Here is a 72089-nt window from a genome sequence, read left to right as displayed (position 1 = left end):
TTATCCTTACTTTGGATGTTTTCTATGCGCTTTGACATCTGCGCTCGAGCGCTCACCGTTGCTGTTTAAAACGCGCATCGAATGCGCGTGTCCTCTAGCTTGGAGGTTCTCTCTACGACTCGCGTTGCTTGCTGGTAACGTCATACGTTCGCTGAGAACGTGACGCATCACACGGTGCATGGCAGCCATCTTGGATTGGGCAGGCCTACTCGTTACGAAAAAAAAAACGGAAGACGTTTTTTTTTTGTTTGATTGCCAATTTCGACACCCACAAGTCGGATTTTCATCGCGGTCACAGGTAATCGTTATTTAACGCTTCGAGCTAAGCTGCTTATCTCAGTTTTGACATTTTCAAGAATTTCCAACCTATTGGTGGTGAAGCTTGGACAGTGTAAAGAAGGGACGTATATTATCACTCACTGAACAATTCCACCATAAACAAAGTATACCTTACTGATAATTCACTTCTGCTATCATCCATTATTTTATTAACTCATTTTTTTTTATTTCACATCAACATGAGTCAGCAAACATTTTCTTTAAGTAATCCTCAGGAATTCTGGTGCAAAGGTTCTGAACCAACGTTAAAATGGCTGGAGTGGAAAGACTATTTTCTCAATTATATTGACACTGTGGATTCCGATGGTAAAATGTCTGCTGATCAAAAAAACGTATTCTTTTACATTCATTGGGTCCAAAAGGACTGAAATGTTATAACCAAATGAACAAGCCCATTGTAGGGGGAGGGGATAGCAATGTTTTCACTGTAGCTCTATCCAATTTAGACAAATATTTCTCTCTCCCCGAAGGTATGTATGGGCATTACGCGTTACAAATTTTACCAAAGAAAACAATCTAAAAATGAATCTGTGGATGACTATGTTGGTGAGTTGAGAAAAATGGGTGATGATTGCGCTTTTGGTGGTTTACTGGAAGACTTAATTCGTGACCAGGTTGTAATGCATGCTAATAATCCTGCAATTCAGGAACGTCTTTGGATGAATGGTGATGCTTGTTTAGAAGACATCCTAGCTTTAGTTCGTAAAGCTGAGTCATCTAGTAGATGTGCGAGTGCTCTAAAATCAGAAAGTGTCAGCAAAGATGTTGTGGCTAAAATAGATGCAAATTCAAAAAGAAGCGGTAATTTTAAACAAAAAAGTGAAACATGGGCAAAGCCTAAGTACAGTAATGAACCTCCCAAATGTTATAGGTGTGGTAGTTTAGAACATTTGGCGTTTGCCAAGTCTTGTCCTGCTAAAAAGAGTAAATGCGGTGCTTGTGGACTCTATGGTCATTACACCAAAGCATGTAGAAGAAGGACAAAGACTGTCAAGTGCATTCAAGAGGACCTTGCCTCTGATGAAAACACTTCTAGTGATGAGGACCAAGCATCAGACTGTGCTGTAATCTTGAAAAAGAAATTACTCCTCAACATTAGGGATGGCTGTTTGCTTGTAGATAACAAACCTGAATGTTGGATACATATAGGAGGGGTGCGCATCAAGGTCTATGCTGATTCTGGTTCGCCTTATACGATCATAAACGAAGATATATGGCGTAACACATTTGTCGACAAAGTTGGTCCAAAATTCTCTCCTCCTGATATTGACCCTGAAGGTTATGATGGTGGCAAGATTGATATTGTTGGTTTTCGTTGGCTGAAATTTGAGTTCAAGAACCGTAAATCTTATGGCAAGTTATATGTATCAAAAAAAGGTCCGTCTGTTTTAGGGTGGAAAGACCAAGGGGATTTACACAATATTCTTGACCCCAACTCTGTGGAAAAAGTTTTAGTGATGGATGAGGGCACCAAAACTGGTGAGGATCTGTTAAAAAGATTCCCTGCAGTCTTTTCAAAGACAATTGGCAAGTTGAAAGACTTTGAACACAAAATAATTTTGAAGGATTCTGCCGTACCTAAGATTCATAAGGTTAGGAGTGTGCCAATCGCCTTGAGAAAAGACGTAGCTACGGAACTTGAGAGATTGGTCTCATCTAACATAATTGAACCGATTGAAGCGTCTGCTTGGGTTTCCCCTTTGGTGGTCGTGAAACGATCCAATGGTAAATTAAGATTATGTGTGGACCTTCGCCATTTAAACGATAATATTGTGGTAGATCAATTCCCTCTGCCAAAGATCAATGAGATGTTAGCTTTGCTTGACGGGGCTAAATGGTTCACTACAATCGACTTATCATCTGCCTACCATCAGATCCCTCTGTTTAGAGACAGCAGAAAATACACTGCTTTCATAACCCCACAGGGTTGTTACCAATTTAAAAGGATGCCTTTTGGTTTTGCTTCGGCCGCAGCTGTTTTCCAGCGTTTAATGCACAGGTTGTTTTCCACAGTTAAAAACACAAAGTTTTTTCAAGATGACATTCTCATCTTTGGAAAGGAAAGGGCAGATCATGACAACACTTTAAATGAAGTTTTAAGCATCCTTAATGACAAAGGTTTAACTGTTGAATACACCAAATGCACTTTTGCCAGCGATCATGTTACTTACCTAGGGCATGTTATAGATTGTGATGGGATTAAACCAAAACCCAACTTAGTTGATGCTATCAGATGTGCTCCTTCCCCCAAGGGAAAAGATGATGTCAGATCCTTTATTGGCTTAGCCGAATTTTGTTCGAAATACATTCCAAACTTTGCGACCAGAACATATAATATAAGACAGCTGTTAAAGAACAAGACAAAGTTTGCTTGGTCAGTTGAATGTGAACAAGATTTTGAAGACATCAAAAGTTGCATTGCCAATATTGCTTCTTTAAAAAGTTTTAATCCTGATGCCCAATCTATTATCACCACAGATGCCAGCATTAAAGGTTTGGGTTCGGTTTTATCCCAAGTAGGTGTGAATGGTAAGGAACAAATTGTTGCTTATGCTTCCAGGTCACTCTCGCCTACAGAGGAAAAATACTCCACTATCGAAAAAGAAACCTTGGCATGTGTATGGGCTGTTAATCACTTTAGAGCTTTTGTTTGGGGCACTAAGTTTATTTTGCGCTGTGATCACAAGCCATTAGTCAGAGTCCTGACTACTGAAGGTACCGTTAACACTTCAGCGAGAGTTGCCAGACTTGCTATTAAACTGCAAGACTATTGTTATAATGTGGAATTTGTTCCTGGCAAAGAGAATTGTATAGCCGATTTTCTTTCTAGAATGCCTAAGCAACTCGATGAATGTGAGGATGAATTGTGGAATTCCTGTCAGGTAGCCTATGTACAAGATATGGAAGGTGCAGGCATTTTAAAGCAACAGTGGCTTGATGAGTATATGAAAGATGAAGAGCTATCCTTAGTAAAATCCCATCTAGCTGGGTCCTGGCCGAGGAAAGTTGATAGTAAGCATCCTCTGAAGCCCTTTTGGGAAATTAGATTAGATTTAAGTGTTCAAGATGGCAGCATCTGGTTTGGTGAGAGAGTCATACCTCCGAAGACTTTGCGGTCGTCCATCATGGCCTTATGCCATGAGGGGCATTTTGGCATAGTCCGTTCTAAACGCACTGTTAAAACCTCTTTTTGGTGGCCAGGTATGGACGCTGAAATCGACAGGTTTGTAAGGAACTGTAAATTGTGTCAAACAGCTGACAAGTCATTAGTTGTCTGTAAGCCTCCTATGGGCAACATGACTGCACCTAGTTCTCCTTGGGAACATTTAGCCATTGATATCATGGGTCCAGTTGGCAGTGAGCAAAAATACATTTTGGTCTTAATGGACTTATTTTCTAGGTGGCCTTTTGTAAAAGTTGTGAGCAAAGCTGATACTGCGACTGTTTTAAAATTCTTAGATACATCCTTCACGCTGGAAGGTATTCCTTCAGTTTTACTTAGTGACAATGGTGTCCAATTTACCTCTAATAAGGCAAAAGAGTATTTTGATACTTTAGGTATCAAGCACAAGACCACTGCTCTTTACAATCCAAACAGTAATGGAATGGTTGAGCGTTTTAACAGTGTCATTAAAAGTACAATTCAAATGTCTGGTAAGAGCAAGGAGTGGGAAGTTCAAGTTTTAAAGATGGTTTGGTCTTACAGAACCTCAATATGTGAGGCTACTGGTTTTCCTCCTTTTGTACTTATGCGTGGCAGGAATCCACGTACCAAGTTTACTCCAGGATGGTTGTTTAAGTCCAATGTGGTCAATTGGTCTGAAGATGTTGTTAAGGAAAGGAGCCAAGCTTCCCATCTTAAAAGCAAAATGTTGTATGATACAAAGCATAAGGTGAAAGATGTTAGCTTGGTTATTGGTCAATGGGTAAGGGTCAAGAAACCTGGTAAGCCTTCCAAGGAGGAAAGTAGTTTTTATGAACCTATGCAAATTGTTGAAGTTTTAAACAATTCTGTTCGTCTTTCTGATGGACGTGTTTGGAACCTCAAAAGGAATGCCAGATGTCCTCCTCCTCAGGTTGTTCCTTCTTGTCAAGCTTCTTCTCAGGAGTCTTCTGATTTGTTTGACCTAGAGGATTTGTTTTGTCCCAAGTCTTCTGATGCTTTCCAGACGTCTAACACTCCCTGTTGTCCAGTTTCAGACATTTCTGGCCAGATTTCATCTGATTTGGGTGCTTCTTCTGCTTCCTCTTCTGCATGTGATGGTGAGGTACATGTTTTCAGAAACCCTAGGCGTGAGAAAAAGCCTCCTGTGTGGTTAGCAGATTACATTTCTGAAAATTTTCCTTTGTAATGTTTTTTTTTTTTTGTTGTTCTGATGGGGGGTGGTGTTGGGCACGTGTTATAACTTTATTTTCTTTAATGTTCAAAGGGGGATGTGTTATGTTGTGTAATACTGGTATGTTGCTTTAACTATGTTCATTCCACATTCTACTTAGAGTGTTTCTATGAGTTCTATTCTAATGTGTTCAGTTACTCCTGACTGCTAACCTGTCTGGCTGTGTACCTGCTCTGCTATTGCATTAAATCCACTTTTCTACTTAATTGATGTGTGCTTCATCAATCCAACACTGCCCTACACCAATTCCTCATAAATGGGGCTCAATTACTTTTACACAGGAGCATCTCTTATGCCTCTGCAACAAGTGACATCTTCTTTATTCATTCTCTGCTTTCAGTTAAGTCTGTGAAGTATATGTCTATACCATGTTCAATATAATTAGATACAGTGTACTCCTTTGACTAAATGTCTTAATCATGTTGAACTGTAGTTTACTAGAGCTCCTTTAGCAGACACCCACTGCTTATAAGTCTTGGATGCTGTCACTGGAAAGGTATTGGTATTCATATATACAAACAAAAGCTGTTAAAAAATACATTTGCTTCCTATCCAGAGGTTTTAATACTAAATATATTTCTTGGGTCTACATTTAGTGACTTATTACAAGAGGGATAGACAAACCATAAAGGTTCTGCTATTATTTATTGGTGACCAGCCACTGGAAACATTTGTCATAGTCTACAAGGCTACATAACAGAGGGATTTATGGTGCATTAAAGTCTGAATCTGTCAGCAAACTATTCTGGAACATCTTGTGACCAAAGTACAAAACTGTTAAAAGCTGACATTACTGTGGAACTACACAAGTACACATTAGAATGTAAGCTGTCCTTCAACTTCTGAATAAGAGGGCAATGAGTGTGACCTCAATTTAAAGAGGCCAAAGAAAAGCGGCCAATTGAATGCAGGGAGAAAGAATTTGTGTTTATCATCTGACTACACAACTAGGAGGTTATACAATGATACACCACATCTCAAGCAGAAGAAAAGTAAAATGAAACAGACTAACTCTTTGAATATCTTTGGGACAGAAAGCAGTGAATGCAGCACACAAAATAGAAGGTTATGTTTCCAAAAGCATACCACTGGAGACTCAGGCTAAAGATATAAATAACAATACAAGAAATAGGCAATGCCAATAGGACTGACTTAGAACTGAAAGGATCTCGTAAAGTCATTGGAGAGTTGAGGCACATAATAACACATCATACATGCACTATGTCACTCATTTGCACACTTTTGCATCCATTCATATATGCACAGATTCATTCATGCTTTCATCCCTCAGATCTTTGGCATCTGACACAACTTTTTTCCAGTGAGCTAATTAGGCCTTTAGATGTTATCATTGGCTTACCATGCTGAGCTTATGTTTTCACACAAGAGAACCAATCAATCAATCAATCAATCAATCAATCAATCAGGACACTTGTAAAGCGCGCTACATACCCGTAAGGGTCTCAAGGGACTGTATCGTGGGGCGGTTGGGTGCTGCATCTGATCAAAGAGCCAGGTCTTGAGTAGTCATCTGAAGGCCAGTAAGTCTTGGTCTGCCGTAGGTTGGTGGGGAGGGTATTCCAGGTCTTGGGGGCCAGGTGGGTGAAAGATCTGCCTCCGGTAGTCTTTCTTCGGATGCGGGGGACATCTGCGAGGGCGAGGTCGGCAGAGGGGAGCTTGCGGGTGGGGGTGTAGAAGATGAGCTGTCTGTTGAGGTACGCTGGGCCGGTGTCGTGGAGGGCTTTGTGTGCGTGGGTGAGGAGCTTGAAGGTTATCCTCTTGTTCAGGGGGAGCAGGTGTAGGTCTCTCGGCTGGGGAGTTATGTGGCTGCGGCGGGGGATGTCGAGGAACAGACGTGCCGAGGCGTTATGGATGCGTTGCAGCAGTCTCAGGAGCTTGGCCGATGCTCCTGCGTAGAGGGCGTTACCGTAGTCCAGCCTGCTGGTGACGAGGGCCTGGGTGATTGTTTTTCTTGTTTCAGTGGGGATCCACTTGAAGATCCTACACAGCATTCGGAGGGTGTTGAAGCAGGAGGAGGAGACGGCGTTGACCTGCTTAGTCATGGTGAGGGTGGAGTCGAGGATGACCCCTAGGTTGCATGTGTGGTCTGTGGGTGTCGGAGCAGTTCCCAGTGTGGTCAGCCACTGGGAGTCGTCCCAGGCTGAAGGGGTGGACCCCAAGGATGAGGACCTCCATCTTGTCCGAGTTCAGCTTCAGTCGGCTGTTTGTCTTCCAGTCGGCGACAGCCTTCATTCCTTCGTGGAGGTTGGTTTTAGCTGTGTGAGTGTCCTTGGTGAGGGAGATGATCATATGGGTGTCGTCGGCGTGGGAGATGATGTGGAGGTGGTGCTGATGGGCGACATGGGCGAGGGGTGCCATGTAAATATTGAACAGTGTCAGGCTGAGGGACGAGCCCTAGGGTACGCCGCAGATGATCTCGGTGGAATGGGAGTGGAAGGGGGGGAGGTGGACGCTCTGAGTTCTGCCGGAAAGGAAGAATGTGGTCCAGTCCAAGGATTTTCCTTGGATTCCGGCATCGTGTAAGCGTGTGCATAGGGTGCGCTGGCAGACCGTGTCGAAGGCGGCTGACAGGTCCAGGAGGATGAGGGCCGCTGTTTCTCCATTGTCTAGCAGGGTCCTGATGTCATCTGTGGCGGCGATGTGGTTGCTCCGAAAACTGGACTGGGATGTTGTTCTCTTCGAGGTAGCGGGTGAGCTGTTTGTTGACAAATTTCTCTGTGACCTTAGCTAGAAATGAGAGCAGGGAGATGGGCCGGAAGTTCTTGAGGTCCTTGGGGTCCGCCTTTGGTTTCTTGAGTAAGGTGTTGATCTCAGTGTGTTTCCAGCTTTCTGGGAAGGTTGCTGTCTCGAAGGAGATGTTGATGATCTTGCTGAGATGGGGTGCGATGGATGCGCTGGCTTTGTTGAAAGTGTGGTGAGGGCATGGGTCAAGAGGTGAGCCGGAGTGGATGGTCTTCATGGTCTCGGTGGTTCCTTGGCGTTGACGTTTATCCAGGAGAGTAGATGGTTGGTGCGTGTGGTGGTGGTGGGGGTGGTGGTCGTCGGGGCGGTCGTGGCGTTGAAGCTGTTGTGGATGTCTGTGATCTTGCGGGGGAAGAAGGTAGCCAGTGAGTCGCATAGGTCTTGTAAAGGTGGGATGTTGTTGGTGTTGGAGCTGGGGTTGGAGAGTTCCTTCACGATGTTGAAAAGCTCCTTGCTATTGTGTACATTCTTGTCTAGGCGGTCCATGAATGAGGCCCTCTTGGGGGCTCTGATGAGTTTGTGGTGTCTACGGGTGGAATTCTTGTGGACTGTGTTGCTGTCCGGTGATCGTTAGAGGAGCCAGTTCTTCTCCAGTTTTCGGCATGTTCTTTTGGAGGCCTGGAGGTCTTCGGTGAACCAGGTGGCTTTCTTGCTGGTGTGGCTGTTGGAGGGTGTCTTGAGTGGGGCGAGGGTGTTGGCACAGTCGTCGATCCATTGTCTGAAGTTGCGGGCGGCGGTTTAGGGGTCAATGGAGTAAGAGAGTGGGTTCTGGGCGAGGGTGGTGGTTAGCTGGTCATCAGTTACTTTGCTCCAGCATCGTCGAGGCAGCAGTTGGGTGCGTGGTGCGTGTTGGGCTTCCTGAAGGTGAAGTTGATGCAGTGGTGGTTGGTCCAGTGTGGTTCGGTGGTGCGGTTGAAGGAGACTTGGGGACTTGCGGTGAAGATGGGGTTGATCTTGTGGCCGGAGGTGTGGGTGGGTCTTGTCATGAGCTGTCTGAGTCTGAGGTTGCCGAAGTTGTTGAGCAGGGTGGGGAAGTTGGTGTTGGTGTTGTTCTCGAAATGAAAGTTCAGGTCTCCTGGGAGGATGTAGTCCGTGGAGGCGAGGGCGTGCGTGCTGATGAAGTCGGCGATGGAGTCGCTGAACTGTGGTCAGGGTCCAGGGGGTCCTTAGATGAGGGTTCCCCTGAGGGTGGTGTTGGGGTCGGTGTAGATCTGGAAGTGCATATGTTTGGCAACGGTGCTGAGGGTGTCGTCGGTGTTGGTCGATACTCTGAGGGTGTTCCTGTGGACGATGGTGATTCCTCCTCCTGTTCCGTTGGTGCAGTCCCTGCGCGTGATCTTGTATCCTTCCAGGATGGCAATGGCAATGTCGGGTGCTGAGGCGGTGTTCAACCAGGTCTCTGTCAGGAAGGCGACATCCGGGGAGGTTTAGTCGAGGAGGTCCCACAGCTCGACGGCGTGTTTGTGGGCCGAGCGGGTGTTGAGGAGGATGCATCTGAGGTAGTTGGGTTCCTTGGTGGGCGGTTTGGCTTGCCAGATGCTGGTGAAGTTGCAGTTCCGTCAGGTGAAGGGTCCTTGGGTGCGCTTTGGCCGGGGTTGAGTGCGTGGAGGGTGCTGGCGTCGTAGTGCAGTCGGGTGTCATGGCGTCTGTGGGGTCCAGGGGTTCTGGCGCTGGGCGCGGTCCAGGCACGGACGGGCGCAGACAGGCTTGCCTTTGGCGCGCCTCCAGCGAGCCAGCGGGGCTCCCGTGTAGCGGGCGTCATAAGAAGGGGAGGTGGGAGGGAGGAGCAGCTGGGGGGCGGGGCCGCAGGGGATGCAGCGGCAGGAAGCAGTACCCGCGAGGTGGCAGTGGGTGAGCGGGCGCGGGAGAAAGACAAAGCACAGGCCAGGGCACAAGGCACAAAATACGGTAAATAAAGAAGAGAGAATTAAGTAACATTAACAGGCACAAGATAAGGGACAGAGCAGATCGGGGCCGGGGCACAAGGCACAAAATACGGTAAATAAAGAAGAGAGAATTAAACAATATTAACGGGCACAAGATACAAAAACAGTGAGGGACAGAGCAGATCGGGCCGGGGCACAAGGCACAAAATACGGTAAATAAAGAAGAGAGAATTAAGCAATATTAATGGGCACAAGATACAAAAACAGTGAGGAACAGAGCAGATCGGGGCCGGGGCACAAGACACAAAATACAGTAAATGAAGAAGAGAGAATTAAACAATATTAACGGGCACAAGATACAAAAACAGTGTGGGACAGAGCAGATCGGGGCCGGGGCACAAGGCACAAAATACAGTAAATAAAGAAGAGAGAATTAAACAATATTAATGGGCACAAGATACAAAAACAGTATGGGACAGAGCAGATCGGGGGCCACCAGGCGGGCCTCGAACTCGGCAGCAGCTGGGTAAAAGCACGGGCACAGACCAGTGGAGCTACGCGGTGTGGAGAGCGACCTGCATGGGTGCAGGGTCAAGGGTCGCACGTAGGATAGTGACAAAATGAGAATTATGTACAAAATTACAGTTGGTCAAATAATACACAACTGTTACATATACTTAGTACTTATGTATGTTGTGTTTATCTTCTAGTATTGTTCTAGTCCACTGTTTCCAGAGTGATTCTATAATGCCTCAGTGGTCAGTAACCAATTCATAAAAAAGAAAAAAACTACCCTGCCCATCCGCACCTGAACATCATCCTACCATCTCTCAAAGTCTACTCCTGTATCCCTTTTCTATGACACAAAATATATTTGCTCATTTATTTGTAATACCTTTCAGTACAACTGTGTTTCTAGGTCTGACCCTACCAAGACCTTTTGATTTGACAAAAATTACATGTATGATATATTTATAGTATAGGGGCTTTCAGTCAGCCCTCTTCATCCATTGGTCTCCTGTTGTGACATTTTTCTTCCACCCACTAAAGCATACAGCATAGAAGAATGGGTCATCCCACTTCAGTCACTGTGAGTGATGGCACTCTGCCATGAAAACGACGACAAAACAAGCTTTGACAAAGCCAAAACGTTGGCCGCTGACTTCATATATATTGGCTTTGTCAATGCTTGTAGAGATTGACCCATGCATTTTTGAATATTCTGAGTCCCCTTTTTCATTCAATTCTTGTGTAAATTCGACATGTTCTCTCCCTTTAGTTTATTATTAGGCCAACCTCATTTGTGTCACTGTTCTATTCATGGTAAAATGCAGTCTAGCCCTCTAAACCCCACTACTCATTAATCACCTTTCCTTTTTTTGAGATGCCTCTTGTAAACACTGACAACTCACAGAAACATTTCTTATATGGCCCTATTGGCTATCAGACACAATATAGCATATGGCTCACCTTTTTGTAAGTTAAACATTTTGTCTAGTAGCTTTATTGTCAACTCTGTATCCAGTAGCGCTGCAGCATTGTACCAGCTTCAACATCATATTTGTGATCCAACGCAAAATACTTCAGGCCTGAGTCACAATTGTTTTTTTCATCTATTTAGGTGTGACTTATTTTGTAAAATGCTAAAAATAGTCATAGGTCAGGGTACCCTTTTTATCATAATCAATTTACAAAACTACAAATAAATATTAATAATGATAATAATAAATAAGACTGTTATTATCAATGACCATTGATCATTGCAAGATATTCTGCCTGCAGAGAAAGGGGTACGCAAAACAACTGCAGTCATAAATCTAAATTTCTCAGGTAGACAGTCACCACTGCTTCACAACAGCAGGGCATTAAAAAAAATTAAAATTGTGAATTCACTTGGAAATGTTGAAACTCTTACATCATTGGCTACAGATGATTAACACCCCGTATGTTCTCAGGTCTAATTGAACAATAAGGAAAATTCTGAATGTGACTTTAAAATATAGGGGCCTATATCAAGCCCCTTGCGCCATCGGTACGTCACGTTTTCCAAATTAAATGTGACACACCAGCGGGTCAAGGGCTTGGAAATAAGCCCCCTATTACTACTGCCACCACTGCGACTACTACTATGACTACTACAACTTCAGATAATAATAATATAATACATTGGAACCTCCAATCCCTGCCTAAAAGTCTTTCTCTAATTTTCTTATTAGATGCGACTTTGACGTCTCACGTCACCTGTAATAAAGAAATTACATTGAAGCTCAAATGTAACAGCTTATTACTTTTGAGTTCTGACTCACAATCCTTACTGCCAGACCCATCAGCTGCTGAGAAAGACAGGTCACACTGCATAATTAAAGTTGCAGTTTAAAGAATAAAAAACCAAGGGCCATATTATCAAGAAAGGGCGATACATTATCGCCGCTTTTTTCAGCAGGAAACTGCCGCTAAAGCAGCGATAATGGGCTTGATATTATGCCCTTGTGAATTCCCATAGAAGCCCATTTTCACACCAGATCATGGACTTCTATGGGAATTCATAAGGGCATATTATCAAGCCCATTATCGCCGCTTTAGCAACAGTTTCCTGCCAATAAAAGCGACGATAATGTATCGCCCTTTCTTGATAATTTGGCCTGAAATACGTCTTTTCCTTCTTCCACTCTGCTTTTTCAACAGTGGTAAGCAGAAAGAAGATATTTATGGCAATATGTTTATTTTTTTCCCAGGCTTTTAAAGGAAAGATATAGTATCTCTGCATGTTTCTACACATACTGAACTATAACATTTTTTCAAATATGACTTGTATGAACCTGGTTCTAACATCTTTTTGCAACTAATATCTAACTGCTTATTGTTCTGTTTAATTTCGCACTAGAGGTACTAATTTTATTCTTTATGTTTACAAACGTCCTATCTCTTTCACATGAAAGAGCAAGGCACCAAGGATTTAAGTGGTTTGTGGAAAGTGTTATTATGGACCATGTTTTTAAGACGTAATGTTCCTCCTGATGTACATTATAAGGAAATTGCAAGTCACCTTGGAGTTCTGTGTCCTTATAAAGGAACTCGGCCTTCGGCCTTTTTCCTCTATATGGTCACGGAACCCCTCAGTGACTTGCAATATCCTTATGATGTACGGCAGGGAGTACCTTATCATATATACATATACATGCCAAAATACCCTGACTTTGCAAGTAAGCAAGAGGTTTTGTTACGAAACAGAGGCACAAACTACAGACTGATTGACTATAACGCCCTAGAATTCCGAGGTGACCTGTAATATCCTTTTAATGCATGGTTGAGGACTTGTATTCTTTATAATACATGAATTAATTTTTCCCACCCCTTTCGTAACTGCCAAGTGGTCTTCTGTCATGTTTGACATTTTCAGCCAGTCCTGGCCTCTCAGACAAAGCAAGTTTGCTTTCTTGAATATTTCAGCCAACATTTGTATAGTAAAAATGATAGTAAAAATGTGTAATACAAGACCCACAATGCACCATGTTTTCAGCAAAAAACCTGGCTTGAGGTGTCACATGTAGTCTGAAGCAACCTGCCAGCAGCATGGTTTCCAAAAAATAAAAAGTCTGCAATGACTAGATTATAATACTTGTACACGCCTAAAAGCAAACAACTAAGCTTGATAGTACTCACATAAAAATAAAAAATACATGCGTTTTCAATGTTGCCAACAGTGCAGTGTTCATTGTTTCAATATATTTTCAATGTGCTCCTGGTTTGCTGTTAAAAATTAAGTGCCATTTTAAACAGGAAGCTGGTGCATAAGAACAAATTGTCCGCATCCTCTTGTAGATCATGTGAGTGTGTGCTACTTTTTTGGTTGCCTATGTCGAGGGAGGGCTGTGAGACATTGGAGTTCCTAAGACAGAATACTGACGGGTGCACAAGTTCCCTCCGTTATCGTGAGAGACAAACACCTGATTGTCTCTCTGTAGATATTCACGTTTTGAACTGCTTCCAATGCATTGAATTGTTCAGGCCTACAGACTGCTTGTGGAGCCATGCATTACCTCATACTTTCTGAGTAAATTTAGCCATCCATTTTCTGCTGGCTAATTGATGGGGGGCATTGTGCTATCACTATGTGCTTGTAATACACTATTCCGTGTGATTAGTGATGACATTTCCATAGTACAAATGCAAAAACAACAGTTGATGGACAGAATGCAGAACAATGTCATACATTCACCCCAGTACAGAGATCTGGGCCTAAATCCATCGTTTTTTTGCTCACCACGCCACCCCAGTTCAGACATGGCCATATGGGTCAGGGCTTATTTGCATATAGCCATTGTCTGACCTAGGGTGGGGTGGAGAGCAAAAAAACGATGGATTAAGGCCCAGATCTTTGTACTGGGGTGAATGTAAGACATTGTTCTGCATTCTGTCCATCAACCGCGTTTTTTGCAATTTCCATAGTACAGGCACATTCTGATGTCAGAATGCACTTGTAAATAGAAAATTCATTTGGGGAGATTACACAATTGCATTATTTTCCAAAATATTATAATAGCAATAGCATTTGCAAGAGGATTTGTTGTCTAAAGGTTCCACTCATTCTTTGCTAACCACCATCATCAAAAATTCCCATCAAAAAATATCTATGTGACTGTCAGTGTTTCCCAGGGATCATCCGAGGCCATCCTTCCTACTGGCTCTCTCCAATACAGAGACGTCCAACTTCTCAGCAATTTTCAATAACCCCAATGTCCGATACCTCAAGCATGCTGATGATACTTTATTACACATCAAAATCCTAAAAGAACCAGAAAATGGAAGGGAAGTGCAGAATGTTCCCTGCCACATGTAAAAATGAATGATGAGGGCTGGCTATGCCTGTATGGCATCAAAACCAAACTCCTGTGTATTGACCTTGAACAACTTGAGTTTCTAGCCTTGATCTAGCCATACTTTCTAAGCTGTCCTCAAAGTCCCTCTAAATCAAACTCAGGAGCCATTCTTGACAATGAACTATCCTTTTCCTCTATATGGTCACGGAACCCCTCAGTGACTTGCAATATCCTTATGATGTACGGCAGGGAGTACCTTATCATATATACATATACATGCCAAAATACCCTGACTTTGCAAGTAAGCAAGAGGTTTTGTTACGAAACAGAGGCACAAACTACAGACTGATTGACTATAACGCCCTAGAATTCCGAGGTGACCTGTAATATCCTTTTAATGCATGGTTGAGGACTTGTATTCTTTATAATACATGAATTAATTTTTCCCACCCCTTTCGTAACTGCCAAGTGGTCTTCTGTCATGTTTGACATTTTCAGCCAGTCCTGGCCTCTCAGACAAAGCAAGTTTGCTTTCTTGAATATTTCAGCCAACATTTGTATAGTAAAAATGATAGTAAAAATGTGTAATACAAGACCCACAATGCACCATGTTTTCAGCAAAAAACCTGGCTTGAGGTGTCACATGTAGTCTGAAGCAACCTGCCAGCAGCATGGTTTCCAAAAAATAAAAAGTCTGCAATGACTAGATTATAATACTTGTACACGCCTAAAAGCAAACAACTAAGCTTGATAGTACTCACATAAAAATAAAAAATACATGCGTTTTCAATGTTGCCAACAGTGCAGTGTTCATTGTTTCAATATATTTTCAATGTGCTCCTGGTTTGCTGTTAAAAATTAAGTGCCATTTTAAACAGGAAGCTGGTGCATAAGAACAAATTGTCCGCATCCTCTTGTAGATCATGTGAGTGTGTGCTACTTTTTTGGTTGCCTATGTCGAGGGAGGGCTGTGAGACATTGGAGTTCCTAAGACAGAATACTGACGGGTGCACAAGTTCCCTCCGTTATCGTGAGAGACAAACACCTGATTGTCTCTCTGTAGATATTCACGTTTTGAACTGCTTCCAATGCATTGAATTGTTCAGGCCTACAGACTGCTTGTGGAGCCATGCATTACCTCATACTTTCTGAGTAAATTTAGCCATCCATTTTCTGCTGGCTAATTGATGGGGGGCATTGTGCTATCACTATGTGCTTGTAATACACTATTCCGTGTGATTAGTGATGACATTTCCATAGTACAAATGCAAAAACAACAGTTGATGGACAGAATGCAGAACAATGTCATACATTCACCCCAGTACAGAGATCTGGGCCTAAATCCATCGTTTTTTTGCTCACCACGCCACCCCAGTTCAGACATGGCCATATGGGTCAGGGCTTATTTGCATATAGCCATTGTCTGACCTAGGGTGGGGTGGAGAGCAAAAAAACGATGGATTAAGGCCCAGATCTTTGTACTGGGGTGAATGTAAGACATTGTTCTGCATTCTGTCCATCAACCGCGTTTTTTGCAATTTCCATAGTACAGGCACATTCTGATGTCAGAATGCACTTGTAAATAGAAAATTCATTTGGGGAGATTACACAATTGCATTATTTTCCAAAATATTATAATAGCAATAGCATTTGCAAGAGGATTTGTTGTCTAAAGGTTCCACTCATTCTTTGCTAACCACCATCATCAAAAATTCCCATCAAAAAATATCTATGTGACTGTCAGTGTTTCCCAGGGATCATCCGAGGCCATCCTTCCTACTGGCTCTCTCCAATACAGAGACGTCCAACTTCTCAGCAATTTTCAATAACCCCAATGTCCGATACCTCAAGCATGCTGATGATACTTTATTACACATCAAAATCCTAAAAGAACCAGAAAATGGAAGGGAAGTGCAGAATGTTCCCTGCCACATGTAAAAATGAATGATGAGGGCTGGCTATGCCTGTATGGCATCAAAACCAAACTCCTGTGTATTGACCTTGAACAACTTGAGTTTCTAGCCTTGATCTAGCCATACTTTCTAAGCTGTCCTCAAAGTCCCTCTAAATCAAACTCAGGAGCCATTCTTGACAATGAACTATCCTTCTCCAGTCAGGACCATTCTGTCACCAAGCATGCTCTCTTCTGCATCTGCTGCTTCTGCTGGGTTATCTTAATAGTCCAAACACAAGACAGTACTTTTCTCGTCAAAACTGTGGCCCCCTCACGCAGTGACTGTTGCACCAGTCTACATTGGTCTCCCATCCAAAATCAGAGTCAACTACAAGGTGCACAACATTTTGCCTCAGTAATCTAAGTTGAAGGGCAACAAGCAAATCAAACCCGGCATTAAATGCAGACCAGTGGCATCCTGTCATACATACAACTTCAAATACTCTGCTTGGTACAGTATTACCTCTGACTCTATAGACTACCTCTACTAACTGAATATTCCGTACAGTTGTTTCTTGGGTCTTTACAATATTCCAGTTAAGACTGAAACAGCTTGGGGGGCAGGTCTCTGCGTGAACAATGTTCCTCCATCTTTACTACCTCATCCTCATCGTGAATCCAACTTCAGAGCCTTCACAGATAACTAACTCAAAAACCACTTATTCTCCCAAGTGTTTGCCTCTTAGTGACTTTAATCAGCCTGTAGTTCCTCCTCTTCCTTAGCTATCCAGCACTCTGTAACTTCTGTTGGTCGCTTGAGCACCTTACAAAAAACAACAAAATAGCTAAATAAATAAATAGAACAGCAATGCTAAAATAATACAATGTTAATTAAAAATGTGGGGGCATATTACCAAGCAATAGCGATAATTATCGCTATTGCTTGGTTAGAGATAAAAATTTACCGCAGCGCTGCGGCGATTTGTACCGCAAATAAACCTTGGCATTACCAAGGTTTAACGCAAATGCGGTAAAAATCGCCGCAAAGCATGAATATCGCTGAAAAGTCAGCGATATTCATGCATTATCGAGCTAATGCTCTTAGCCATGTTATCCACCTCCCATTGGATAACATGGCTAAGAACTGCTCAGGGCAGGTGTTAGCTTTTGGAGATATTCCCGCTTAGCGCGAATATCTCCAAACGTTGGTAATAGGAGATAGCGATGTTAGCGACTGTTTTCAGTCGCTAACATCTTGGCACGCCCACTTTGCATGTCATTAGTGATAAATATCACTGACATGCAAAGTGGGGCCCAAGATGGTCGCTATCTCCTACTAGCTGTCGCTAACTGGTGTTAGCGGCAGCTAGGTAATAGGGAGATAATTTTATCTCCGCTTTCCTGGCTTTTAAAGCCAAAAAAGCGGAGATAAACCCCCTTGATAATATGCCCCGTGGTTTTTAAAAATAACCCAAACCAAATACATCAAAGCAGGATAGGGTGCCCTCATGTTTGAGATCTGAGAAGCCTGGTTTGACATTCTATATCCTTTCTTATGTGCGAGCTGTAAGTGCATCAGACTTAGCAGCTTGTGAAAAAAGACAGCAATCTACTTGTCATTTTTCTTCTCCCTCCCTCATTGGCATTGCTCGTCAGTTGCCTCATTTGCGCTAATCTTGTTGCTCCACAAACTTTCACTGCAGTATTGTCCTTCCCTTTGCCTGTGTATCGACCTTCGCTTTCACAATTAGCTCATCAGTTTGATTTAACTGGCAATAATCACATATTTTGTTTCTTGCAAATCATTCTAAAAGCCATCCTTCCATGTTCCTTTCACATCTGCGCTTAAAATGCTTCACTGTATTTTGAATACAGCAATGATACCATCTGAAACTAAGGGTGGAGAACCGTGGTTGTTGAGGACTACAGCCATACACCATATTGTGTGTATATGCCCTTCTGTTTAACACTTATTGCTAGTTTCTCTACACTGCCATCAGTACCCACTGTATGGTACAGTAAAATCTGAGTGGGACTTGTTGGGGATACGCTCAGTGATGTACCGTGGCCCGTGCAGCCGCTGCGGTGCAGGGGGCCAACACTTCGGGGGCCCCATCCCTTCAGACGACCTCCCTTCTGTCCAATAAATACCTGTGAGATATGGGCGACTCAGGGGCCGGTCTTCACATTCTGCAAGGGGGAGGAGTATTACTGTTAGACCTGACATCATTGGCTTGAGTCTCTCCTCCATTTTTTCTGTTTGCCTCTACTGTGTTACGATGTTTTGCTGGTATATGCTTTGGGCGCCGTGTCACTGCTGATCAGTGCCATAGCGCAAGTGCTCCCTCTGTTAAAATGATGTATCTATTGTATCCATGTTTGGCTTATTTGGTTTACTGTCAGTCCCTAGTCTAGTGCACCAGGAGTGCCGGGGCTTGTAAATACAAATGCCGCTCGTGGGCTTGCAGCACGTGTTGTGCCACCCACAAGAGCGGCCTGGTAAACGAATGTCTACGGGTCGGTCATTGCGAGACCCACGTGCAGTCTTGCACTGTCACGTCGGCTGCGCAGGTATACCTACTTGCCAGCCCCTCCAACCTTCCCTTAACTTCATGTTAGTCACCCCTATGGTAGGCCCATGGGCAGGGTGCATTGTAAGCGTAAGGTAGGACAAGCCTGACCAAGTTGGCATGTCCTGATAGTGAAGTGCCGCCATCTTAGGGCTTCACTATTGCGAGGTAGCCTGCTCTCCGTTGGATAGAATGGGCCGCCGGGATTATTAACGCTATAATCCTAGCTGGCCCGGGGAGCATGGTGCAATGTCGAGTTTGGTATCCCTGAACTCGGGGTTTAATTACGCATCCGTTGGTGTGGATGGTCTTTGGACTCTGGGTTCGAAAATAGCACTTTTAGAAAGTGTCTATTTTCTTGTCTAACCATATCTGGTCTCTGCTGGTCTTGCGTGTGTGTGACAGGAGCTGGGTGGCTCCAAGAGGTCTGGATGAGTCAGTGTGGGATGAGTGGGACATTACGTTGAGAGTAGGGGGAGAGTAGTTGTTGATAGCCTGCCTTGCCTGATACAATGCTGGCTCCACCTCCTGCCGAGCGACTGATGGCTCTGTACCTGCCATGGACGATCCTAGCCCCACCTCCTGCCAAGAGGGCGATAGCTCTGCTCCTGCCAGTGTCAATGCTGGCTCCACCTCCTGCGGGGCGTCTGAGGACCCGGCCCGGCTCAATGAATAGGCCAGGTGCTACTGCCTAGCTCCACCCACCACAGACCCAGGGTGTTGGGAAACCCCCGGCATAGACAAAGGGATCAAAGACGAAAAGGGGGTATAAGAGAAGGACCCCTGAACTAAGAAATCAGATCACTTCTGATAAGGAACCCTGTAACCAAGGACAAGAAGCCTGCTGATCTAAAGGACTGCCTACCCCTTCTGCCGGTGTGCTGTTGTTGGGGGAATCCTGCGGTGCTTCTTTATTTTTGCCAAGGAACCAGGCGAGAGGAACTGTGTGTGTACTCTCACGCTTGCTAAGAAAATCTCCAAGGACTGGAAGAGTGCCAGTCTCCTGCCGAAGTCACAGGGCCAAAAGACTTCACCTGCTAAAAAAGTGCTATCCGCTGGAAGCTTGAATCCAGCACCTCTGAAAGGAACAGCAATCACGACGACCGGACGCTGGGCCCAACCGACGCCAGCAGCAACGCCAGTGAGTAGGAGTACGGCTCTAACTCCAGAGGACCTCGTGTCTGCCCCGCTGCTGATCGCATCAACCGTGTGCCCTTCGACGCCGTGAGCGCTGCTCACTCTGTGCAACTGCATCATCGACAACGCCTGCTGTGGCCTGATCGACACCGAAGACGCGACGCCGGAGTGCTCGACGCCGCTGATCATCGTGTGCTTCATTTTCCTAAGGTACTGTGTTGTTGGGGGTCCGTGTGACTCCAGGCCCGACGCAGCGCTCCTCGCTGCCGACGCCGAACCTGTGGATTACCTTTGCCCCAGCGTTGTGTAGCTCCCGTGTGAGTTACCCTGTTGCTAAAGAACTTTATTTCCAAGAAGAAGATTTGCTTGATACTAAAAGACTTTTGTGCTAAAGAAGAAACTACCTGTGAACTATCCTTTTTCCTTCCCGAACGTATTTATTCCGATTGTGTACAGTTTTGCCGTTATTTTGGTCTTGTGCTAAGCCTTATATAAAAATACTTATTTTTATAATACTACGGTGTCGTGTCCATTTGTAGTGTATTCACTGTATTACTGTATGTGGTCATAATTGCTTAACGCACAGCCTCTGAGATAAGCCTGTACTGCTCTGCCAAGCTACCAAGGGGGTGAGCAGGGGTTATCGAAGGGTGTGATCCCCTTGCCCTGACTAGAAAAGGAGTGTCCCTATTTGTCAGAAGTGTATACCTCTGCCAACTAGAGACAGCCGGTTCTAACAATTACCATGCTGCGTTAACCCATTCGATGCTATTGACGTAACGGTTCCGTCATGAGCGTCGGTTGGCTTGTGCTCATGATGGAACCGTTCCGTCATGAGCCCGTTGGCTCATTAGAACGTTCAGCACAGCGCAGGAATCTGCGCCGCGCTGAAAGTGTTAAGCCACTGAATGCAATAAATCCCATATTTGCGTATACCCCATACTTATCCAGAGTACCACCAGAGCCTACCTTGCCAACACGATCAAAGCTTGTCCTTTCTCAGTACAACTGTGCATGATGAGGTTCATGATCTCAACGTACTCAAGCTCAACTTTTACCAGAGTTGAAGACAGAGGACACATTACTTCATAAACCTAAAACGTTAGTACCCTTCTTGGAAGTAACTAACACTGAAACCTTCTACTGACCTCTGGATCCATGAGTTTGCAATCGATGAGCTAGACTCAAAATATGCTTTATTCGATATTCAGAAAAGAAATATCATATTAGCGTAAAATTTCATAAAATATTATACAAACATACAATTACAGAAATAATTTAAAACAAACAATTTGGTCATTTCATTAAAATAAGTAGATGGCAACCATTTGAAAAGCAAGATCTGGAAGACCAATCTTTAGAGTGATTAAAAGTTAATTATAAAAAGAGCAGTCAATTAGACCTTGATGCATAAAGAAAAATGACATAGCATGTACGACAAGATACATATATACAATTGTTAAGAACATATTGGGCTTTTCCATTTTGGATGTCTGGGTATAAGAGTGATAAACACATGGTGGCCAGAATCCCCTTTCACCAAGTGTTATTGTTCATTACTCTGGGGCCCGGGTAAAAATCAAACAGGTCCCAAGTAGAAATAGGGCCATCACCGGGTTTTGGTTGAAAAAGTCTTAAAAAGGGGACAATGTTCCTGTGTTTAAATCTGATCAGTATCAGATCTCCCGAAATGTCTTTAGGCAATCTGCCTAACCACCCCACCCTCCTGACACTCACAATTCCGCCATCTAGGGCGGGCGGCAGCGGTCTGTTGTTGTTAAGCCAAAAGATGGTCTTATTTAGCAGCTCCTCGCTTGTTTCGTGATTGCCCTGACCAAGTTCAGGCACCCCGGAAAGAACGGACACGTAGGGGGCAGCTTCAGGGGGTAAATTAATTCTATGCCTTCTTGGCTGAGGATATCTAGAGGCTTTAAAAGGGGCACTAGTAGGTTTAGGAGTGTTATTATGGCCCCTTGGGAAGGGTATACTCAGGGCAGGGTCAATTATTCGTAGTTTTCTGAGTTCAGTAGGAATAGGCTTGTCCGGGTTTATACAGAGCGTGGAACGTGGGGAAACAGCAGAATTTACATTTGGTGGGTAAGTCGTTTTTACTATTTGTTCAACACTGGTCAACCTGTCTCCCAACTCCTTAATTTTAGTGACCAGGGGTAACAGAGCAGCATTCAACAATCGCTCAAATTCGGCCAATAGGGTCGATTGAAAGGGGGAAGCAGGATTATTTAATGTAGACCCTGCTTTATGTGGCGTTAACACAATTGGATTGGCAGGGAGGGATGGGGAGCTACAACACATTAGATTGACATTTAATGGAGTTTCCTCATTGTTAAACAGGATTAAATCAGGGGATACAGGTACAGCCTGGTTGGTACAGTTTATGAGATCAGTGTCTTTGCCCGCTCTGGGGGGGGTTAATATATCAGGTACATAGTTAGTGCCGCACACGGCATTAAGCTCGTCCCAAAAAGACATCATGGGAGGAATATGTAGGGCCTGATGACGACACTGGACAAAAGAGCATAAATATGTATACGGTATTATGTCTCTGTACCTCTTGTGTTAGGACCAAGTGGGGTGGCCCGCCCCGTCCTCCTCAGGTCCTCTGAGGGCCACAGAGGGCCCGCCCTTTGCCCGGGCTTAGCCCCGGGCGCCGACCCGCGCGCGATCCCGCGACGCGGGGGCTCGCGCTGTCCTTAAGCGCACCTCCGGGGGCGGGACAGGAAACACGCCTCCTTGGCGCTAGGGTTGCTGGGGGATGTAGTCCCCGATGTACTGCCTCGCCGCGATTTCCCCGAGGCGGCAGGGAGCCTGGTGTAACTTTCTGCAGAGCAGCGCTGTAGCTGCGGTGGTGGTCTGGAGCCAAATGAGAGGACGACCTCCCAGGTGAGTGTGGCCGATAGTCCCCCCTTGTGGCCGACAGTTTCTGACATATAACGTCCTTCCTGTCTCACCATGTGAAACAATATCTGACTTTTACTCAGATTCCTCTTTCTTTTCACAGGAAAATGGACCTCTCTTTCTGATTTCCATACTCCACTTCAAATATTGGTCATTTTTGTGAATTAGAGTCAGCAATTTTACATTTGCCAGGCTACCTAAGCCCATTCTAGCTCCCCGGGGGCTGACACTTCATGCAGGAATGAGGCTAGTATTAGAACAAGGGAATTCTGACCACGTAATGCATAGTCCAGTCTGTTGACTAGATAAACTCCACACAACGTCTGCCTGCCAATATGCCCTTTTACATGCAGGGGAACTCAAAGCAGCCCTGGCAATTTTATAGGACCAGCCCTGGGAAGGGGGTTCAATTGTGAAGCACTGCTGCTTTTGGTACTAGGGGCCAATATTGCAAAAAACATCCTCCAGTAACAAAAAAACAGCCCCCACTGCTGCAAAATCAGCCCCCACCCATCCAGCCTCCTGGGAAAACTCCAGATGACAGCTATGGCCAGTCCGGCCCTGGTTACATGGCCATGACATTGAATACTAAGAGTGTCTCCAGATGATTACCTGGCAAAGACGCCGTTCAGATTCAAGGTGCTCCAGCTTCCTAAGGCACAAGAGTTGTCCCTGAGTTGCTGGTACTCTGTTAAACTTTGTGACTTCTTAGTTGTAGATAGTGATGGATTGTGTTCAGGGAAAATGTAAACAAATGGTGGTAACTTTATTTTAGGATCCAAGTTCTTTTTATTTGTTGGGTCTAAAACTGCAGCACTTTTTTTCAGTTTTATCCTTTGTTCACCATTGGATGTTTTGAACTCTATCATAAGGCACTTATATGTCTGGGTCATATAATTGAAAAAGAATAAATAAAAATATTAGTAGAAGGAAGAGGAAGGAGACAAAAACAAATGGCTTTCAAGTCAAAGTCTTAGTCCATCATTGCTATTTGTCCATGGCTTGAACTTCATCGTGAAGCGGTGGAGGGAGTAGTGTTTGCATCCTCCACTCAATCACCTAGTTGTGATATAATTGGCCACACAGCAGTACATTATTCTTGTATGTAAAGTGTTGAAGTGTTGGTGTCTTTAGCAAAACAGTTTTTTACTAGGTGGTCAAAACCCTGGAAACAAGATTTCAGAAAACACTCTGTCGACAGATGCGCATGAGCCTCGAGCTTGATGTGAAGAGTAATACACCAAAATGCCAATGGTTGCAAAAGTGACAACACAACACTTTTCCCCATGTGACAACAATCACAGGAAGAAAACGTAAGCATGCCAGCTCTTTCATTTCGCATGTTTACCCTGCAATCCTGGCTCCAGTTGTGTAGTTACCGCTAATCTTAGGACCTGCACGTTTGTGGACCACATAAACTTTGGGTGAGATGCCTAGACTGATTCCAAACACCCCCACAGGATATGTTGTCCTAGAGACCAGCTAGCTCACAGTGCCACCATAAGCCCCCTCTAACCCAACCAGGGAGAAAATGGTTCCTGGCAACCACTGAATATGACAACCATGATACCTGAGGGATCATGGTAACTTGAAACAGTGTTTGCAACCCTGTCATTACATCGCCGTTCCATTACAATGCGGTTGTTACAATGACCACATTGTTAGTATGCTATGCAATTACATTGCAAGTCATTACAACGACTTGCACTGGGGGGAGCTGAGGTATTGGAAATGAATTCCAACACCTTTCCTACTCTCCTGCAAACTGGACTAGGAATAGTAATTAAAACTATTCCTAAGTCCAGCACGCTCTCTAGTGCAAGACGTTGTAATGACTTGCAATGTAAATGCATTGTGTACTAACAACGCGGTCATTGTAATGACTGCGTTGTAAAAGCATACGATGTAATACATCGCATTGCAATGTACCATATTCGGTGGTAACAGATCAGAACCCTTTGGCTCAGCCACTCATGCTCTTTGTTCTCAGAGAAATATGCAGAGAATACACATTGGAACATTTCAATATATTTATTGAACCAACGTTATTCTTGTATTAAAAAAGAGACATGTTCTGCAATAATCAGTAGACAGGATCAGATGAAAGTGATTACTAGCACCAAAAGAGTAAATAGCAGATAGAGTACCACCACTTTGCTAAAACAGTGTATATATGCAGGCTTATAAAACAAGGTATTAATCAGGCGTATTCCTATTATGCAATCCCTACTCTGTGTATGTCTATAGTGTATGTAGGTGTAGAGCCAAGAATCCCCCCATGGGATGATCCAACCCCATTACCGGGCGGGGGAGAATGTAGGAGCCTATGTTGGTGACAAATTGGACACACCTCACAGAGAAGTCAGGTAGCTTTTCTGCGAAACCACAGCATCCAGAGACCCTTGATGTCAGCTGAAGTGCCTCTTCTCCTAACCCCTCGAAATGATTCTTTAATTATAATAAAAAGCATCCTTGCGATGTATACACAGAGCAGCATTTTTGTGGATATGTAGATAGCCCTATCGCCCGTGGATGAAGATAGATTGACAATTGTTCATCATGCGTAAAGGCCTTGTACTAGGTGTTTGAGGCATTGTGATACTGTTGGGCGAAGCCAGATGTGTAAACAAAAGTAGTTTCAGAGAAACTAATCCCATATTGTCACGCACACGAATATGTGCAAAAGGTCACATACGTAATATTACTGTGAAGAAAAGACGATAATGTAGGAAAATGTGCAGCATTGCTAAATGCTCCTAACTTGGACACATAACACTGTGTGCTGCTGCCTGCACAAATGCACTGCAAGTTAGCAATGTCCCCACATTTTTTATTCCGTTCCCAACTCCATCACAGGACAAGCTAAAGAGGAGGATTGGAGCTGTCAGAAAGAACACCTCGACTGACCTGGCAAGATGGCCAAATCTTCGTTCTTTCAGCTCTTCATGTGCTTAAAAATGGTGCCCGCTAGTGGCTGGGAGCATTGGCATAACACAAAATTATAGGCTCCTTGCAGAATGTGGTTAGGGGTTCCTAAGTTTCTCATATACCACCGATATTCATAGACCTTGGAATGAATAAGGTCCTTGAAAGTTGGGGGCCCCTGCATCGCAGTGGCCACATGGGGCTGCGTTGCATCACATGGCTGGAAGGGAAGAGCTGCAGCACAGAAGAGGTCCTGCACAATGTAGCTACAGGAGCAGCTTTACAGATGCAAGGTCACCCCCCACATTTAAGCATCCCTGAAGCCATCAATGGAGCAAATGCTGGGTCATGTACTGGAAATGTGCCCTTGGAGTTTCTTCCATTATGCCTTTTGCAATGGGCTCATATATTAACAGATTAGTGGACAGAGGCACACAGAGAGTATGATTTGCCCAGGATCAAACAGTTTGTTAATTTAGGAGACCCAAGACTAAAGCACACTTTTGGAACTCCAAAAACAATTTATCACCCCATTGCATTTTGGTGGATTTCCCAGGTAATATATGCAGTCCATCTTTTTATTTGTATTAAAACTCTCTTGAATGAAACATTGTTCAAAGGAGATGAACACAACTGTCAACAAAATGAAGGTGGCTATAGAATGCCGTACAACTTGCATATTGGTTGTCAAGTGCAGGTCATGAACGGGGCTTTTATGTCCTAGCTTTTCACATATAAGGATCAGAACTGTGACACTATAAAGTTGTGATGCACTGTATCTTACCACTCTAACACAGCCCTCCATCAGTGCCCCTGAAGTCTCAGTCCAACTATTTAACCGCAAAGCGAATGACAGCTTTTGCATTCATTCTAAATATTCCCAATTTTGCCAAAATAGGAAACGGCAAATAAATTCAAAAAGTAATTGCCCAAGAGAATACAGTTTTGCCAAATGTGAAGGCTGGAATTAAAATCCATGGGCCTCATTTATGAGGCTGTACGTCACTTTTAAGCCGCCGGTGCGTCACTTTTTGTGACGCACCAGTGGCGTAAAAAATGCACCTTGTTGAGCCATATTTACAAAGTGTTGCATCTAGGTAGATGCGTCCCTTTGTAAACCCCTGCGCCACATTATACCTGCACCAGGTATAATGTATGCAAGGGGGGCGTATTGACGCAAGAAAGGATCATGGAACTGACACAGTTAAATCTATTAAATTCCACTGCGCCACTTCTAGGACTCAAATGGTCAAAATCTTACGCCTGCCTCACAGCAGGCGTAAGACTGACGCAGGCCCTTTCACATGGGGCTTGCCCCATGTGAAAGGACACATTGCTGGAGTTGCGTCACTTTTGTGACACACTCCAGCAATGCGTCACTTTTGCGCCATACAGATACGACAGAAATACTGACGTATCTGTAACTCCTAGCGCAATGATGCGTCATACTGTAAATATGACGCATCATTGGTGTCGCAAGGACGGCGGAATGAAAAGTGACGCATCGCTATTTTCACGCAGCGATGCATCACTTTTTATAAACGAGGCCCCTTGTCTCCTGTTTTCAATCTTTGGGTCTAGGCCACTAGACCAAACTTGGTTAGCTTGGTTGGCAGTGATTCTGGTAGAAAGGTCGAAGGACAATCCTTCCCAGAGAAATGTCACTGTGTTTTGGGCCCTGCCCAGATTTAGAGCACAGGAGTTACTGCCAGCATATTTAGGTGAAGTGGTGAATCTGAGACTGGCTGTCAATAATCCTTGTTCCCTGGCTAAAGAGTCCATGCCAACCTGCATTTAATTCTGTTGTCTGCCCACCCATATGACTTGCCCACCTTGTTAAGGGTGTGGTCGTTTTTTTTATAGCACTCACTAGCTGGAGTGACCTTTTTCAAATCTGCCCAATATTTTCATACAATAGGCAAAAACATGAGTAGATTGTGAGACCTTTTCTTTAGGTCCTGTGGCAGTGGGTGGGTCAACGGGCAGTATCCTTGGACGATACTGATAATAACCATTCATATTTCAGGGTTTAAGACTTAACCATTCTGTTTGGCTAACAGAATCGGTGACTTTGTAAACGTGTCCTTCACAAGTGGCAATAGCGAGTAGTGAAGGCATACTTCGAGAGGGGGTGGAACTATCGGAACTCAAATATGATATGAATAGTAATTGCACTCAATAAGCTCAATATGGGGCTGAGTTATATCTTTCAAGATGCCTGGTTTAAAGGAGGGAGCTGTACAATGAAAACATTACTATTTGACTCGCAGTCTTCCACACTCCTCAACAAACCGCTCCTGATGCCTCATCACTTACAACACGTCACGGTGCGCAGTGTCACTATATGCACAGTGTCCTCATGAGTGATAATGGAAAGTTGGCCTCTCTAACTAAACATAACTCCTTGAGACAAAGTTACTTTCTGTTCCTCTATGCATTCATTGCCACTGAGTCCAGGGGTATAATGGGCCATGGCAGGCCCCCTAGGGGAAGCAGGAGGTAGCTGCTGTTACCTGTGACAACCTCTAATTGATGACAATGTATCTTGTGCTGAACCACATGAGAAGTTTTGGGTTGGCAGTATTTGAATTTGTTGGAGATTATTGGCCATATTTCGGAAACAGATTGTTCTGAAATTTCTTGGCGATGAACGCTGTCAGTAGCAACTGAATATATGCCAATGGTCGATTTGCGTAATAGGTATTTATACATATTGGCGGTGAAAGCTGTCTTTGGCATCTGAATTTATGTCATTGATAAATGGCTTAGTGATTGAATGCTGCATCATGCTGCACAATTTCGTTTCAATAAAAAATAGCTCAAATAAAACTGTTTTGCACCACAAAATAGGTTACCACAAACAACTTTCTACACCAGAAATTACAAATACTGCTACCACTAAACTGATTCTATTTTAATTTAATGATCTGTGTGTAAGTGGGAATGAATGGTCTGAAAGCTACGATAATCTCATGAAGTATTGTGCAAAGCTCGCAGGAATTTTCAAGTAAAATGAAAACCTGCATTGTAGTTTCCAAACTCTGCAGGAATGTGATTTTCTGATCTGTAAAACATTTCTTTTATTTATGCAAAATGCACATGCCATACTTCACTGTATTATTTCTGGAAGATTAAAATCTTTGCTCTTAGCTTGAATTTAAAAAAATATATTTTCAATTTGTTCTCTAATGGAAAAAAAATGTCAAAACCCAAATGCAATACAGTGACTTGTGATCAGGAAACACTCAGGGCCAGATTTATCACTTACTCACGCAGTGCAGTGCAGCAGCCGCAAATGCTGGGCTGCTTTAACCTCTTTGATGCTTATGACGGAACGGTTCCGTCATCAGCGTCGGTTGGGCTGTGCTGATGACGGAACCGTTCCGTCATGACCACACCCGTTTTTCAAAGCTTCAGCACAGCGCGAAAATTCGCGCCGCGCTGAAGAGGTTAATAGGAGAGAGGAGGGGAGAGCCATATTTACAGAAATTTGGCACGCTCCTCCCCTTTCGCTCGAGCTGGTGCGGAAATCAGCTGCTGTGCGCTACGGAGACACTTTTGTGCCACAGTGCAAGGATGTCTCTGTGAGTCTACCATAGGTTTTGTACTGGAAGGGTATCCTTCAAGTATAAAAAACTGTGCATGGACTGACTTTAACCCAGTTTCAAACTATTTCATTCAAAGACCATAAAAGGCACAGATCAGGAAGAAAAATACAGACCATAAGGCCAATTAAAAACACATTTAAAAACAAAACGTAAAGTTTAAAAAGTAACATAGCCACCTTAGGTGACAGAGGACTTTAAGCCTTTTCTCTCTTTGTATATGTGCTGTAAAGTGCAGAACAAGTGCAAAGTCGGAAAAGGAAGGAGAAATGGAGGCATTTCTCCTTCGTTGCACCTCTTTCAAAAGGGCACACTTTTCTGACACTAAACCCTGTCTACTTTATTTAGTAAATAGGGTCTAGCCTCAGAAACCTTGGGTGGTTGCATGGGAACGCCCATGCTCCACCCATGGTACATCCCCTTGATGCTAAGTAATGCAAAGCAGCGCTATGTGCTGAAAAGCAAAATCCGATTTTGCGCCTATCTGCATCACTTTTGTGATGCAAACACAGCAGAAAATCTTAGTAAATCTCCCCCACAGAGTTTAAGAATACTTCCCCATGGCCATCTACTACGTGAGGCATCGATTCCGGATGCCAGGAAATACCGAGGTGAGATTACGCACCTACTGACCTCAGATGACATCAGAAGGTTGACTCTTGATCCGACCTTAGTCCCTTTTGTAGTCTCACACTTGCTTCTGACAGTCCACTGCCACTACTTTGTTGACCCCGGTGATTAAATTGCTGCCAGTGCATACCAGGGCAATCAAGAGCATACCACTGGGGGGGCTTGCTACGTATGGCCCCCCTTAACTGATGTCATGAGTGTGCATCAGGTAATCAAGGCAAAACAACCACATCTAAACTTTAGTGGTTCCAAACATAATCTCAGAATAATGTCATAACCTAAAGCCAGTGTCACTGCCTCAGTGACCTGCTGCAGGATGGGCGTCTCTCAAACATAGTCAACAATCACAGATCCCGAACAGTGTGTCCATAGTTGGTCAGAAGAGCTTAAAGTGCAGTAAGCAAACAAGGTCAATGTTATGAGACTAACAAAAACAGGAACACACCTGAGATTTGAAGTATATGCCTGTACCCTCTGTTTTATGTGCTACACCGAGATGACAATGTCCTCCAAATGAATTTATTGCCACTTCTAAGTCAGTTGGGAGTGCTCTGACACAATGCTTGATGGCACAAGTGCTCTAATGGAATAGAAAGTACATTGAAGGAGGAAGTGGAATCGGTTATCTCATCACTTACAACCTCTACAGGGGGCTAAGCAGTGCCGCTGTATGTAGATACCAATAATCTGCTTGCTCTAAACAGTGTCTTACGGTTGTGAATAAAGAAGCATTTAGTTATAGTATGTGGATTCTAATGTTTATATGGTGCAAGGATACTATTTATGGCATTGTGTACTGTTAGGATTGAACCATCTTTCCTATCACAGGTACTTTGCTAGATCCATGCCCCATTCTCTTGCTTCAAAACATCTCCTTAGTCATGAAGTGAGGCCCACTTACACCACACATACATATTCATCAAATTGGGTGAGGAATCCCATACAAACTTATTTGGAGGAACTTGCCTATCAGCCGGTTCCTTCTTACCTCCCCTCCGCACCCTGCTGCAGGTCATGCATCCTTTTTGGGGCAGTTACCACCAATGACGGTGGCGAGTTGAGCTTCCTGCTACTTAACTCATCAAGCACTAAAACTCAGCTACATGAAGGCGGTGTTAGATATTGATAAGAGTCAGCTAATGTATATTACATCACAAGAAGTGGGCACACAGGTTATTAAAGAACATTTGAGATAACTTGGTGGCAGATCAGTAGGGTCGAAGAGAGAGGAGAGAAGGAGAAAGACACAAAATGAATAAATGGAAAGAGTGAGAGGGAGTGTTGGGAGGAAGGGAGCGGGTTGTTTGAGCATTTTTTTCCAGGGTTGATTTTGGTTCCCAGGTCGTATCAGCTAAAATGGCATCAGGGATGTTTTTTTAAACAAAATTAGGGTGGAGTCCAGAATTGGATTCCAGGTTTTTAACTTTTCATGGATCGCAAGGCTATCATTCCTGAAAAGATAAAGGCAAAGTGTTAACCCATTGGCTGCTACCGTTGGCCATTGGCCGACGGCAGCACTACCTCGCTGGTGCTGCCGTCGGCCAATGGCCGACAGGACTGCGCCCGTTTTTTAAAACGGCCGCACTGCCGCAAAAAAGCAGAAGCTGCCAACGGGTTAAAGAAGAATCATCTACTGATTTTTTTGGTTTTCCAACAAAATTCATTGATCTGGAGAAAAGGCTATATGCACAGGGTGGCAATGTGGATCCTGAAAGAACTGTCACAATAAGGGCAGAGAGAGACGTATTTTTTAAGGACACCCAACATGGCATTATCTGATGAGAGAAGGAAAAGTGCACTATAAAAGACTAACCCAAGCCTTAACAGCTATGACAAAAAATGAAGGGAGGGATCTGCAGGGGGAATGGTAAAATGCATAAATAAATAAATGGTATTTGGAGAAGATTCTTTGAACGAGATATCTCAGAGTGCAGGGGCATTCTTGAGTATGCAAGAGGCACACTGGGATATTAGGAAGTCATTTCTGTAACTAAGTTGGTGAGGATGGATAAAGGAGGATTGTTTTGTTTGACAAGTCCAAGGAAATATACATGTCATTTTCACATGGATATAGGAACTTCTGTGGCACAGATACAAGACATTTCTTCCCTCAGAGTCATAGAGGCAGGGATGTGTGTTGGAGAAAAGATTCAGATATGTTGCAAGCATTTTTAAGTTTAAACCATTTACATATCAGGCAGTTGCATTCTGAACAATTTACTATTGCAGACCAAGGATGGAGACTAGACAGTAGGAGGGCCTTTGAAGATCCATACCTTTGTCTTATTTCAGATGCGTTGCAGTGAATCACTATTCATCTACTGATTCTTTTGGTTTTCCAACAACATTTTTTGATCTGGAGAAAAGGCTATATGCACAGGGTGGCAAGGTGGATCCTGAAAAAACTGTCACAATGAGGGCAGAGAGAGACGTATTTTTTAAGGACACCCAACATGGCATTATCTGATGAGAGAAGGAAAAGTGCACTATAAAAGACTAACCCAACCCTTAACAGCTATGGCAATAAATTAAGAGGGGGATCTGCAGGGGGAATGGTAAAATGCATAAATAAATAAATGGTATTTGGAAAAGATTCTTTGAACGAGATGTCTCAGAGTGTAGGGGCATTCTTGAGTATGCAAGAGGCATACTGGGATATTAGGAAGTCATTTCTGGAACGAAGTTGGTGAGGATGGATAAAGGAGGATTGTTTTGTTTGACAAGCCCAAGGAATGATAAATGTCATTTTCACATGGATATAGGAACTTCTGTGGCACAGATACAAGACATTTCTTCCCTCAGAGTCATAAAGGCAGGGATGTGTGTTGGAGAAAAGATTCAGATATGTTGCAAACATTTTTAAGTTTAAACCATTTACATATCAAGCAGTGGCATTCTGAACAATTTACTAGTGCAGACCAAGGATGGAGACCCGACAGTAGGAGGGCCTTTGAAGATCCATACATTTGTCTTATTTCAGATGTGTTGCAGTGTGAGGTTCCGTGACAATTATAGTGGTGTTTTCGACTCGTTCGAATATGGACGAGTTTGGTATCTATGAACCGCAAATGACGAGTTTAGTGGGTGTACGCGTTTTCGCTACACTGGCCTGAACCGTTCGTCCGTTTCGTGGGTTTCTTCATCTGAACCCACAGGTTCCATTTTAGATACAGCATCCATTTTGTCTCTTGCCCTCAAGTAGCCAGCGAACGGACACTGTCCGCTTCGTGACCCTGGGATTCCCAAGCTCTTGCGGAAGACACGTGTTCCTTTGAGGGTGTCTTTATGACGAGGGGGATGACACTGCAAAGGCAGATGGCCCCGCTCGAGGCTCATTTTGCTGTGCCGGTCTATTGTTTCAGCCGTGCATTCATTAGGCATGACTCCTTTGATCCTGCAATCGTGTTTCCGATATCGCCCCCCTACACTCTTTTCAATCTGTTGTCTATCTTTGTCTTCCCTTGCACCTGTTTCTGACTCTTTCCTTAAACTCGTTTACAGCTGGAATGGAATGTACTTAATGGTGGGATAACGTACTTTTACAGTTGGGAACCGGCGATGCTACTGTAATTATGTTCCGGGACTCTGGATACAAGAAAGCAACCCTTTTGAAGTTTACTGTGGGAACTGAGTTGTAACCTTTTGTTCGCCATGTTGTACTATGACGGAAATATGTATAAAAGGAGCGATCCACTGTTGCAATTTGAAGCAGTCTCCTAGAACCTACACACGTTGTACTTCTTGTGACTTCTGTGTTCCCTGCAGTAAATAAACCTCGATCTTTGACGCCGAAGGAAGTGTCCCGTGTCTCTGTAATTTGTACGCCGGAACAGGTAACCCACGAAGGTTTCAGGTGTTGTCCCCTGGCACCGCTGGGCCTTAGAAAAGCCCAGTCCTTCAAGTGAATCACTATTCTTCCAGACGCTGACCTCTGTAATGCAGGCTTTGAACGCATACTGAGTGACGACAAAGTCCTCACTAAAGGAGACTTTAATCTATATGTCACCAACATAGGACATAAGGAGAAACTAAATGATTTGAAGAGAAAAGCAAGAAGGTCAATGAAAATAGATTTAAAACAAGACACTCTTAAGGTAGTATCCTGGTGGGACTCCACAAGGACAATTCTTGAAGGAAGAGCAAAAAGAAAGGAGAAGGATGTCTTAAGGCTTACCTGACAGGTTTTTAACCAACCTTTCTTCCAAAGGGGCTAATAGGAGTTTGATAGTGTCATAGATAACATTAGACTCAACTTCCGGCCCCCCTGCCGTGCTCCTTGACTTGGTGACACATCGATAACCTGGGTCACCCTGCTAGGCAGGGAAGAGTCTGTCAAACCATGAGGAGGGTTTACAACTGGTTGTTCCACAGTAGGTGGGTTTACTATCCTGGCTTTACGACCTTTATTTTTTCTCCTGCCATTATTATTTGCTGTATGTTGTGAGTTTTTTGGAATTGCCCCCGGGTCTTTCCCGCACTGCTGCCTGGTATTGTACACCTTTGCTACACTAGTCTTGGTTGGAAACATTTGGGGGGATAGCAACAGTGATTCTGAGGCTGTGGACTGACTACTAAGAGTGGTCTGTGACAGATTACAAACGGGAAGCTGTGAGTTCGGGAGTTCTAAGATGGGGGAAGCGCTTAAGCCACTATTGATATTCAAATTATCAGGAGTCAGAGCGTTCGCAATTAGTCCCATAGAAGATCTTCTTGCGATAGCCAGTTCCTGTGAGACGCGTCGCTCCATCATGGTAATCCCCTCATCTACAACATTGTTCATCTTAGTTATGAATTGGTCCATTGCTCCGGTAAATGTAGCAGCACCAGCTCTCTCCTTTGCTTCTTTAGGAGGCATAGCAAATCACCAGGTTAAATGTACATATATATTTTAACAATGTACTCACGCAGATAAACTTGGTAGTGGATGGAAGGGGGGTGGCCTGACCTGGCCTCTCAGGGCTTAAACGGGCCCTCCCTTGGCCCGGGCTTCGCCCGGCGTCCCGCGACGCGGGGGGCTGCCCCTGTTAAATGCGCCTCCTGGCGCGATGTAGAGGCGTCAGTCAGTTGCGCCGCGCCACTAGGACTGCTGGGATGTGTAGTCCCAGCGCGGCTGCGGCGATGCTACGGGCTGCGGCGATGTTCGTGGAGTGTTTCCAAGTGTCCCCACTCCTTCCTTGCTGGCAACGATTGACTCTCGGCAGTGGCGGCAGAGTAAGGTAAGTCCCCCGCTCCTCAGCGGGCTGCCCCTATTAAATGCACCTCCTGGCGCGATGTAGAGGCATCAGTCCTTTGCGCCGCGCCGCTAGGACTGCTGGGATGTGTAGTCCCAGCGCGGCTGCGGCGATGCTACAGGCTGCGGCGATGTTTGTGGAGTGTTTCCAGGTGTCCCCACTCCTTCCTTGCTGGCAACGAATGACTCTCAGCAGTGGTGGCAGAGTAAGGTAAGTCCCCACCATACTGCCATAGACACCTACTATGGAGAGTTACCGAGAGTAGTGTCAACCGGGGACACAACAGTGTAAGCAGAATTATTCGTTAGGAGTGTGCGAAATTCATGTAATATGCTTTTTGCGTTATGTCATTCCAGGTACATTTTTACAGTGAATATCACATAATTACACAAAGTGGCATAATGGCATAATTTATGGAATTTTGCATAACAAACTTTACAAGAAATTATCAAAATTATGAGACTTATGCAGGGTTACTTAAAATGTTGTCCTTGCCTAGTTCTTAGAGCTGCTTAAGGCATAGAAGAGAAAAGTAGCCAGTAATCTGGACCTTCAGGCGTTGATGGTATATCCATCCAGATATTGAAGTTGCCTAGTATGGTGAAGGTAGAGAAGTGAAGAGCAAATGGAGAGATAAAGGAAGTTAATTTATTGCAGAACTGAGCAAACGTCTTAGGAGGAGACACATCAATAAGAAATGATTAAATGTTGTGTGGAAGGCAAAAAAAGAGTTGAAGAAACAGTATTATTAAGAGGTGGCTCCCTGATAGCAGGATGTCTCGGTGAAGCATGGTGCATGTGGCAATATCGTCCACCATCGATGAGCCATAGGTGGGACATGGTTGGGGGAGCAGCAACAGCAGATCAAATAATCGTATCTTTGAGGATATGTGCAAGGCCAATCCCTGACTGTGTGTGTAGGTAATGCTCATGGAGACAAATCCAGGAACAGTAATTATTGACACGTTAGGGCCACTAACAGGCACAGATAGGCTTGCATTAGGTGTGCTTTGGGCAAACCAACAGGCAGCAGTTGATTAAGTAAATTGTGCATCCTGCGGGGACAGTTAAAGGCAAGTGGATCACTGAAATCTAGCGACAAAATAGAAATAACAGAAAACAGAGGGTAAAGGAAGAGCATACTGGACCTCAGCAACTCTTTGAGCTATGCGGACACTCCTCTACATGAGCACCTTCATAAGAAAGTAAATTCAGCCAAAATAATAGTGATAAACAATAAATCAACACACTAATACTAAATTAAAATAAAGCATCAGAACACATGAATTACAAGATAAATAAATACATAATTAAAATAATACAAAATACTGGGGGAGCAAGGTTCATCAAATAATATCAGGAACAAAAAGAATTAGAACATTAATCAAACATTTGGTTAAACGCTAGGCACAGAAACAAATAAAGGAGTGACTTTAATGGGAGTGCTCACTTAGATTGATCGGAGTAAAACAGGCAAGAAAGAAGTAGAAGAAGTTGAGATTGTTTATGTTTTTTAAGAGTTTAGAATTGTATTTATGAGTCAACAGTATGAGGATCGAAAAAGTCCTGAGCATTAATATAAGCCTTATAATGTTTGATGGTTTCTGAATTCCTTTTGAGAGCGTAATAACTGTTCTGGCAATAGAGAGCCGAATCTAACAGACTTTGATGTAGGTGATGCTGGAGGATTCAAGTTTTATATTTGTTTTTATGTTGAAGGTGTCAGTTCCAGCTTAAGCCTGGCCCAGGCTTCTGTTTAGAAGTTAACAAGGGAGAACTTATAACGGATATGCAAACTTGTGCAGAGTATGTTGAGGGAAAATTTGCATTTGTTCTATACCTTGGTGAGAGTAACATATCTCTTTTTATAGTTGACATGGGCATGTTTCTGTTGCAGTTGCATTACTGGGCTCTGCATAGTACTTGAATGTGATGAATTGGATGCAGCAATATATTGGCAATTGGATCTCATAGAGGGGTAGGCCGATCAGGCAATTTATGGGGAGAAAACTGACATGATGATGGAATCAGACTGATGAGGAAAATAGTCTAGTTGAGTGACCAGAGCGCGGAGGTGCTCAGAGATGAAGAAATATATGCATTTCAATTGTTGATAGTTGGGTTATGGTTCTGTTGCTATGTAACATCTTGGAAGACAGAATTAAATGTTATATAGTTCTGAAAATGCAATATGTGTCAGCTGTCAAGTGTGTGAACAATGTGGGAGGTCCACAGTAGAACGATTTGGTGGAATTAGCGCAAATGGGCAAAGTCTGAGGAATGAGGGAGCAGGCTGACATTCAAGACCGCTACACAATTCAATTTACCACCTGTTTGACAGGATAGTGTTGCAGACAATTTATTTGTAACACGATTAAATGCACAGGTACCTCAGTTTTGTAGTTCACAACCAAATCCAGTGACATTGGGATAGATGCAGTCCACCTCGATTAGAGTGTACCCAAGGCATATGCCTTTACGTCATTTGCAATGATCCAAAGCGTTCTAGTGCTGGACCTAGAGATATTGGCATTAGTAGCACCAATTTGGAGGTTTCTGGCACGGTTGCAATAGTTGGTCAAAATGTTAAGAGGTTGCTCATTGATTATGCCTTCCATCCTACTGTTGTATGCCTTCCATCCTACTGTTGTTTAGAATTTAGGGAAGACATATAGTTGTATGTTGGAAGACCATCTGATTTAAGAGCATGCGTAATGTCATGTGAGTATGGATGTTGGCTGGCCTTTCTTCAGGGCATGGGGATCTCATCTTGAAATCAAGGGCATTTGAGGTAGCAAAATTTAACCCGAAAATGATGGTGTGGCAGAAATAGTTTTGTTGGTGTGTGAACTCGAGTTTGGATCCCACAATTATTTTCCAGAAATATATTCCAGGTAGCTGCCTTACAATAGATTGACTATTCATAAGTCAATGATATCTGTGTAAAATTGCAGGCAATTTGCCCCTTCTGCATGGTCACTCCATATTTTTTGCCTCCTTTAGCTGAAACAGTTTTTGTTGGTGATAGGATTCTTCAGCTAACCAATGGTGAAGTGCTTATATGTTCCCTCTGAAACATGGTAAAATGACATACACCCATTCGGCATATTTTATTTACTTAAAGGCCTGTATTATATGGTACTACATATACCTAGGATATGTAAGTTAAATGCAATACCTAGGATATGTAAGTTAAATGCTATACGTGGACTGCAGCACTCATTGTGCCATCCACTAAAGTACCCTGTAATAATGTCTCCCAAGCCTGCCCTTGCCGTCTTTGTGTGCAGTTTTAAACAGCCATTTTGACCTGGCAAACAACCTTTAGCAAACCTAAAACATTGGGTTTAATACTTATACGTCACCCCTAAGATAGTCACAAAATGCCATTAGGCCGGGGTGCATGGTATTTAAAAAGTAGTTGCAAGAAATTGGGTTATTAGTTAAGGTGAATAAGAGGTTCGCTCAAGTAATAAACACAATCCTTGTCAGGGTGAACCACAAAAGTCACTAAATCAACCTGTGCTTAACCCTCTGGTAGCCTGGCACAAAAGCAGTCAGGCTTAACTTGAAGGAAATGTGTAAAGTATGTATGCAGCACTCAAACAGCACAGCACTCAAACAGCACAGCACAAGAAAAATCCCAAACTAATTTAAATTAATAAAATTACACTACTGGGCCATTTTGTCTGTCCCTCTCCTTCATCTCATAGTATTCTGCAAACATCTTCTCCATGCTAGGTCGGTATCCTCACCGGACACAGTGAGTTAATTATTTTGTTTCACTCCCTTTGTGTTGTCTCTTTGAATGCGGCATGAGCACCTCGCTTAGATGGATATATTTAGGTACCCAACATAAGGGTGATTGCCCCTTACAAATCAGGTACCATGCAACGCTTAGACCTGAAGAGAATGCAATATTTCATTAAGAGTTTAAAATGTTGTGGATAACACAGCACTCTAATTGATCTGCAATGACTGCATTGCCATTATAAAAATTCATTCAAATGTATGTCTTGGTCTTGGACATACATTTGTGAAATTTGGTCGTTTGTAATTGTGTAACTTTTTTTCTCATTGTTTGGAAGGCTCTAATGTTCTTGAACCTTTAATGTCTGCAAAACTTGAAATGCACCTGGAAAAACAATACAAAGATCCACTGCTGTACAATGTGGAGCCAGCTTACCATGACAAGTGGTTCGCAACATCTAATGCTTGCAAAAACAGGAGTCGAAATTGTATCAAATTCGAAAATCAGCTTGTGGCACCCATAGGGTTTACGGTTTGTGATGTGACCCTTAATGTTTCAGGGACACAATACAGAACAAACACAATGGCAATTCAACAACAGTATTGAGGGTACTTCTATTAAATGCATTGTGTTTGAATTCATCTGCGTGTTAACAGGCATACGACCTCTGGGTATAATGTTGAACAGAGGAGTATGAGCCCAATGGTGTTCAGGGCTCAATGCACTCCTACAAAGGTCTCTCACATTGGCTAGATGGCTAGCCAACCGGGTGCTGGGTGACATGCAACAGTCAATCTGATGGGGAACTTTCTTGCCTTCCTCGTCCTCACAATACTACCACCCCCACATGATGGCACAAACACGACAAGGCAGAAGACATAAAAGACAACAACACCTAGAAAGGGGTTTCACTTTACAAAATGCAGAGACTCACTTTTAGAATGAGGCTTGGGGGTTTATTAATGCAATGCTCTCTAGCAGAAAAGCTTTTCAGTTGTCAAATGAATACCATTTAAATGTATATATATATATATATATATATATATATATATATATATATATATATCCACCAAATCTTCTGGTGTTTTAGTGAAGAATATATATGTATATATATATATATATATATATATATATATATATATATATATATATATATATATATATATAAATATATAAATATATATATATCCACCAAATCTTCTGGTGTTTTAGTGAAGAATATATATATATATATATATATATATATATATATATATATATATATATATATATATATATATATATATATATATATATAATATATAAATATATATTCAGCGCGGGGACACGCCGGGATGGCGTCACCATGCGCTTTACAAGCCCCTTTTTTATTTTTTTTATTTTTAATATTTATATATATATATATACAAGCAATAATACAATAATAACAGGCTTGATAAATGCAACAGTTACATGCATGATTAATAATATAATAATATTGAATAAGCAGAAAATAGTACTGGATTTCCCACCAGAAATCAGATATATATATATATATATATATATATATATATATATATATATATATATATATATATATATATATATATATATATATATATATATATATTTTATCAATTTAAAATTATAAATTTATCAAATGATTACTTTGGATTTGGCACTCTGACTCACTCACACATCACAAAGAAAACACCCCGAATGACTACAGCCACTGGAACCATGCATCGCAATGGCCCTAGTCAGAAACAAATCACCTCCCCTGATCGTTTACTCAACATCCTTGCCAACTTAAGCTGGAGGAACCTGTTAACAGCCAGGCAATGGACTTGCGATCAGGACTCAAATCCAGATTCTTGTCACAGTATGTCTACTCCGCAAGTGAACTCCCAAGCTGGCTGTCAACATTCCTCCAGCTTTTTAATCTCAAAACACACTAGAAGGTTCAAGAGTCTTTCCCTCTGCGCCAAGGAAACTTACTGGAACTGGCCAGTTTCCATGCAAGCATTCCAGGGCAAAAGGAGTTCCCATGTTCCCTCTACATTCTCACATGTTCCAGCCTTTATCTTAACAAAGCTTATGAAAGCCTTCCAGGGTACATTAAACAATCTCTCACAAAACACACCTTGAACGTGATTAACCCAAGCAACTTGCAAACACTCTGGAGGCCTGTCTGTGCGCTCAGAAAAGCTTAAGCAAGGCAGAGTCAGAATTCAGGATGACATGATGCCATGTCAAAGCCAATAATAAGAACGTCATAATACTTCCCAATGTACAACACAAAGCACATTTGTGCACCACTGCTTATAGCATCACATACTTCATCTCTCAATGTACAATACAATGCACATTTGTGCACCACTGCTTATAGCATCACATACTTCATCTCTCAATGTACAACACAATACACATGTGTGCACCACTGCTCATAACACTTCACTTCAAGACCAAAAAGTACATTCCACGCCTCTCTCTCTCATGCTTTCAAATGCACATCCCAGACGTTCTGTTCTTGGCAAGCTGTTCTACTGTGACAGACTTCGAGAAGACATCTTCAAGAAAACAAGGCATATGCAGGACGTACATTCATGCTAGGGTAAAATAAAACACCAAAAGACAATCAAAATGATGGTAGTCAAAGGTAATAACGTGGTGTTAGACCATAAGAGTGCTTCTAGCACTACAGGAACCCATCTGTCATGGCTTTTACTGGGTTAGGGTGACCCAGCGGGCAACCAGTCCTCGAATGGCCACCGTTCTTCACCTCAAGCAGAGGTCTTGGCGTATCCTTGTTACAGGGTTAATTTAGGCCCTAATGGCTGCCACAAAATGCAATTAGAGCGGAAGTAGCTCACTAGAAGAGGCAAACTACTGCTGGCCTTTTGTTTCAATGGTCTCAAACGCGTATGCGCAGACCATGCAGTCTAGCGTGCATGTCCAAGACTAAACCCTAAGAATACCCTAGTGTCTTCAAGCATGAACACTCTGGTGTATCATCTTTTATGAAACAAATGTTAGATGCCTGCTCAAAGTGATATTCTGTATCTCACTAACAAGTCATTCACATTTGATCCTGTATGTTTCCCGTACCTGCTTGTAGACTCACTCGCATAAGACCTTAATAACCGATTCAAGGAGACTTTGTGAGTTGTGTTTTACATGGTTTAGAGGAGATTTCCCTTTTTTGTACTTTGCATGCCTTCCTTAAAGGACTTTGGTTATTCTTTTCATTCGTTTGACTGCCCTAAAAGAAATGTGGTTTGTTGCACTTTCTTTAGCCTGGCATTTGTTCTAATTAAGCAATCTTCATTCTTATGCGTTTAAACCGCAAATTCTGATGAGAAGGATTCTTTGGTTTTTTTGCACCTTGTTTTGATTTTTCTATGACTCAAGATGGGTCATAATTATTTAACTGTGCTCTTCTCTTCTACTCTGTCGCCGCTTGAAGCCCAGGTGCACTGTTTTCCAGATGGGTGCATCTGGTGAGGCATGGGGCAGCTAATCATATGGAGATCATTGACCTCACATGTATCCCTGTCTACGCGTATCCCTCATAAAAACCTCTGCAGTACTCCAGCCCCCACAAATACACCATCCCCCAATAATGGATTCACCAAAGCAATAGTGTTGGCCCAGGTCCAGTCTAAAAGCTGATCAGTGAACTACTCAGCAGCTCCAGTTTATACTTCCAAAACAATTCAGTTGGGTAGATACCCCGAGCCAATTAATGCCCAGTGCACCTTTCAAGTTCAAATAGCCAGCCAAACATGCTGGATCAGAATTTACCTCCCTATAGCAAAATCTGAGTAACGAATCTCCTCAGAATGCAACGCAGAGGTCTCTACAAAAATACAGAGGACAAGATACAACTTTCAAGGTGGTGATGCCATCTTCTTTCCCATTTCCCCTCTACACCAGGTTGAATGATGATAACACTTATGCTGGTATTGTGTTTCTTGAATACTGCCTTGTTTCTTTATTGTGACCTGGAATTATAGTTCTTATATTAATCTATTTTTTTTCACCCACAGATATGCTCTGTTAGCCCAACATTGAAATTGTGAACTGATTTTTATACTTATGGTGCGCTATTAAATTTGGATCGCTCCAGACCGCACAGATTTATGGATTCAATATATGCGCCCTGATGAAGGAATCTCTTAAACAACTTTCAGTTTCCGAAACGCGCGTCGGCGCTTTTTCTCCCACTGTATGCTGCTTTTGATGCTTTGTTGAATGTGAATACTTGGTTTGTCTGATAGAGAGAGTGTGCATGATTGATTGAATGAATGAACGGTGTGTCATGTTTTTATTGTCATATTTACACTTGGGCTGATGTTTCCTCATGATTCCATAATCCAATGTTCTTTTACATTAGAAACTGACCCTTTTCAATGCTGAACTAAATGATTTTATCAAAAATGATCAACTGAAAATAAATTTTCTAAAATAACTTAGCTGTTCTGTGGGTGTTTTTGGTAGATTTCCATTCATTTGATTCTTTATTCCTTGGGGAAGCTCCCTTTCATGTTCATTTAAGTGATGCTGAAGTGACCTATGTGATTATCTTCAGACAGGACCCCCGACAAAGAAGAATAAGAAAGAAGAAGTGGGAGATGTGGAACTCCTCTGTGAAATGACCAAAGCCTCTGAACTTCAGAGTGCCTGGAAAGGCTAAAGGGTCACTTTCGTGGGTGCACCTGGGCACCTCAAGAGTGATAAACAGCTTCCTCTAGGTAAGTTTAGGACTTACGGGGGCTTAGTTTGGAGTTTCCTTGACACTATTGGGTGTTGAGACAGATTAGAGTCTTCTCTTTCTGGGCTCACCACAAAGATTGCCCTATCAAGCTCCAATGTGCAATTTGAAGGGTCTCTAGGGATTAGAGGTGCCACAAACTGTTATCAAAGTCAAAAACAAAAGATGAAATTCAGGTGAGCTTCCATTGACCCAGGGGAATAATTAGTATGTCTGTGCACATTATCGATGGCCAATGTATATTGTTCATTGGCTACTGGTTTCAGAAAAATCCATTAACTGCCCCCAATAACTGGAGGTCTCAATAAATATTTTTGAAATGTTTGGGGAACATTTATTGAACTACGTATAGGTATCTGGGATGTGAATACATTTCTTCAGTACGGTCAATTGGTACCTCAGTTGTAACGCAAAAATGATACTGGAAATATTTTCCAATAACGTGAAGCAGACCTTCGCAACTGGTAGTAGGTTCTTCTGTAAAAGTTGTAAAAAATTCTATGGGCTAGTATCTTAAAACGATCTCATATAAAACAAAGAGTCAGATATATGTAGTAGCATTAAGCATGGGCGGAAAATCCGTTTCGCTCGCGGATTTTGCGGATTTTCGGTAAATTCGTAATCCGCGAGATTCGCGAATCTCCCGCAAAATCCGCAAATCCGCGAGCAGCGGATTTTGCTCGCACTGCTCGCACTGTTCGCGTGAGTTCGCGGCTTCCCAGTACAACTTCGCGCCCCGCGAATAAGTGCAAAATTGCAGAAATACGATCTTAGCAAAACTGAAACTACTTACCAGGTTCAAAAGTTCAGGCTCATCATTAGTAGCCATTTCCTGTAGTGCTTCCTGAGGGGCCCCTCCAGAGTTCAGTTGCCAGTTGCAACTATTATGTGACCCTGCTCTGAACCTCAGAATAGTTACACATATGCCACAAAGGTCCTGAATTACAGCTAAGGGAGACAAGCAGGAGCCAGGCTGGAGGTTCAAATCCATTAATCAGCCCCTAATTCATTATTGTCAGTTGGGGCAGGGCAGGTGTTGTAACTAATTTTGCAACAATGAAAGCACTTAGCAAGTGCAAAAGATCACTAATCAGGAAGCACTAAGGAAGCAGGTGCCAGCTAAAAAAATATTCTGTGACACATTAATCAGCCCCAAATTAATTCAGGTCACTTGAGGCAGGGAAGGTGTGCTTGCGTTGCCACAATAATGTACACTGACTGGACAACCAGAGGGTGCTGTGATGAAACAGAGGGTGGCATGGGTGGGCCAGAGGGTGGCATGAGTAGTCAGAGAGTGGCAGTGGTGACAGAGAGTGGCAGTGATGAAGAAGAGTGTCCCAAACAGGCTGGACACGTAGAAACAACAAGTTCGCGAAACTTGCCACCCGACAGGTAAGTTCGCAATTTGCGACATTGTACAAAACCCTCGCGAACTGGCAGAAACCCGCGCAAACACAAAAAAAAAATCCGCAAATTCGCGAGAATTCGCGGATTTTGCGGATTGCGAGTTCGCAAATCCGCAAAATTCGCGAACGCGAGATTTGCAAAATTCACCCATGCTTAAGTAGCATGCACATACAATAATTTCGTGAAACTATTGCAGTGCTTTGCACATGTGTGCAGGGAACTCAAAACAATTCCCAACATAAAAGTACAAATAAATGCTAAAGAGGGAAACTACCTTACATCTTCAAATAATGTAGCACAGTTTAGCTCTGTCATTGTTGGAGCTTTGTCGGTGAACACATCCTCCATACTAGCATAAGTGTAACTCTAGAAAGACTTCAATGGCAGGAGAAGAGAAGAACAGAATTAGGAATTAGAACGGAATTGAAGCCTCTTACGACATTTTGCATGGATTTCGATATGCAAAATGGCCAAGGATAGGTGAAGTCAACTCATGCCACCACAGACATTTGATGACATCACAACATTGACATTTGTCTCACCAATGGCCCTTCAGAAGCCTCATATTTGCTCCTGAGAAAGCTACGCGAAGAGCTAGAAGTGGAAATGCAGCAAGTAAGATGGCTTTTAGAGTCATATTTATTCAATATACAAAAATGACAGGAAGAAGTAAATAAAATACATTTAAAGTGTTATTTATTTACCAATAAAAAATATTTAAAAAATCAAAATTTTAATTGTAATGGCAGGGTTGGAGTCTTTTAACATTTCGTTTGGTTTATTTCTAAAGTGTGAGGGATGTGCTAGGCTCCAGAAAATCACTTTTATTTGCTTCTAATCCATGCTCTGTTTTTGTCAGCACATACCAGTTCTTCAGTTAGGGCTATGAAATGTCTATACTAGATTGTGTTTCATGTACTTGTGCTGCTCCCGCAAAGCAAGCTAAGAATACCGATTTTAGTTTTTTGCCTCCAATTTCAAATTTTTTCACATCTCCCGAGCATCTTAAAATATTCAATTTTGTTTTTTTCATGTGGAATTAACCTATTAATCTTCAAATATTATTTAATTATCCAGTCGCAGACCCCTTGAGTAGTAGTTGTAGACCCTCATGGGTCGCAGATCCTAGGTTAAGAACCACTGTTATAAACAGAAGAGCAGGGTCTGTTTTGTGAAGACGTGAATAGCATTGTGATGATTTAGACATAGCATTAACCCTGATAAAGTCAAAATCTTTCATGTGTTCTTGCTTCATTCAGAATATGAGTGATTAAACCAATCAAAAACAAAGAAACACAGGGAAGACACTGAAGTACCTGAGCATAGTCTCTATACTGATTTAGCACACCCTGGAAAGATAGCAATAATCCTTTCCATCTTCTGCTGTAAAAACTGTCAAGGTTGCCTCATGAATAACATAATGAAACTCCTTCCAACGAAATGTTGGTAAGTGCATAAAAATTTCTTCTTCCTTTTGTAATGGAAAAATATCAGCAGCAGTACTCAAAAATACCTAGTATAGCCAGGGGTCAGTAAATTGAGAATAAGCGAAGGCAGAGCTGAACACAAGATGGGGGCTACCCTGAAAAGTGCACCTTATAAACTGTATTTGTTTTCGTAGCCCTCAACCCGATCCACACCACGCAAGACGAAGCCCTAGATGCCCCCAACTCCTCCCACGACTCCTTGGCACAGCGTCTTGCGGCTCTTGAAAGCCAGATAGACGTAATCTCCCAGGGCTTAACCGAAATCCTCTCCAACCTAGGTAAAGCCCGTAGACCCCTTAAATCCGCTCCCTGGACTTCCCCCACCGTCAATGTAAAAAGCCCACCCTGACCCACAGAAACCCTTGGTACCCAGCATCAAAGTCCCCCTACCAGGGTCATGGAATCATGCCCACAAAATGCCTAAAATACCGGAGTCCCCCCCCCAGGACCAAGATCCGTACACTGTCTGATATAAAACACCTGCCGTCAAGGCCCATTAGAACAGAAGCACCTATGTCAGACAACGAAGCAGCCATGCTAGCCTCCTCATACGACACTCCCTCCTCGGACTCCCCTAAATCCAAAATCCAAGTGATCACAGGCCTCTGGAAAGACCTTCCCTGCACAAAACCCCTGAGACGGCCTGTCCTCAATGCCATACCTAGGGCGACCAAAGAAAGAACTGCCAGCAACCAAGAGCTTTTCACCAACTGCTTACTGATCAACTGCAGATCAGCCTCACTTCACGCAACTGAACTAGCTGAGGCTATCCTTTCACATGACATTGACATTGCGTTCCTCACAGAGACCTGGCTGAATAAGATATCTCCTCCTTGCCTAGACATGCTGGTACCACCTGGTTTCTCCCTTATTACCAAAGACAGGATAGATCAGGGAGGAGGAGGGGTTGCTATTATCCACAAGGATAGTCTGGTCATATCGGAAACCAACTCTTTCGATTACGATTCATTTGAATGTCTCTCCTCCAACATCAAAACCAAAGATAGCGGTTCTTTACTGTGTCACCTGCTCTATCAACCCCCAGGTAGAAACGCCCCATTTGAAGAACAATTATCCGACCTGATAGCGCAAGGTGCCCTCGGTGATACCAATAATTTAATTCTCGGTAATCTGAATCTACGGTGGAACGAGACAAACAACCCTCTAATCCAATCGCTATCCAGTCTCCTCTGTGACAACAATCTTATCCAATACTGTACAGAGGAGACACATTACAAACGAGCCACACTGGATGCCATCATTGCGCAAAATAACTCAATCACGGTCAACCACATACTCCCCGTCGACAGGTCAGACCACCACATGATCCTATTTCTTATCAATCACACCACTCTCTCCCGACTACCCCCACAAGACCCCCCCCCAAATGGCTGAGAAACCTCTCCCAAGTTCCCCTGGATATCCTGGAAGATCAGATAAGCTCACTTCTCCCAAACAACAAAGCCCACCTCTCCACCAATGACCTCACTGACCAGCACGATTCTGAGCTAGTGCCCTTACTCGACAAAATAGCTCAATTAAAGCTCAAAGAGAGCAGAGCCATTCCATCCAGAACATGGTTCAACTCTGACCTCAACTCCGAAAGGAGGAACTTAAGAGCCAAATAAAGAAAGTGGAGAAACAACCCGACTGCCATCCTTCGCGATCAACTGAAATCAGCCCGTAGGAAGTACAACAATCACATCAACAACAAGAAATCCAGCTTTTTCCGCGAGGCAATGGACAGTGCCAAAAACAGACCTAAGGAGCTCTATAGCATCATTAGACAACAAACCTCCAAGCCAGTGTCCTCATCTGTACAGGCGACCAAAGAACTCTGTGACAACTTCGCCCACTTCTTTAACGACAAGATCGCAAAAATCGAACTATCATTAGACATCAACAAATCACACCCCATGTAGAGCATCACGGCTGTGCCTCATGCTCTCTCCTGGCTCTTCTCCCATCCCTTGGCTTAGCTTTCGCCACGTTGAAGAAACAGAGATAATCACGTTGATCTCCACCTCCAAACCATCAGCGCATGTCCTGGACCCCATTCCTCCACTACTGATCAACAAAATGAAACACGCCTTTGCACCGCTATAGGGCAAAATCATAAATAGCTCCTTAAAAAACTGAGTAGTTCCTGATTGCTTTAAAATGGGGCAAGTCACCCCCCTGCTGAAAAAACCCGGCCTAGATCAGACAGATCTGAACAATTTCAGACCTGTGTCAAACCTACCCTTGCTCTCAAAAACACTCGAACGATGCGTATTTCATCAACTAACACAGCACCTGGACACCATCAACCAATTGGAACCCCACCAGTCTGGCTTCAGAAAAGGTTGCAGCACAGAAACCGCGAATCTGAACATCATGGATGATATCCATGGCTCACTAGACTCTGACAAATGCTGCCTCCTCATTCTTCTTGACCTCTCAGCAGCTTTTGATACCGTGGACCACATACTACTCATCAGGGCTCTTCAAGAAAGAGCTGGTCTTGGCGAGGTAGTTCTCAAGTGGTTTTCCTCCTTTATACACAATTGCACGCAAAAAATCTAAATCAAGAACTTCACCTCCTTAATCCAGGAAGTCAACAAGGGGGTCCCACAAGGATCGGTGCTCTCTCCACAACTCTTTAACATCTACTTGGAACCGCTTTCCAAACTACTCAGAAAAGCCAATATCCGCTTCCACCTCTATGCGGACGATGCGCAGATCTATCTGTAAACTACCTCTCTCAAAGACATCCAAAGACTAAATGATGTCCTGAAAGATGTTCAAGACTGGCTGACAAACAACCACCTGAAACTAAATCCTGACAAGACACTCCTCATCTCGAACAAGAAGGATAACCCACAAATCACCGAATGGCTAAAGGCTATCGATGCACTCTGTAAAATCTCTAGGCATCACCTTAGACCCAAAACTGAACATGATGAGACACATTAAGAACTCAGCCAAAAGTGCGTTCCTTAACCTCAGACTTCTGAACAAAATCAAACCCTACATCCCAACGAAGGATCTCAAACTGGCCACACAGTCTCTGGTACTGTCAAGACTGGACTATGGGAATGCAGTCCTAACAGGAATTCCTAAATCGCACCTGGCACCGATCAAACCAACATTACATGCGGCAGCCAGAATGATAACCGGCATCAAAAAATCAGATCATATCTCCCCTGCACTCAAAGAACTCAAATGGCTTCCATTAGAAATGCGAAGTAGCTTCAGAATTGCCTGCCTAACCCATAAAGCACTCCCTACAGGCAAACCCGAATACCTGGCGAAAAACCTCAAAAAAGCAGGCCAATCCAGGAATCTTAGAAGCTCTAACTCCCTCCTACTCATCCCACCTAAAACTAGAAGGAAAAGAACAGCGGAATGCTCTTTCACGGGAAGCGCCCCCCAAAATTTGGAATTCCATCCCCCCACACATCAGAACCATACCTTTCTTTGTGGAAATCAAAAGTCAACTCAAATCCCTGTTTCCCAACCTTTCCCAAGGTTGTGGATAACCCGGGACAGACAGCAACCACAGAGCTATGCTCCAATCCTGCGACCCTGAAGAATCTTGAAGCCAAAGAGGCTTTGCATTACAATTACGCCGCTCTTGACTCTGTCACTCGTGGACTGTTATATCACTCTTATGTCAGGTATCAGTTGATTATATGATTTGCTCCTACTGTAAAGCGCTCTGATACCCTTGGGTCTTGACAGCGCTATAGAAAACTTCTTTAAAAAAATAAATAAATAAAAAGCACACAAGTACACCGGGAGGATTCCAGACACTACAGTTTTGGATGATAGAAGTATGGGATATCTAACAGGGGCAGAGACTGTCATATCATAAGAAGGACCATAAGACCCTGCAGGATAGGACCCTCCTGGTCCACATCCAGAACACTAGATTCCACTTCCTGCCTAAAGTGGAGAAGACCATTCCAGAGAGGGGCAGTACAATAACATCCCAGGTTTCGATTTTTTTCCCAAAAGTAGAGGAACATAGAAATAGAAAGAGTTACTGGGAAATATTAAATTTTAACCATACCCAGTACCCTGGGATTTGTTTATCCTGCAGTCAGAACACAACAGCTGGCGACAAAGAGAAGACAACTCAGCAGGGTCAGAAAGCACAGAAGTTAGGAACTGGCTGATAATCACAAATGCCAGAAAATTAGCCATCAAGTCCAGCTCATGGCACAGGAATCCATGCCTCTGCTTGGCCAGGTGTATTGTAATCATTTGCTCGGAGAGCAATGTGTCACAGAGGCATAAAACAGAGTGGAGAAGACCATAAGCACAGCCATAAGTGTGCGCACATACCTCAGCACTGAGGGAAGAGGCAGGAGACACCCGGGCAGGGAGGCTTCAAATATGAACTTCTCGGTCTGGATACTTATTCTTAATGTAGGCTATGAGTATGAGAGTGACCATGGCACTCAAAAAGATGATAAAATAAATTGAGGGCACATCGTAGAGCACAGATATGACACTACAACTAATGCCCTGTTGAAGTCAAGTGCACATTTGAGCAAAGTCTTACTGGAAGACTTTCTCAAGGAAATAGGGGATTAGAAACATGTTGTGGTTGTAGGAAGCACACAGTACACAAAAGCCCGAGAAGGACTTCTGCTCATTTAATTTTGGAGGAGCTCCCATAGGGGTTGGACAAGGTTTCTAGACAGCTACTGACAACAATGACACACAAGGTCTTGAAAGATCCCAGGAGTTGTGATCACATGTATAAATGCTATCATCCCATTTTAGTATCATAGGACCAAGAGTGAGCCTTGAAAATTGACACAAAAGGCTCACATCTTGATAAGCTAAAGAAAAAACCGGATGGCATGGCAGTCATCTTGGGATGAGCCCACATTTAAAGAATGAATAAAACAGTTACTGCTTTTATACAAATCAAAATCAAATACAATTTTAGCATTCGCAAAGGGTATGCATTTAGCCTGTGGAATGCCAGAAAGAAAAAGAATTGTGAGTAAAGTGGAACTAAATCAGTAATTGGAGGGCAGACTCTTGAGAAGAAAACCAAAGTGTTATTACGTCGTCAGGTAGCCCTCATTGGACAGAAAGTGTTGCCATTTTGAAATCAGATGCCTCTTAGGGAAGAACAAAGAGGCAAATTCAGATTTAGGAGGGCCCACAGCCAACTGTTAAGCAACCAATCTAGGGTCAAATATGACATGACTGCTGATTTCATCATAAATGCAGCATCAGCAAATGAAGGTCTTTTCAAAGCAAAATATGAACAATCCATTAGGGCAGCCATCATGAAAGTCAGGCATGGATCTGACTGCCGAATGTTCACTGAAACACAGTTTACAAAGCTTGGGGGTTCAAATGTGAGAAAAGAAAAGCAAGCACATATAAAGAGAGGTATAACAACACAACGAGACACAAAACACAGGTCAGACCTGTTGTAAGCGCATGTAAAATGTCTGCCAATTGTCCGAGCATGGTATGAAAGACTTCAAGTCTGACCAAACATCTGTTTTCTGAAAAGGCTATGAGTAAAGGGCAAATGCATGCAAAGCAGACAGAAAAAAATCCAACTGCAAGGGTCACAGGTGGAAGGGAATTTCAAGCCAGTGTAGCCTAAATAAGGTGGTGCTGTATTTGTTTAAGATTATTGACACAAAGGAAACCACTTACAATCAAAATTAGGCAAACCACAGAGCTAAAATGCATTGTAATACATGGGATCCTCCAAACCAATATACAATGTCTCCATTACAAGGGCCTTTTGACATAAATAGGGGTCTGTGATAAAGATATGATGTAGCTGCTCAACTGTAATAAGTTATTACCATTGAGTTCTGAAGGCACAATGACTTTCACTAGAGCTAGCAGCGAAGAAGAAAGGCAGGAATCGGAGCATGATTTATTCTGCAGTTTAAACACTGAAAATAAAACTTGTCTTTGCCTTCTTCTAATCTGTTGTTCGAAATGAATATTGATCAGCAAAAAGGAGATATTTATTCTTGAACGCTGTAAATATTTATATGAATGAGAAAATCTCTATGCTTGGGTCTACACATTCTGAGCTAGATTGTTTTTTAAATCTGCCTTACTTTAAAGTGATTCTAATATCTTTTGCGACAAACATCTAACCTCTTGTTGGTCTTTTTAATTTTGCACTACAGATTTTTCATGTCTGCAAACATCGTATCTCTTTGACATGAAACTGCAACACACTTAGCATTTAAGAAGTTTGTTGAAAGTAAGATGGCGCGACCATGCTTTATAAGGAATAAAGTAGCACCCAATAGTTTACATGGATATTGCAAGTCGCCTCTGAGTTCTAGGTCCCTATTAAGTAACTTGGACTTTGGCCTCGTCCCTCTATATAGTCATGGAACTCCTCAGTGACTTGCAATACTCATAATGTATGGCATGTGGTACTTTATCCCATATATTTTTGGATTGGATTGGATTGGATTATCCCATATATAGTAAACATAAAGGCATATTTCACAGAGCGCCATATTGTTTGAAAAATTGCAGGGGTGCATCATAACCACCCGTAGTCAGCACCCGCATAGTTAGAGGACTTTACTAATGTTTGGTTTTAGAAATATAAGACTAATCGAGAGTGTTGTAGTATATAGAATCATGCTCATATCATTTATTGATTAATGTAGTGCTTAACCGAGAGAAATATTATTTTAATGTAACCTAGGATTAATTGCTTTGTGTTTGTAATGTGCCTCGAGATTAAACGTGCCATATTAAAGTTGCACGTGTAGGTTGGCTAACGAGAAATGTAATTTTTGAGAGTAATGTTCGTTAACATAGAGGGTAATGTTAGGATTTATTAATGAAATGCTTATGATGTTGTATTAGAAATGCATGCAAAAGAGTAAAGGCCTGAGAGAAGAAACGCTAGCAGAGGCCTAATTGTGGTTTTCTTAGCATGACTAGAAATGTTGGGTTGGGACATGTACCTTGGGAAAAGCTTATGTTACAGTTGAATTTCGAATTGTAACTTAGAGCGTGCAAAGGGATTCGTTCTCATGCATTTCTTTTGCAGGTGCAAGGCCATGTAGCTCGTTATGTAGAATGAGCCATTGTTTAGAAGTTAGATCGATAGGAGTGGAGACGAAGGGAATGTGCTGGCAGGTGCCTTTGCAATATTTGGCAGAGAAGGTGCCTGAGATCCAAGGACACAGCAACGGTTTTTGGAAGAAGAAGGTTCCACACAGGAAAAGTAGGAGAGGCTGTACCTGCTGAAAGAGGAGTACCATAGGCGTACCCCTTGTTTTTGAGATTTTGTATTAGGGAAAGTGCCCCGAGGGTGGAGAGTCAGTTGAGAGTTAGCTCGGTCTTAGTGAGGGTAGAGTGGGGTTTAGACTGAGGCCTGTCTAAGGCAGTCCAATTGGAAGTGCAGTTAGACGTAGGTCTTAGTTCAGAATAGGCAGGAGAAACTAAGGAGCATCTTAGAACGAGCTCGGTAGTTTAGGCTACTTACCTAGAAAAGTAAATGTGCTTCTTAGGAAGCCTTCACATCTGACAACTTTTTCTCTTGCCTGGGAGGTATGTTAAGTAGGAATGCCACTTTAGAATCATTGTAGGGACAGATTAATCTTTATTTCTTTTCATTGGAACAGACGCAGTTGAGAGTTCCAATGGGTACAGTGATTGCATGTCTAATGCTTCCTGAATTAACTTTGCTTTTCATTCTGAGTTGTCTGAGACTCTTACGTAGGATTATGTTTGTATTAGTGGCAATTTATTTTTGAACCTATTGTTGAGGTGCTTGTATGTCCAGTTATTTTTGGCTTTGTAATACATTTTTCAATTTTCCTCGGAGTCAGTCGTCCTTTAGATTAACGTATTGATTTTAGTAATGTGTCAAATGAGTATTAAATTTAAGATCTTCCTTCACACTTCCAAGCAGACTAAAGAGATCTGTCGACCTGGGGATCCCTACAACCTATGCGTTCTGGGTGACCTTAACATTTGGTTTGATAAAACCAATATGACCCATCCAAAAACAATAATCACCGGCCTAGACGCATTGATCCTGCATCAGATTGTCCCCAATCCGACACACACCGCTGGACATATCCTAGATGTCATTTTTGCTAATACTGAACTAGTTACCTTTCAAACTATAACTCCAGTCACATGGTCAGACCACCACTTGCTTGCTTTCCAACATAAAACAACACTAAGCGACTCACCTAAAACTACCTTACATCCATCCACCTATCGGCCGTGGAACAAACTCAATTTGGAACACTTGGAAACACAACTAATATCAAGTATAAATCTGGAAACCGTAAATTCTGTTCAGAATCTATATGAGTGGCTACAGGAAGCTTTTGACATCCTGATACCACTCAAAACCACACAACAGAACAAAAGAAAAAAAGCGCCTTGGAGAAACATAGAAATAAAAGACATAAAACAACAAATTAGAAAGCTGCAACGTACCTGGCTCAAAACAAACGCCAAACAAGACAAACTTTACCTACACAAAATTAACAGATTATATAAGTGGGCTATCAAAAAAGCTAAGAAAAGGTACTATTCAGACTGAATTCAAAACGCTAAATGTGCAAATATGGAATTCTATAAAATACTCAATGAATTTCGAAAAACAAATTGCCTAGAAGGAACTTATCCTGTTACTAAAGATTTCACAGACAAACTGGCAAATCATTACATGGACAAGGCAGACACGTTGGACTCGTACCTAAAACAGAAACAAAGCACCAGCACTAACCCTTGTACAAAACAACTATCCAAGAATGCTCTAATCAAGCCTCTCCGTTCCTTCCAACACATCTCACACAATGAATTTATGGACCTGGTCAAAGCAAGCAGGCCTGCCGGCAGCCCTTCTGACCCCTGTCGGCCACAAACTTTCAAGAAAATTCTTTTAACAAACTCTGCTGCCATTCCAGTAAGAAGAATCATCAATGATTCCTTAACTACTCGAATATTTCCAGAAGAACTCAAAAAGTCATACATACGCCCTTTACTGAAGAAAACAAACTTGGACCCGCTGAACCCAGACAACTACAGACCCATTATAAATGGACCTCTCTGGGCAAACTGATAGAAAGAGCAGCGTTTGCCCAGATGTCACAATTCATTGAAGAGAATGACATACTTTCAGATTTCCAAACAGGATTCCGTCCGGGAAGAGGCACTGAATCTGCCCCCCTTGCCATCTGGGATGACCTAAAGAATACAGTTGACCGCAACGGGGTTGCTGCGCTACTCCTCTTGGACCTCTCAGCTGCCTTTGACACGGTTGACCATGACACTCTGAAACAAAGACTTTATGAAGCCGGCAAAGAGGGAACTGCTCTAGACTGGATCGCGTCCTACCTTCGAAACAGAACTAATGTCATCCACACCCCAACTTTCTCGTCCAAACCGTACTCCACAAAAGCAGGGATCCCTCAAGGTTCTATCATCTCGCCCATGCTTTTCAACATCTACATGAAGTCTTTACCAGTACTGATCAATACATTTCACCTCACGTGCTACAACTATGCAGATGACACACAAATACTCCTTCAACTGGAATGCCCCAAAGACATTGGAAAATCACCAAATTTCAGCTGTCTCAGAGCCGTGAATCAGTGGATGACTTGGAGCCATCTCAAATTGAATGCTTCAAAAACTGAAATACTCACGTGTGGTAATTGGAAAAATTACAACCCGCTTGCCGCATGGCCTGATGAACTGGGATCACTGCCTAAAGTATCGAAGGGAGTAAGAAACCTCGGAATGACCATGGACTCCAAGCTGTTGATGAATGTCCAAGTGGATAAACTAGCAAGATCAAGCTTTGCTACTATAAAAACGCTGCAACAAATTTTCCCTCATTTGGGATTTCCACACAAGGTCCAAGCTACTATCTCCCTTGTTCTATCCAAACTCGATTACGCCAATAGCCTCTACCACGGATCACCTTTAACGACCATGAAAAGACTACAACGGATTCAGAACTCGGCTGCCAGACTACTCTTGCATATCAAACCACGCGACCACATCTACCCTGCCTTGAAAGCCCTGCATTGGTTACCGGTTGCCAGAAGATCCACGTTCAAGCTGCTTTGTATTACCCACAAAGCAATACATGGAAAAGGGCCACTCTTCATCAGGAATAAAATCACCAAATATATTCAACAAAGGAACCTCCGCTCTAAAGGAGCATCTCGCCTCAAAATCCCACCATACAAGAAAAAAAACATGGGTGGCACATCTTTCTCTGTTCAAGCAGCCAAACTATGGAACTTTATACTCCGAACATAAGATCCACCGACAACCACCTTATCTTCAGAAAACTACTCAAGATCTAAGTCTTCCCCACAGAAGCACCATACGGAAACAGAAATTTACAGCATATCCCTCTGTATATAAGCATTTGTTTTCACTATAGATGTGTACCTATCTTTATGTATTACTTTATAAAACATGTAAAATAATTATGTTGTTAAGAGAAAATAAAAAATAAAAAATAATAATAATAGTAATAATATTCATCAATAAATAAAAATGATCTTTTGGTCTACATGTACATACTTCCATTGTGCATCTATGTACCTTCCATGTACTTGGATCTGTGTGTCTGTTACTTTTCTCCTGAAAAAGCATATCCAATCCACCACCCTATTTCCCATCCTGTGCCTCTATCAATATATTTAATCTAAATATACTTACTTCCTTTCTGTATCTATATACTTTCAATGTACTTATGGATCTATATATGTATCACTTTCTTCTAATTTAGCATTTCCAATGCACTAGCCTATTTCTCAGCCTATACTTCGCTCCATATATCTTCTAGCCCAACCTTCTGACTCATCTCAAACTTCTTTCTACTACTCCTTCTAATGCACTACCCTATCTCTCATCCTATACATCTATGCATATATATATCCTCTATATCCACTCGCTCATTTATCCCAAACCCCATACCACTACTATGATCGCCAAAATAACCCTTTCTAGACTCTCTCCTGCTCTACCCCTCCTTGCATCATCTGACACCTCTTTTCACTACACCGGTGCCCTAAAACAAACCTTTCTAAACTCTCCCCTCTGACTCCTTCCCTCCAAAACTCCTTTTAACTCATCCAAAAGCCTCTTCCTACTGCTAAGACCTAAAAAAAAAAACCTTCACTCTTTTATCCCTCCACTATCCTTTTCAATCAAAATTAACAGACTAACATGTTCACTTCTCAAATTCCATATTCCATATTCAACTATACTAATATACTGCCCAAATAACTGAGTAACATATCTACTACTCAAATCTCTTCATATTTAAACTATACTAATTTTCAACACTAATCCTTTATGGGTTCCGGAGTGGCGTGCTACTCGCCAGAAAAGCGTTCAACACCCATCAGGGGTAACAAGTGCTATATGAATGCAAATCTTTCTTCCCCTTTTATCCCTCCGCTATCCTTCTCAATCCAAGTAACAGACTAATATCCACCACTGAAATTACTTCATATTTCACCATATTAATTCACCACTAATCCTTTATAGGCTTCCTGAATAGCGTGCGTCAACAAGCGATAAATGCAATTACAATACAATACAATACAATTGTTCTGTACTATATCAGCAAACAGTTCCACCTTAGAATTACATGGCTTGAAACCATTCTTCCCTCTGTAGAAGAGTGTTCCCATTTCAGCTAGTGACATACCCCAGAGTTCGGTCTGCAAAGATTTTATCACGCAAGCGAATACTTCACAATTCCTATAAGCCACATACTTTGCAGTTTTCTGCTTTGCATACTCTAAGCCCATGTATCGTTTTTCCCTACATGCTATTAGTGCCACAGAAGAGAAATTTTTGACTCTCTTCTCAGAATATGTAGATGTTTGCTTGAAGATTAGAGTTTTGTGTGCAGGTAGATACAAGGTGAGCTCAAAAGGCAGGATTGAGATGCCTAGTTACAAAACCATCTTCAGCCATGTTGAAATTTTAAATGCAAAATCATTTGGAAGGATTTCATTGCTACCAGGCGCTCTCTCTCCTAAAACGGGAAATACATTGTACTTTAATAAAAGTAGAAGTGTAGAGTGTGAGAACTTTATTGGGATTTGATTGGTATCATTAACTATAGCTGTTCGTGTGTAAGAACGCCTAGAGACAAAAGCTTTATTCTAATTTACTTTACTAAATCAAACAAAAGTGTCAGTGCAACAAAATCTGTAACAATCCTCTTTGTCATCAACGAAGAAAGTTGTAAAAACATGTCTCTCTCCTTTCCAATCCTAACCGTCTTAGCAAGATTCTATGTGCTTCATTTCAAGAGACAGGTTACGGGTTGATGAACCATATGCCCAATAGAGTTAAGAAAAATAGAAATTAGAGTAAATTCGGGTGGCTCACTGCTCTTCACCCATAGAACCAGTTTTTGTTTGGATTTCTTCCTGTCAGATGCCAGAATGCCTCCAAGCCAGAAGGCTGCCATTTTTCAGGAGGATGTACTATCTGATTGAATAGCATCTGTAGATAGGATCTTGACTTACAGCCTCAAGTGACATTTTTCCTGACTGGAGCACTGACGCTATAACACAGCAGCCTTGACTCGCTCACTTCAAGATACAATGTTAGGGTAACTGACACAGTTCAGCCTAGACCCACTGGAATAACTTCCAACTGCATTTTAGTCTAAAAACGTAAAAACTTGAAGTGACCTTAACCTTACACCGTAGGAAGCTTTGCACACTTACTTTGGAGATTTTAGCTTTTCTGATCGTCTAACTTTAGACTACTTTTCCCTATTTGTTGTCAAGGCCTTTTGTCCCGCTTTTCTCCTCTTCTCTGGTTTTCTCTCTTTGTGTGAACGTTTACGTTCATTGTTTAATAACTCTACAGTTATGTGGTCAATTTGTCACACTAAACATCCCACATTTATTTTTTGGGGATTGGCTTGCAACTGACTTCAAGGAGTCCTTGTGGGAGGTAAACCACTTTTCTCTCCTATTGCTTGCAAATGGATGCCCCTACACAAATCTGCAAAGCTCTGGCTGGTACACACCTACTGTACCTCCAGCAACACACACCTAAATGACCACAATGCTTAAATAACAACAGCCTCCACGTGGTACCAAAATCCACATACAACCGATGAGGACACTGATGCTTTTCCATACAAGTTCCCACATTATGGAATTTCCCTCCATTCACAGGAAATGCACACAGTGACTTCTCTATATCGCACTAAAGACCCATCTCTCTCCACGCACGAATTATCCCACATCACAGTCGGCCACCTGCCTTCTTGACACATGCAATGCATGCATCCGCATTCTCTCCCGCCTTCCTACCTCTGTGGCTACGATAAAAAACACATGAATATAATGAATACGATGCTATGATGCTGTTAATTTTGGAGCGCGTTTCGGAGTATCCATACACTGACTTGCAGAAGGCAATATTTTGTAAACATTAGTAGTAAACGAGGCCGGCTATGAACCTGTTATTAAAAAAGTGCCGGTTCCGGATATATTTTCCTCTTACCGGGACGATCTGAAGACAAATATTCTTTAATGAACAAAACAGTGAATTCAATGGCAGATCCCGAGACATCAATTGTAGACTCCTGAAAATGTGTTTGGCTGGGTAGAATGTCCTTTTGGGAATGGCTGTTTGGGTCTGTCCATCCTTGTCAAGCAGACTGCTGTCTAGATCCATCTTCAGACAGCCAGGTCAAAGGCTAATGCCCGACCTAAAGAAAGCACGTTTCTGAAGCAATCAATGAAAATTCCCATATGTGAAAGTTTGTAATTTGGCTGATCAATCAGGCTGTGCTGTTTACTGCATTAATTGATGCAGCAGAGGTCGATTCCCGGGGTTAACCAATGGAAGTTTCAGTAACACCTATCCTGTGGTGTAAAGGGTATTCCTAACAAGAAGTAAAGACCAGGTGCTTGTGTACGTGATCACCAAATTTGCCACCACGTCAGCCCAAAAATGCTTATTCAGTCTCTCGAGTTACATTTATTGTACCCTGACGTCCACGAAAAAGGCAAATGGAAAAACTGACACCCTTCTATAAATGCTGTTGAATTAGACCTTTCATTTTAGCCTCATAAATTCATCTTTCAGATATAATTAGCTTGCATTATTTATTATGGCAACCTACATAGACTCAAATCATTAACAGTGAAAGATGTCGTTGTCCGTTATTTGTATAGAGGGCGTGATGAGGTCTTTGGAGGTCAATTGTTAAGGTTAAAGAGCGGTAATAGATGACGCATTGATAATCAGAACACACAATAAATATGTAATATTGGCAGCTCCGCAAGCGCCTGGCTGATGTTTCAGTCCAACGGCTACTGGCGGGTGCATTCACGCAGACCCTATTCAAAGGCCTGACGTACTCGTTTCCCTGCTTCCTCCTGTGCGTCCTTACGTGATACAGAAACTGGAGCATTAATTATAACACACCGCTCGGCCGCCATGTTTGAAGGGGGAGTGACTCGTTGATAATTTAATGCCGCAATAACCATTGCTTGTGCATCCGTGCTTTAAAAGCGACTAGATCAACAATAAGAAGCAGAAATTTGCGGCTGCCAGTTTAAGGATGTCGGTGAGATAATATTGGCGCATAATTAGCGTGCAAATTATTGTGCTTATTGCTTTCCCATTGCCGTGAGGGTAAAGTTAGATTGACTGGCAGTTATTTACATGTTATTTTTTTAATAATCTCCTGTTAGAGTGCCGAATGATTCTGAAAAAAGTGAGTTAAAGGTTTGCATTTTTCTTTTTACTTTTACCAACCAAGGGCTGTATTATACATTGTACCCCAGCAGCACAACAAGCATGTGCCTCTGCTTTGTGCATCCCCGGGCAAGGTATTACAGAAAGGGCAGCAGAGACATTTGTATAGATGTGTGACCTCATGCAAATGAAGGGCTCACTTTACCTCTGTGGCAGTGCCGTATAATGTCCGCGGGTGTAGAGGCAAACATGCCCTTAGGATGTGCACTGGAAGAGCACCACAAAAAGGTGCTGCAGTTTCAGTGCGTTTCCTAAAGTAAGCTGTTTGAAGAGGAGAAAGGGCTTCCCAAGAACCCCCCAGATATCCCCTTACAGGTGGGTGCAGCCACTTACTGTACCTACCTGAAAGGAAACTCTCTACCCTCTTCAAAATGTGTGCAGTAATTTAGAACAGCAATATAGAATACTGCAGTACATGCCATGAAGGCTCAGATACAGAGAACACCGAAATCAGAAATAGTTTCAAAAGGTCTCTAAATGTCAGGTCCTTAAACAGCATTTCTAAGTCTCTCGATCCAAATAGATAGAGTTCCTTGAGAAAAAAATCAAAGTCTTGCCACCTCAACATAATGTTTTTGTACCTATTTACATATAAACAATGAGCAAAACTACAGATTCAGTATAACATGACTAGCAATATCACATATTGGACAAATCAGTAGAAAAGATTGTTTTAACCCCTTGCATGCTCATGACGGAAACACGCTGTCATGAGCCACGGGCGGCGTGTGCTCATGCCGGCGTGGTTCCGTCAAGCTGCTGCCACACCGTCCACGCAGCATTAATTCCCCGCCTGTGCAGGCAAATTAATGAGCGGGCGAGGCCGTGATGGAACCACACCTTCAAGAGCACATGCCGCCTGTGACTCATGACGGCGTGGTTCCGTCACGAGCACAGCAGTGTTGCGCTCACCCCCACCCCCCCCGCGCAGCGGCAAATAGGTTAAAGGTTTATAGCACTAGCCAAGTCCTAAGAATAATCAAGAATCTTCTTTTACCTTCTACAACAACAGCAATCCGGAGACACAAAACACAATATGAAACATTTTCAAACAAAGACTAACAAACTCATGTGCTAGCAAACCTGCATCTGAAATTTCAGTCAAAGTGTCCTTCAATAAGTTACATCAGGAACATGATGGAAAGTTTCAGGCACAATACATGCTCTCTAAATGAAATAACAAGTTACAACACATTATACTGGCTTCGCTGAACCTGTGGGGAGAGAATGTTCGCAGGGCGATATTGATTAGTAGGAGAATGAGCAGGAGCAGAATGAACAAAAGGCTAAAAACTGCATCCATTTTAACAAAATGGTGTGTTCACGAAATTGTAGAATACCTAAACTACATTATCTTTTGATTCAGACCTAATGGCGGGTTTTGATAAATTAGGTGTTTTGAACAAGACTAGCAGGAAACGAAACTGTGCCTCAGCTCCATGGTTCTCCACGTTGAAAGCAGAAAATCATGAATGCAAAACATTAATGAGGAAAGGACAACTTACCCTTCGCGCTGAGGACAAGCTTACTCATAAATCTTCCCTCAAACAGTTTAGGAAATAAATCAAGAGAGTGAAAGCTTGTATGTTCTGTAAACAAAATGTGCCTAGAACTGTTTTTAAAATGGTAAATTCTTTCCTGAATCCTGATGCTTGTAAACAATCCACCCAGTCATCTCAGCATCTTGCAGACAACTTGTCGACCTTTTTTCATGAAAAGGCTGACAATGTTTATTCTAAGTTTAAAAATTATAAGAATTCTGACTCCTTTAAGTCACTGCAAGTACTAAATTCTCACTGTAATGATGATCAGTTAGCTATCTTTGTGAAGCTATCCCTAACTGGCTCATAAATTATCATTCAAAAAGTAAGAGCTGGCTCTCCATCAGACATTTGTACTCCTCACATTTTGTAGCGAGTTATCGGCTCCCTAAATTTGCAGATTTCATCTTTGTTTAATCTGTCCCTGGACTCTGTCTCTATTTCTACAGGCTGGAAATGGCACTAGTGTTGCCACTTATAAAAAAAGATATTCTTGACCCTTTAAATCCTGGTAAATACAGACCCAACTCTTTACTCCCTGCCTTAGGGAAAATGTTAGAGTCTTTGGTTAATCACCAGAACACTCATTTATCGTAATGATCAACTCTCCATAATAACTGCAATCTGGCTTTCACACTAGTTTCAGTACAGAATCTGCCCCTTTAGAGTTAACAGGTTTTATTAAAATGATTTTGGAAAAAAATGTATAGTAATACTACTCAATTTGTCTACAACCTTCGATACAGTGTCTCACAACATCATACAGTGTGGGAAAGAGTATTTCCTTGGATCAATGTTGCTAACAGTCACCTTTCATACCTTCCATTCAATATCTCATCCACACTGGTGCCGAAGTGAAAGGACCCCACAATTATCAATATAAACAGACTGCAGATGGAGCTTACAGATATGAGAAAGAATATACAAATGTATTCATAAAAAAGGTTAAAAACATGGTCATAATAATCACATTCAAGATCAACAATCTTTATTAAAACATATTGTAAACAAGAGACAAAATTAGGTGAATCGTGTTGAAAACATCCAAGTAATTAATTTGCTGGGATCAATTAACAGAATCAGGTAAATATCAAAAGTACTCATCAAAAAAGTCCCTCAAATTTAATTAAAAACACTGGCGTCGACGCGTTTCGGTGTGCTGCCTGATATGCACCACCTTTCTCAAGACAAAAGAAGTTTATGTGTCTCTTAATTTCTTTTCACAACATTAAAAAGACCAGAGTTATCTCATGAGTATCACAGCTGAGGCTGAACTAATTTGTACCGTCCTTCCAGATGGTTATACCCTGTCTGACTGATCGTATTTCTGTATCTGGCCCTTAAAGGTAATCATTCAGAGCATAAATTATTAAAATAGCAATTTTAATCAATTGGGGTTGTCTCCAACTATGGGCGCTCCACTCCACACCAGGCTGTTGGCCTTGAATTTATAAGTAAATATAGTGATCTGGATTTATATGAGCAGTTTCTGTAATTCATGATGTGTCACGCTTCTTGGATAGCGTCCCTGGGTGACTTAAATCAAGGCCAGGGACCAACAGTTAAGATTCCCAGATAAAGTGAATCTTCATGCATGAATCGTCGTGGCTATGTGGTTCCGGGGCACAGCTAAAATACTCGGGCCTCTCCCGTTAATTTGGAAATTACAACATCATACTACAGCTGCTGAAAAAGGCTGACAGTCTGCATAGTCTGGAACTGGACAAAATCTTTTCTTTACGACAGAAAGCTAGTGGTGTCCTTACCACCTTATACCTCTTGTTAGAGTGAAGTGAACTGAGCTGAGTGGATGCATAAGAGCTGCCTCTACCTCAACTCTGATAAATCTGGTCTTTGGCACCCCTTCTCCCATTGAAAAGGCCTGTTGAGCTGGGTAAGCCTCCTTCTCCCATATCAGTTGCAAACAACCTGGGGTAAAAATTCATGTGGCACTTTCTTTTAAACCCCAAGCCAACTGCTGGTGTCAGTTATTCTTTACTAAAATCTTTGAGGAAGACCTGAAAATTCCAGCCAGAGGATACTCAGAAAGACATTGGCCATGCTCAAATTACTTCAAGATTTTCCACGTCAATGTCCTTTCCCTTCGGGGACAGCATGATCTGATCAATAGATTACACCAGGTACAGGATGAGTCCACTCGACTTGCACTGATCCTTCCCAAGCGAAAATTGATTCAGCAAGATCTGAAAGTGCTACACTGGCTACCAATCAGGGAAAGAATAAAGTTTAAAACTCTCATGATCACCTATAGGGCTTTACATCAGATGGGCCCAGTCTATATCCAGGATAAACTAAAAAAAAGTATTGACCTCTAGGCCCACCACTCTGTAAGCCAAATTCTTCTGTGCATCCTAGGGTGCATAAACCGAGGACTGGCAATAGATATTTCTCTTTTCTGCTTTTCTGACTTCCACTCTGTGGAAATCACTTTCAGAACAGCTTTGGTGTATCTCTCCAAGAGTCCGCTTTTAAGGCTCTTCTGAAGACACACCTCTTTAAAGAAACATGATCCAGTCTTCCTGCTCTTTTAGAGACCCTGCCGCTCTTGTAGGAGACTTAGGTTCTTGCTTCCCTTCATCAACATAGCGCCCTAAGGTTCCGTTTAGAGCAGCTGTTGCCCTGTACAAGTTTGTCTCCATTGATCATACCTCTAAACGTTATCATTAATTCTTTTTAAGTGCAACATCATTAATTCATCAGTTACAACTGTATTCATCATTATAATCATTTACATACACATATTATTAGCCAACATTGCACATTTTAAAAAACTTCAGCAGTTCCTTCCCTCATGACTGTTTATTAACTATTTGCAGCCCATGTGAGGAATTGATTTGTTGGTTGAGGGGGACGTGAGCCCTTCTCAAGCAACAGCCACACACCTTGTGAGGATGAACCACAAACAGTCACTAAATTAGCCCGTGCCTAGCCCTTTGGTAGCTTGGCACAAAAGCAGTCAAGCTTAACTTAGATGCAATGTGTAAAGTATTTATGCAGCATACAAACAGCAATAAAGTAGAAATGGAGCACAAAAGAAAATCCCACACCAATTAAAAAAAATACACTCAAATGTAATAAAATATTTGACACTCAAACCACAAAAATCCAATCAGTGTAACTGGTGATTTGCAATTTCAAAGTTTTACAGTAAGCATAGTGCCTAAAAGCACAAAGCACCAACTGTGGTCATCTGATTGCGCTGGAACAGGCCAAGTCATAAGTTCAGGCTGACTGCAATGGAGCACAGAGCAGATAGAGGGACCGGGTTAGTCCCACTGAGAAAAGCATCTTATGTCCTTAATGCTGGAATTTCAGCACATTGCTACAGTTCCAATAAGGTGCTGCGATGTCCTGCATCAAGTTGTGCTGCGATTTCCCAATGAAGGGCTGAAAGGGCTGATTTGCAATTTCCTGCATCAAGCTATGTTGCACTACATCGTTTCCAATGAGGAGCTGCCCGGCTGCAATGCGAGGTCCTCCTTTGAGTTGCATCATGCTGCGTACGTTCCAATGAGGCCACCGATCAAGGTCTGCAAGGTGCTGTAATGCAAGATCCTGCATCCTGCTGTGTCTACTTGTGTTGAACTGTGTCAGTTCTGAGGGATCCACAGTTGGGCCAGGAGTAGTGCACTCTGATGCCAGCCAAGGGCCTAGAGCTGGGGGGCATCTCTTGGGGACCAGCACTCACTACAGTATAGGACAACAGTACGGCACAGACAGGTACAGTTGAGTGTGGGCAGCTGGGCATATGCAAGACAGGTCTCTGAAGCTTGTTATGTACCTGTAGCTTAGAACAGAAGGCCGGTCAGCTAGCCCTTTCAGTCACTCTCGTGATTCTGAGTTCAATGATCAGTCCAGTCTTCCTCAGGCAGCAGGGCTGTCCTTCTTACAGCATGGCAGCAGGAAGGCAGCAGGGCAGTCCTTTCAGCAGCAGTGCAGCAGAGCAGTCCTTCTTTCAAGTCTTTCATAGGTCCAGATGTGATCTGAACGGTAAGCAGACATAATATCGAAATTTTAATATCGATGTGACAGAATATCGAAGTTTTTATATCGATGGTAAAGTATATCCAATAATAAAATATCGTAAAAATATCGTTTTAAGTATGTGTAATTTTATATCGGATGCAAAAATATAGTAAAGCAAAATATTGTTGTATAAAAATATCGATAGATAGTAATTATTAGTAAAAATTGATTCTTTTTTAGAAATGTTTAGTGTTTATAAATAATTAGTAATTTCAATGTGTTATTTAAATGTTATTTTTATATTTATTTTTTAAAAATAATATTTAATTTTAGGAGCGGGATGTTGGGTTTATAGGGGATAAGGGTGGGGAGTGTTTTAAAATTTTAAATATTTGAAGTAATATTTTTTAATTTTTTTAAAAAAAGTAAAAAAATTAAAAAATGATTTAGTAGCGGGATGTTGGGTTTATAGGGGATAAGGGAGGGGAGTGTTTCAAATTTTTTTAAATTTGAAGTAATTGTTAAATTTTTTAAAAAAATGTTAAAAAATCAAAAATACCGATTCAAAAATACATATTTATTAGCGGGATGTTGGGTTTATAGGGGATAAGGGTGGAGAGTGTTTTAAAAAATAAAACATTTGAAGTAATATTTTTAATTTTTTAAAAATAAAAGAAAAAATTAACAAAAAAAAAATATTTAGTAGTGGGATGTTGGTTTTAGAGGGGATAAGGGTGAGGAGTTATTTTTTTAAATTTCAATTTTTAAGAAATAATTGTTTAAAAACTGTAATAACATAAAAAAATCTAATAAAAAAATTAGTAGCGGGATGTTGAGTTTATAGGGTATAATGGTGGGGAGTGGTTAAAATAATTATAAAAATTAACAAATATTTATAAAAATTAAAAGAATACTTTTGTAATAATTAAAACAAAAATTGTGCATATATTTTAACATTTCAAAATAATATTTATGTTTAGAAAACACATATTTTATTCCAATATTTTTTTATTTGTTAGTATAAATTTTGTTTGATGTATTATGAATATTTTATTGGTTTACAGCTACTACTTAAATTTAATGTAGACTGGAGTGAGAATAGTAAATAAATTTAAATTAGTGTCAGGCACCTACCCCCATTTAATGTAGACTGGAGTGGGAATAGTAATTTATAATAAATTAATGTCCAGCACCTACCCCAATTTAATGTAGACTGGAGTGGGAATAGTAAATTACAATTAATTAATGTCCAGCACCCACTCCAGTTTAATGTAGACTGGAGTGGGAATAGTTAATTATATTTCATTAGTGTCCAGCACCTACACCAATTTAATGTAGATTGGAGTGGGAATATTACATTATAATTAATTAGTGTCCAGCACTTACCCCAATTTAATGTACATTAGAGTGGGAATAGTAAATTATTATTAATTAGTGTCCAGCACCTACCTCAATTTAATGTAGACTGGAGTGGGAATAGTTAATTATATTTAATTAGTATCCAGCACCTACCCCAATGTAATGTAGACTGGAGTGGGAATAGTAAATTAAAATTAATTAGTGTCCAGCACCTACCCCAATTTAATGTAGACTGGGGTGGGAATAGTAATTTATAAATTATTAGTGTCCAGCACCTACCCCAATTTAATGTAGACTGGAGTGGGAATAGTTAATTATATTTAATTAGTGTCCAGCACCTACCCCAATTTAATGTAAATTGGAGTGGGAATAGTAAATTATAATTAATTAGTGTCCAGCACTTACCCCAATTTAATGTAGACTGAAGTGGAAATAGTAATTTATAACTAATTAGTGTCCAGCACCTACCTCAATGTAATGTAGACTGGAGTGGGAATAGTAAATTATAATTAATTAGTGTCCAGCTTATACCCCAATTTTATGTAGACTGGAGTGGGAATAGTAAATTAATATTAATTAGTGTCCAGCACCTACCCCAATTTAATGTAGACTGGAGTGGGAATAGTTAATTATATTTAATTAGTGTCCAGCACCTAACCCAATTTAATGTACATTGGAGTGGGAATAGTAAATTATAATTAATTAGTGTCCAGCACTTACCCCAATTTTATGTAGACTGGAGTGGGAATATTAAATTATAATTAATTAGTGTCCAGCACCTACCTCAATTTAATTTAGACTGGAGTGGGAATAGTTAATTATATTTAATTAGTGTCCAGCACCTACCCCAATGTAATGTAGACTGGAGTGGAAATAGTAAACTAAAATTAATTAGTGTCCAGCACCTACCCCAATTTAATGTAGACTGGAGTGGGAATAGTAATTTATAAATAATTAGTGTCCAGCACCTACCTCAATTTAATGTAGACTGGAGTGGGAATAGTTCATTATATTGAATTAGTGTCCAGCACCTACCCTAATTTAATGTACATTGGAGTGGGAATAGTAAATTATAATTAATTAGTGTCCAGCACTTACCCCAATTTAATGTAGACTGGAGTGGGAATAGTAATTTATAATTAATTAGTGTCCAGCACCTACCCCAATTTAATGTAGACTGGAGTGGGAATAGTAAATTATAATTAATTAGTGTCCAGCACATACCCCAATTTTTTGTAGACTGGAGTGGGAATAGTTAATTATATTTAATTAGTGTCCAGCACCTACCCCAATTTAATGTACATTGGAGTGGGAACAGTAAATTATAATTAATTAGTGTCCAGCACTTACCCCAATTTTATGTAGACTGGAGTGGGAATATTAAATTATAATTAATTAGTGTCCAGCACCTACCTCAATTTAATGTAGACTGGAGTGGGAATAGTTAATTATATTTAATTAGTGTCCAGCATCTACCCCAATGTAATGTAGACTGGAGTGGGAATAGTAAATTAAAATGAATTAGTGTCCAGCACCTACCCCAATTTAATGTAGACTGGAGTGGGAATAGTTAATTATATTTAATTAGTGTCCAGCACCTACCCCAATTTAATGTACATTGGAGTGGGAATAGTAAATAATGTAAAATGGAGTGGGCATAGTAATTTATAACTAATTAGTGTCCAGCACCTACCTCAATGTAATGTAGACTGGAGTGGGAATAGTAAATTATAATTAATTAGTGTCCAGCTTATACCCCAATTTTATGTAGACTGGAGTGGGAATAGTAAATTAAAATTAATTATTCCCAATTTAATGTAGATTGGACTGGGAATAGTAAATTATAATTATTAGTGTCCAGCACTTACCCCAATTTAATGTAGACTGTAGTGGGAATAGTAAATTATAATTAATTAGTGTCCAGCACCTACCCCAATTTAATGTAGACTGGAGTGGGAATAGTAAATTAAAATTAATTGGTGTCCAGCACCTACCCCAATGTAATGTAGACTGGAGTGGGAATAGTAAACTAAAATTAATTATTGTCCAGCACCTACCCCAATTTAATGTAGACTGGAGTGGGAATAGTAATTTATAAATAATTAGTGTCCAGCACCTACCCCAATTTAATGTAGACTGGAGTGGGAATAGTTAATTATATTTAATTAGTGTCCAGCACCTACCCCTATTTAATGTACATTGGAGTGGGAATAGTAATTTATAATTAATTAGTGTCCAGCACCTACCCCTATTTAATGTAGACTGGAGAGGGAATAGTAGATTATTTATGACTATAAATATATGTATACAATTTTTGTGTAGTTGGAATCTTTTATTTTTTTTAATAACATGAAAAAAAGAACAGGAAACATTATTATTACATTTTTATTTCATACTAATTAATTTTGTTACATATATGAGACAAAAAATGTTAAGTTCAATTTACATTTTTATATTTCTTTGAAATTGTACATTTTATTAAAACATTTTTTTAATACAGATGTAAGTATGGTTTTAAATGGTAACAAAATAGTACCATTTTTTCACATAATATATAACATTTTTATATTGTTATACATGTTGGTTGTACATATACATTTTAAATTAATATTAATATTAAAATGATTAATATTAATTTTTTAAACAATATATTGAAATGAAAAAAAATATTTTAACACAGGTATATTTATATACAAATTCCAAATTTGGTTCACAGATTTTTGTACAATCTTTCCATGTTTTAATAATTAAAAGAATAAATATTATGTATTTTATAATATTTATTATTATAATTTTACAAAATATATACATTTTGTTAAGTATTTTAATACAAATAACAAAAACTGATTTTTTTTGACATTGTATTTATTTTAATTTAGTAAAGGAATATTTTAGAAAATTAAATATTATGTTTGTAAGGTTAATCTCTTTTATTAGTTTTGGGTCTTTTATTTTGTAACCGCTTTAGGTCGTTTTGTGTCATTTGGATGAAGACTAGCTCGGGGTTGGGAGACACTTCACGTCGCTAAAGGTAAGGTTTGTTTAATATGTTTTAAGTGTGTTTTAAAGTAATGTTGATAGTAGTGTGGTACTATTTAGTGTTGTTAGAAGTAAATTAGTTACATTAAACTGTTTGATATGTTGTATTTACGTATGGTGGATGTACGTATTTTTAGCTTGTTCTAGGCTTGTTTGTATAGTTAGTATTTCAATGTTAAAAGTACATTTAGGTGAAATATTATTTTACTAGTGATGTTAGTATGTGTTTATGTGTAGTTTTATGTGGGTGGGAATGTATGTGTTATATATTTTAGTTGCAGGTGTTTGTGATATCGGAAGCAGTCTTTTTTTTTTTTAAAGAAGTGTTTGTTAGTTTTCTTAACTAATGGATTTTGAACACTTCTTTAAATTTTTCGGGTTTCCTGGAGCGCTTGTTCTATATTTTACAAATTTTCGGGTTTTATATGGTTATTCGAAGGATATTCGTTGAATGGATTATTCAGTTTTGGGACAGTTGTATTTTTTCATTTTTTGGGGGGCAAACTTTTTCCTAATTAGATTGTTTTGGTGAAGATGGATTCTACAGCACTTGGAATATGCTTGGTAAGTTTTTAAATTTTTATTTATTGGGGGTGGGTAATGTTATTATTATAATTGTTATGTTTTATTTATTTCAAATTTAATTAATGTGTATATATATTTAATAACATTTTACATATATTGCGCACATTAATTTTTTTGAAATAAAATATATTATTGTTAATTATAGTGTATTGGTTTTATTTTATAGGACTGGTTTGTTCTTCACAGTAATTTAGAGTATTTTTTTGGCTATTATGTTGAGGTATTCAATGCCTTTTGTGCTAGGGTACAACTTTACTTGTTGTTCTAGGTATTTGTGCAT

This window comes from Lissotriton vulgaris, chromosome 8 (genome assembly GCF_964263255.1).
Source record: "Lissotriton vulgaris chromosome 8, aLisVul1.2, whole genome shotgun sequence".
Classification (NCBI taxonomy): Eukaryota; Metazoa; Chordata; class Amphibia; order Caudata; family Salamandridae; genus Lissotriton; species Lissotriton vulgaris.
Note: the sequence above shows the minus strand (reverse complement) of the source record.